This window comes from Lycium barbarum, chromosome 2, assembly GCF_019175385.1.
Source record: "Lycium barbarum isolate Lr01 chromosome 2, ASM1917538v2, whole genome shotgun sequence".
NCBI lineage: Eukaryota > Viridiplantae > Streptophyta > Magnoliopsida > Solanales > Solanaceae > Lycium > Lycium barbarum.
The window spans coordinates 17,755,327-17,827,415 of NC_083338.1; the positions used below are offsets into that span (position 1 = coordinate 17,755,327).

Sequence of the window (72,089 nt, forward strand, 5' to 3'; positions counted from 1 at the left end):
ACCACTTAATCATGTTTCCAAACACACACATATACAACACATTATCTTAACCTTTAAAACAGGAAACACGGCCTCAAAGTAGAATCATTCCTTATCACATGGAAACCATATTAGTCAACTTGTTGACAAAGGCATTTCAAACACCTATTATCTAATGCCAGAGTTATTTAGTGCACCTTTTAATCTCACTCATATAATGAGTATGATTCTAAACAGTCTCACCATAATATTAAACCAAACAGGACAAGCAAAACCAGTTAAGCATAGTTTTATACCACATTACTATATTAAATTAAGCAAAACAGGCTAAGCAAACTAAGGATAATTCTATACTAACTACAATATTAAACTAAGTAAAGAAAGCTAACTAAGCTAAACACGGTTTTATACTAACTATCATACTAAACTAAGCAAAAATAGGCTAGCAAACTAAGCATATAACAAATTAGCACATGAATAAATAAAATAAAATAAAACAAAAGGATAGAATATTACCTTTTTCAAGTGCAACCTTGGTCGAGTATTGAAATTGGAGATCCTTATGCTCCTTTCACAACACACTCAGCCATAAAATAAAGAAAAAGACTTAAAATTTTAACTTAAAACTCGAAATTAAAGTTTTAAAGCAGATATTTTCCAAAACTTGAGAGAATCGAGTTTTTTGAATGAATTTGTGTATATTCAGTCTCTGCTCCTCTCCCCCTTTTGCAAATGTGGAGAATGAGGTTTTTTATATAAAACCCCCAAATTCTCAAACCCTAGCTTACCGCCGATGGGAGTATAGCAAATTGAGATTTGCTTCTTTTAAACCACATCTAACAACCATGAAACAAACACACAAATAAACTAACGGTCAGATTGGACTCAATCGAAGTCAATCCGAGTGGTTCCTTGTGAACCAATAAAATTCAAGGATTCAAGTGTATGTAAACAAAACAAATTAAGGTTTTTCAGTCATGCCCGTTGAAATCATGGAAAAAGCAACGAAAGATGGATGTTTATACCTTGTCTGAGTGGAGTTAGGTGAGAAAGAGCAAAACAATTAATGCTTTGCACGATTCGGCCATGCCAGGCCCTGATAAAGCATTGTACGTCTGAAACATCGCCAAAATTGGTGAAGATGACGATGAGAGAGAAAAGGTTAAAATTGGCGAAGATGACGATGAGAGAGAAAATTTTGAGCCACGAAACCCTTTCTTACGCGTAGAGGGTCGTTTGGCTGCATAAGGAAATAAGGGGTTTTACCCTTTTAATTCGTTGACTTAGGCCGGTGTTACACCTCGAAAAAAAATTCGTTGGTACGCAAGAGAATGAACTAGTGATGAATATGAGTGCATGATGTCCATGAGCAATAAACGACGTTTGATGACCTTAGGCGAGATTTCGAAAGTATCCGATGTGAGACGAGGAAGTTGGCTAAGTTAAGATGAGATACAAGGTGAGCAATGCATGTGCATGGACGGGGGTGATTAAAATGAGAAGTCTAAGAAATATGGGAAGTTGCAGAATTGCAACTGCCCAGTGGTCGTAAATTGCAAAATACGGACCGTAAACTGCTATACGGTCCGTAAACTGGCAGTCGTAAACTGCCATGCAAAAGCTTCAGCTTTCTGCCCAGCCGAGAAATGGTAAAATACGACCAGGTTTACGGACAGTAAAGTGATTTACGGCCCGTAACCCATGGTCGTAAATCACCATGCATGCAGCCTTAAGTTTCTGGTTCTGCTTAAGCTTAAAGATGACCACGAGGGATGGTCCGTAAATTGAAATACGGACCGTAAACCTCCATGGACGACCACTGTTCACCCAGCACAGATTTTTCAATTCATTAAATATGAGGATCAAGACTTGTTTTATTTCATTTCCACATTACACCACTTCTCTCTAGAATCATCTTTCTACATTTATTTCATAAGTTTTCAAGGATTATAAGTCCCCAACAACATAAACAAGTGAATCAAGTGTAAGCAAGCCATTAAATACCATTCAAGTCAAGAAATGCAAATGGAGAAAAACTAGGGTTTGACTCAAAGTGGGGTATTATCAACCAAAGCTTGTTCCTACAACTTCTAAGGTAAGATTCATGATTTTTACAAGATGTTTAAGGTATTGGAGAATTAAAATACATGGATTGTAGAAAATGTGGTCAACTAGGTCATGAATGGTGAATAGTGACATTTTGAGGAATAGTTTGAATTGAATTATGAATGTGTGTTGTGTTACGATATGAATGTATTATAAATGGTACTAAGATCATGAACTCGACACTTTAGATGAATGGACGAAGTTGGAGGTTATGACCATAAATATGGGAGAATTAGAAGCAAATTGAGAAATCTAGATAATGTGGATGATGTGAATGACTAATGGCCATTGTTATGATATTAATGAAGATATAGACGCTAGCATTGGAAGGAAACGTGCAAGTGTAGAATAGTCCGACGAAAAGGTATGTAAGGCTAACCCTTCTTTCATAAGGCATGGTTCTTGGCCAAATTTCTAATTCCTCTATATGAGTATGTTGTATTCAAGTGATTGACACTCCGAGCTCATAAGCTCACGATCCTTAACATATACTACGATTTTACTACGCCCCTCATTGACGAGTAAGCCTAAGATATGGATGTAGCAATAATGACGATGATAGTGATGACGATAATAATAATAATAATAATAATAATAATAATAATAATAATAATAATAATAATAATAATAATAATAATAATAATAATAATAATAATAATAATAATAACGATGCCAAAGGTGCCTACGGGCTATTATACTTATATGTGCCTGTGAAGGGCTATAATGATACCCCGAGCTTATAACGCCGGGTAGGATATATGTATATGATTATGTATAAAGTATGTGTACAATTACGTAACGCACACACACCTCTGCAGATGGTACGGATAACCCTGAAGCCTTGGTAGGGCCAGGTAGAAATAACATCAAACCTTGGTTGGCCAAGTACGTATGAAACACCGAGCCTTATGGTCGGGTACGCTATGTATGTATATAAGTGTATGGCTATGTATATAATATGAATATGAATGTGAAAAGACTATGTATATGAATGCGAATAGGGGCATATATACGAATACGAGCACTATTATGAAATACGCATGAGAAATGGAAAGTCCCTATGAAAGGCAGGTAAGTGCCATGATGATGATATTATTGTCTTCCCTCCTATGCCACTTCATATATTGTCTATGATGTTTCTATATTGATGTTAATCATGCTTTACATACTCAGTACATTCTTCGTACTGACGTCCTTTTGTTTGTGGACGCTGCGTCATGCCCGCAGGTGCACAGGGAGACAGACTTGATCCATAGCTGCTTATTCAGATATTACATAGCGGAGCTCCATTTCCTTCGGAGCCATAGCTTTTGGGTACTTATTCTTTTGTGTACATAATTATGGGCATAGCGGGGTCCTGTCCCGCTCATACGATATGTCATACTCTTAGAGGCTCGTAGTCATGTGTATGTGGGTAGAGATGTTCGGCCATGTCGGCCCATATTTTGTATATCTTTTGATTGGCCTCGTCGGCCTTGTACTTATGATGTGGCATAGATGCCTATGATATGTTAAATGATGATGATCGTCTAATGGGGTCAATATGATTAACGATAAGAAAAGCACGAATTGACTTATGGTTCGCCTAGATGTTATGTTATGTACGATAAGGGGGTGCCCGGGTGGGGTAGCACCGGGTGCTCGTCGCGGCCCCCTAGCCGGGTCGTGACAAAAGTGGTCTCGATCCTGTTGGACTAGGCCTGGTCCAAATTTTAAGGGAAGGGAAAGGGGACAGGTCTAATATACATATATACATGTGTATATCTATACATGGGTGTATATCTGTGTATATATGTATATGGAGGGATAAAAATATGCAATATTTAATAAATAGCCAAATCAAAAACAATGTTCATTAATTGAACATTTCAATTGTGACTGTATTATAACCAAAGGACTAATTGACAGCTAAATTTGCAATAATAACCTCAGTTGACTTAAACCATGAAAGTTGGTTGTTTCAATTAAGGCCAGAGTTGCCCGAAAAATTGATTATTTCAATTGTAGCCTTAATTAATCATACAATAAGCAGTTTATGAATGTTACCACAATTAAACATTTGATTAATCACGATTAATGTAACGACCCGCTTGGTAGTTATAGTCTTTTCAGCGCTCTTTGACCTTTCCCCAAGCTTGTTATCTCACTTTTGACCCGAGGTGACCATTGACGTGCTTCCCGAGGTGTTCAGATTTGATTTGGGTGACTTTTTGGGAAATTTGGCTTTAAGCGAAAAGAGTTGACCCAAGGTTGACTTTTGGGTAAACAGGCCTTTTTCGAAAGTCCGTCGATTTTGAGAGGTCCGGATGGCCATTTAGAACTTGTGTGCATATTGGTTCGGTTCTTAATGCACTCGGGTGCAATTTGGGACTTGGGATGGAAAATTGGAATTGAGGCATCAGGGGTTGACTCGGTCAATGAGACCTCTGTTGGGAATTTCAAGGTCAGGAGTGCGTTTGTAGCGTGTTTTTATGTGAGTCTGTGTATGTGGTTTGTGAACAGATGGCCTCAAGTATTAGTTGGTATTTCAGATTAAGATTGAGATTATTTTTGGGGCAAATCTGGTGCTGGTGTCCACTTTGGCGGAACCCTTACTGCCTCTGCGGTACCTCCATAGTGGCGGGATGGGCCGCCATAGCGGCCAAGTGCATTTGAGGGCTGACCGTCATGGCGGTCTGAGTGACCGTCGAGGCGGTCTCGCTGCCGCAGAAACGGTGTCAAGCCTGGTTATTTTATTTATTATGTATTAAAAGCCCTTATGCCCTCATTTATAACTATTCCGAAATCTGAGTTGTTGGGGGCAAATCTAGGGTATTCTTGGAGGAAATTCTTGGTGGTAAGTTCTTCTAATCCCTTTACTATTCCATTGTCCTTAGTCACCTTAGAATCCACTTATCTTGTTAGTCCATTAAGTGATTGAAGATTAAAAGTGGGTTTGATGAGTTATTTTTTCTAGGCTTCTAAACCATGATTTGTTGGTTATGTTAGCTTCTTTAAGCATTGAATTGATGATTAAAATCCTGTATTTCCCAACTTCTTCCTAGTTAGTGGCTAATTTATGGAATTGGAAGTTAGGGTTTATAACCAAATTTAGGGGTTTTGCCTAGAGTCCGAAATTGAGTGAATTATTGATTATTCTAGCTTGCTATTGATGAGAATTGATCACCTAGAGGTTTAATCTCATGTTGGGACCTTTAGATTCCTAATTTAACCCTTCTAGTTCATAAACCCTATTCTATAGGTTGGGGATTTGGGTCTTGAATAGAAGTAGGGTTTGTTTGATGTTCTTCTTGATTATAATTCCATGATTCGAATATGCTCAGACTTTTTTGATCTCGAGGCTCAAAGGAAAGGAAAGGCTAAGGTGTGGTTGTTGGTGATATTGTTATTCGGCCTTCCAGGTAGGTTAGTTTTACCCTATGGTGAGACTTCATTTAGCGAAGCATATATTTAGACGGTATTGTCAGAGAAAGTATGTAAACCTTAGAGTATGAAGTTGGGTTGGATATTGTCTTAGGTTGGGCCCTGTTATGTGATTGGGGTTAGCTACCCCATTGTGTTGTGACTTTATTTTGTTCTATTATTGTTGGCTTGATACCACGTGGAGATAGTAGATATTGAAGACTTTTGATATATCCTGATTATGATTTTGTAGTATCTTACGTGTTGTCGTTTGATACGAGGACTGTGATTCTATTGTGGCTTATTGGCCTTATCATTGATATTACTTATGTGCCTTGTGAGGTAATGTAGAGAGTTGCGATCCCATGGTGGCTTATTGTGTAGCCTTTTCATGATATTGTTGGTGTGCCCATGCGTGGTACTTGTGATATTGAATTGATTATTGACATTGAACTCATACGTTGCACGCATTCTCAGCCTACATGATATATTGTTGATACACTGATGATACTTGAGGAAACACTGTTATGAGCTGGGCTCAGTTGGATGAGAGTGACGTGATGACCGATATTCGATGGTTGTCCAGGAATCGAGATTATGCGTAGCGATTACCCAGGCTTTTGCCGGAATCGTGAGGTAGCGGTTGCCGAGGTTGTTGTCGGAACCCTGAGGTACATGGACTTCGCGGTTTCTCCATGGGTTGTGCTACCGAGATATGATGTTCCATCATCGGAGTACATGTGTACATAGCATTGCATTGCATTCACATTCCATACATTATTGCATTGCACTGCACCATGTCTTATATTGTGATATTCTTGTGATGTATTTGTGATATACGGATTCGGACTGAGTATTTGAGACTTGACACAATTGGGTTTAGATGCTATAACACAGGTGATGACGTGTTCTTGGATTCTGGCTTGTGTTTGACTTATACCTGGTTGATTTACCTGTTTATCTTACTTTATTGACTTGATATGTGTTAGCTAAACTTAGTCGGCCTATGATACCTACCAATACTTGTTGTTTGTACTTACCTGCACTAGTTGCATTCTTTTATGAATGCAGAGTTCCAGGTAGGATCGACCTCTACTTCTCGTGGCTAATTGTGGTGCGAGAGTTGCTGCTGAGAGTCTTACAGGGTGAGCACGGGGACATCCGCCGCCTTGGAGATTCTTCCCTTATTTATGTCTTACTTGATATTCCGAGACATATTCATACTTTTGATGTATTTTTGATATTTCCAGACTCGTAGATGTTAGTTAGTTGCTTTTGTATGATTAGATAGATTTCAGGGGTGGTTGATGTACTTCCGTACTATTCTATTTATTATTATGTCAGACTTACATATTTCTATCTCTTCCGCTTATTTATTTATTTATTTAATATTTCATGTATTTGAGATTGTTGGGATAAGGGTTCGCCTGCCGAGGTGGGAAAGGTGGGTGCCCGCGCAACTTAGCTAAATTGGGTCGTGACAATTAACTTCAAAACAAATGCACAAATGCAGATTGAATATGCACAATTCATTTAATTAATCAGATTTCTTGAATTTAATGGAGTAAAATGCTTGCTAATTGATTTTCTAACAATTTTAACAATTAGATAAGTAATTGATTTTGAATTATCTTTTTGATTAACATTTGAAAAATATTCCATATTAATTATAAAAATGTAAATTGATTTCTAAATAATTTATAATATTATCGAAGTTATTTTGCCAAATGAGGTGGCAAATATTACCTACATAATTTTATATAATCATTTTGACTTGTAGAAAATACACATTTTACTCCGTTTGATATCCAAGGATTCTGGGTAATTAAAATAAATTACAGGAGTAAAAAATTAGGTGTCAACAATAATTACCACAATACATCTAGTACATCCCACAACACCACAATTACGTAGTCAAGTACACCATATGTCAATCATTGCGTAAATAACGGCGACAAGCCCACATAATCAGAAATCATACTAACATAATTGGATCACCACTCCACACCATGCCCGAAGGCCTATCATGCTTTCCCCGTCAATACTACGTAACACATGTGAATCGCTAATCAAAGTCTAAAAAAGGTAAGCCATAACCTACCTCGATTGCCAAACACGAGCCTCAAACCGTCAAAACTAGGCTTTCCCCTTTCGGATAGCCTCTGAATGCTCAAAGTCAAACAATTAAACGATCTACATCAGACTACGAATTTAACTATATATATATTGTTAGACTTTCAGAAAACCCCCAAAAGAGACCCCGGGCCCACAAGGGTAAAATGGGAAACTATCAATGAAAAAGGTCAATCCAAAGTTCTAGAAGTCCAATCACCAATATCAATTAGTTCTCAGTTAGCATTAATTTCATCAAATACGGAAAACCCCTAAATTCCAAATGTTCAAACCCTAGAATTTAGAAAGGGATTCAACTTAATATCTAATTCCCCAATGATTAGAAGCCTAGAATCTAAGAAATCTCCCTATAAAACTCCTTAGAATTGCAGAGAAATCATAAAAGCAATTTAGGGTTCCTAACCCATCTTCCCTAATCTAATTCATGAAACTAGCATGGAATCTAATCTTGAACCATAAACAAATCACAAGATAAAGCAAAGGAACTTACCCCAAGATGATTTCACCCAAAAGCTCTTCAGTATCGCCCACAATACTCTCCAGGTTAGGAATTTACAGAATGGGAAGAATGGTTCGAAGTTGGAAAATAAAAGGGAAAGTTTATGTTCAGCGATGTCCACATTCGCAAACACTTTGTCCACTGATGTGGACTCGCCTCCGCGAAGAAGTCACTTTGTGTCTGCGGGCCAAGTCCCATATGGGCGGACCCGCAGATGAGCACTCATACCGGTAGAAGCGGGACATCAGACACCAGCAAAAATCTGGTTTTTCACCAAGTTCAACCCAAAACCCGACACCCATTCGAGACCCCTCGGATACAAACCAGATATGCTTACCAACATAAATGCACGCTACGAATCCACTCGTGCCCTCGAAATTCCCAATGGAGGTCATTTTGACCCGATCAACCCCCAAAGTCAAGTATCCAACCAAAGACCCAAAACGCTTCTGAGTGCCTCGGGAATCAAATGAATCGCCTCACCAAGTTATAAACAACTCTCCGAACTCCATGAAATCGATGGAATTCCTAAAAAGGTTCGCTTATCCAAAAGTCAACTATTGGTCATCAATTTTTCACTTTAAGCCATTAATTCCCTCAAGACCAATCTGAATCGCCTAGGGAACCGCGCTACCCATCCCTATGAGTCAAACATGCTCTAATAGAGTTAAGGAAAGGGTTAGCAGGGGTAAAAGGGTCAAAAGCCTAAATGATCAAACGGGTCATTACAACGGGTGAGTTTCTAAAGGATTGAATATTTAAAATTGGGGGTGGACTATTTAATTCTGAGCTTGACACATGTTCCTCTATCAAAATCGAGGGCAATTTTGTGTCAAATTATAATGGGAGTGGTACATTTGGACCGAAAGTATAACGGGAGGGGATATTTGAACTGAAATTCAGTATATTTAAACTATTTTTGATAGTACAGTGGTATATTTGACCATTTTTCGATTTTCTAAATAAAATAAGAAAAAATCATCCTCTACCAAAAAAGAAAAAAAAAATCGAGGCCGATAATTTTTCATTTCATAAATATTATAAAAAGCAGGGTTACATTATTTTAAAATATTTTTAAATATGTAAACTATTCTAAATTTGAGAGTAGTCCGTAAACGAGATATACAGTTGTTTGGTCATCCTAATTACGTCCTAGCTTGGTGGCGTATACGTGCTTGTCCAATCTTTATACACACACATTATGTTCTAATTTTTCGACATTATTGCAGAAAACTTAAACTATGAAACATGAGAAGAGGTTCCATTTAAAAAGAGGAAAATAATGTATGGATAAACAAGGGTCAATCCCATACAAAATCCAGTGATCTCTAAAGTGTTGCTGATTCTTAGCTATAAAAGCTTTTACTCATCATGATTTCAATTTTTCACCTCAAATTCCTACAATATGGATCATATTTTCTTATTTTGAACTCACTTGGAGATTACGTCTTATGTTGTTATTGCTAATTTGATTTTGCATTACTTGGGAACATAACTTTGAGAATATTTTGGACTTGATTAAATGGAAAATTGAGTTATTTGTATCCTTTATTTTTGTGATTGTACTTATATGTAAAATCTTACAAATATTTTTCTTAAGGCCAGATAGTTCTTATTTCATGATTAGGTTTAATATGGTTGTTAGAAAAAACGGATTTACATTATCTGAAATATTTTATTTGTGTTTAAACTATCCCTAGTTATATAGTAATTTATAAATATGAGTCTAATTACAAGTTTATATATATGATTGTCGGGTTGTGCACGTTATGTGCTTGGTTGGTGACATATATGTCCTTATCCAATCTTTATATATTTTTTTGGAAGAAATGGTGTCCTCTCTTTAAAACTATCAAGCCTTTGAATACAAAGATTATTAATTTCCTGAGCAAAAGCAAAGAAGATCAACCTCTACAAATAAGAAAATAATTTTTTTGGGGGCCGATAAGTTTTCATTTTATGATTGTAGAGAAAATGGACTTACATTATTTAAAATATTTTTAATATTAAATTATCTGAATTTAATAGTAGTCCATAAACAAAATTGTGAGGTACACGAGCCATTGTTGTTGTAATTAATGTTTAAGTTATATTTAGAATTTAAAAAAAAAAAAAAAAAAAAAAAAACTTATATCTTCTTCTTCTTCTAAGTTATATTTAGAGTATTTTTTTTAAAACAAAAACTTATATCATCTTCTTCTTCTTCTTCTTCTCCTCCTCCTCCTCCTCCTCCTCCTCCTCCTCCTCCTCCATGTCTTTAATTTGTTGACTTCATGTCATTTTATTTCTTGTTGAGATATAAAACTTATCACAATACAGTATAAAAAATAAATTTTAGACTGTCACATTTTGACTATATCAGGTCAACTATAGCTTTAAATGTGAGTTTATCTATACAATTAAAGCTACTCATATTATGTGAACAAGTGCGAATTATTTGCTATATGCTGATTTTGAATTGAAAAAAAAAAAAAACAAAGAGAAGACCAGTAAATTTTTATGAGAAATAAATATCAAAATATTTCTTCTTAAATTAAATTCTTTTCAAAAAAGAGGTCAAATCAAATGTCAAATCTTCAGAGTTTTCTTCAGTCTTCAACACCAGTTGTTCCTTCAAAATCTTTACCAAAGATATAATTCGTTAGTTACTATTTTTTAGAAATAAACATTTTTTATTTTGAGTTCTCATTATTTAACATATTTTTCTAACATTTAAACTATTTCATATTTGATGTAGTCTATAAACACGATATATAGTTGTTATTCTTGCACGTTACATGTTAGGTTGGTGATATATACATGCTTGGTTAATATTTATACAAATTTTCATACTTCTATCAACATTTATTATTGTACAAACTTTGTATATCAGTCGGGTATAGCCCTTTATATACAAGATATTACAAATTAATAGAATATTGATTCATTCTTCAGTGTTATTCTACTCTTTATGGTATCATGGCTTCTCTAACTCTCACAAGTTTACTTTATGATAACTCAAGTATCCATCAATTGAAATGGCCACCAACGTTTCTGTAGTCCATTCCAATGTTAACAATAAAAAACACCATTGTTCAGTTCAATTCTGTAACTCAGCTATCCATCAAATTAGCTGGTAGCCACGATTTCTCACCGGGAAGCTCAAGTGTCAATGCTCATACATGGTCACAATCTCTATGGCCATCTCGATGGATCTATTCCTGCCCCTCTCGTACGATCTATTCCTGCAAACAATCAAGATATAGAGAATCTTATTCGCTGATTGGTTTCGTCAAGATCAGTTAATCCAAAATGCCATCATGGCCTCCGTTGAACTACCTCTTACTGCCATTGTAGTCGTTATTGCCATCACAAAATTTGTCTAGGTGAGAATCTTTTAGATAAAACTCTTAAAGAATTAGAAGGCCTAGTATACTGCGAATGTGATTTAATCGAAATTATGATTTTACAGACTCGGAGGGAGAAACTATCATCCCAATCAATCCAGTTGGGATGCTCTTGACCTGACATGTCACTTGGAAAGAGTAAAACGAATCTCAGTATTGGGTTGTAGTCAATACTGCCCAAATAAAAAGGGAATTGATCTATGGTCGATTTCATAACAAATCAAATAAAGAGGAATTTTGATTTGTACCTCTTTGAAAAAGCCTTTTATTTTATGGAATGAACCATTTTCTTTATTTCGTGGAAAAAACTTATGTTCAAAAAAAAATATATGTCATGGTTCCAGGAGTCTATCTATCGGAGACGATCTGCATATTGCATATGCAAATAAGAATTTATAGTTTGCATGACCAACTGGCTCGTGTTACCAAGACACTTGTCATGTTGCTGATTATTTAGATCAACCGTGTGATGAAATTGCAACCGATGGAGCATCAATATCTTATCCAGAACTCGGACTTAAAATTCTTAGTGGACTTAGATCTGAATTACACGAACTTTTTGCCTCTATCCGTGCAAGAGATTCCACCATCTCTTACGAAGCATTATATGAAAAACTACTCGACCATAAGATTTTTGGCAAGCATGACAAGGCTAAGAAACCACAACCGCCTTCAATCGTCGCTGTCATAGAACATAAAAGTCCTACAACTCCTCCTCGGAACACACTTATAACAACAACAGGTGTCAAGAAAACAATGCTGCAAATAATCAACCGTGGTGTTCGGCGTCTAACCAGATAGCAACATTTGTTGCCAACTTTGTGATCCTCCGATCACTCAGCCAAAGTCTTTCATTCTCAATCGCACAACCATTTGCAAACCTGAGCCATCTTTGCTAGTCGCTTTAATCAACAACAAGCCCCTTGGATTGTTGATAGTGGCGTGACAAATCATGTTGTTTTTGATGCTCAGAGTTCAGTACATGTCTACCATAGTCCCGAAGAGATAACAATGAGCAAATGTTAACACCATCCCAATTACCCATACCGGTAGCACTAACATAAGTGCATCGAACTATGATTTCCTCTTTCATTATTTTGTGAAGGATTTGAGTACGGGGTGTCACACTTCTAACTCGATTCTGGCGCAACATGCATCCAAAAGATCACATTGAAAGCACCTTATAAAGATAATAACTACAACCAATGCCCCATACTTTTTAATTAATCCAGTTATGCAGGCTTAAGTTAAGACAATATTTAGTAAGAATAAGCAAATGATATAAATAATAATAATCTGCAATATCCGTCACGCGTGACAAAATGCCCACAAGCCAAGCAATTACTTGAATACTACTACCCACAATACAACATTTGTCTATAGAGTTTCTAAGAAAAATAATTTAACTCAGGACACAACCCAATACTAATAAGAAATAATAAATGACTCAAAGGCTCTGTCTAAAGTGATTTTTGTGTTGTTCTCGTCTCAACATGGCGGGTAAGTATCTAAACTTTACTTTGATGTTTCCTCAAGATTATTCCGTTGGTTATCGATTTTATCCGTGTTTGGTTGGGGAAAATTGGAGTTTGAAACCCAAAAGTTGAAAAATGGTAAATCATGGATTTAAGGATCAAGATGATGGCTTTTTGAATGGATTTTCTGGGTTTAGACTAACTAAGCTATGGGTAAACTTATTTTGAAACAAAATTCTAGTTTTGCACTTGGGGGCTCAGAGTTACCTTTTTGGGTTCCGAATTAAAGTATAACAATATGGGTATCATCGGACTCGTTTTAAACTTGTATCGGACTCGTTTAAACTTGTAGAGTACTATTTTGTCTATATTGGATCCAATTTTACAACAAAATTACATTTTTGACCTTCGGGGCTCGGGATTGGCTTTTTGGGTAACTCTTTTGACCCGAATCATTATTATAGCAATATGGATATCTACGGACTTGTATACTTACGTGGATTACGTATTTGAATAGTTTAAGATTGTTGAGAGGCTTTGAAGAAGGACAAGGCCGTGTGGTGATCGCTTGAAATCAATTGTACTCATCACAGTAGTTCTTTTTTCATTTTTTCCCATGGTTGATCTTCCACAAATTTATTTGGATAAAGCAGGTGGGGTTCAGAATATATCATGGTCATGGTTCTTAGGCACTTTACAGGGGCACGTTGGTGCTTCCTCCACTCCAACATCTCAACTTCAAGATCTTGACTTTGATGGGTGGGGGGGGAGGTGTTGGACACCGTTTGCAAGAAATGAGGAAGACATAACCATGAAATGAGATAGGAAATAAGACAAGAATTGTGTGGGAAAAAAAAAGAGACACAAAGCAGTAAGAGGTGCAAGATGAACTGATGCTCCAAGCCTATCTGTCGGTATGCATAGCTGGTTACCTACACCGCCTACTTGTACATCATAACAATTCAGCTATTACTTGTCATCCGATACGAGTCATACTAAGATGTATTTTATATTAAAAGACATATTTTGCATTGTTTTTCTCACCTTTATGATAATGATTTATAAATAACAAACACTTTGAATTTATATAAGTGTGCTTTTAGATTTTCCAAAGCTATAATTTAAAATAATTTTTACTATAGAATTACCATTCCATTAGTGATATTGCTAATGCATTGACAATCTATTGCTAACAAAAGTCTTTTTGTTACTGAAATTACTAGTGCAATTTGAAGAAAAAAAAAGTAACCGCTAATGTAGTTTGAAAAAATAAGTAACCATATTTCCTAACGAATTTGAAATTCATTGGCAAGTCAGAAACGAATTACCCATAGAAATTCTTTGTAACTAAAATTACTAAACACATTTTTTTCAGTACTACGTTTACCTATCTGGTTACTAGCTATATTTGAAATATGAAGATCCAAATTTAGTAACGCGGCTTCTATCTATCAGTAGAGGTACTAAAGGTATACCAACCGAATTTTGATTGTAAATTTACCAATAGAAGTCTTAAAGCCAAGTTTCAAAAGTTACGAATATTTTTGTTGTTTACCAACTTATTTGTAGTTGGTAATGTGACCAACGAATTCAAATTTCTTGGTGAAGTTTATCAACGAGTGTTTTAGCAATGGATCAATATCTGTCAGTAATCGATTGATAACTCAATTTGCTAGGAGTAATTGTTGATAGTTGCTTTCTTGTTTGGTAAAGATTGATTGACATCATACCTATAAACAAGAAAGTTTGACATATTAAACGTTTTGTAGCCTGATGATGATGACGATGTTGATATTGATCTCTTTGGCGACAAGACTGAGGAGGAATAGCAGGCAGCAGAACAAAGGGCTGCTACTGCTAAGGCATCTGCCAAGAAGAAAGAGAGTGAGTTTTGTTTTTCGATCATTAATGCTTTTATTAAGTTGGATGCTGAACCTTTCTTTTCGACAATTTCTTAATGAGATGGAAATAGCAGCATATATATGTGCAAAATGATTGTCCAGGAAAAGATTGAAACAAAGTGAACAAATCTTTATTTGGATGGAAAATGTGCCCTTCTTATGATATCCCCCGACCCCTTCCCTCCTCCGTTAATAAAATAAAATTCTCAATGAATATATATTCAGTCAAAAAAGGAAAAACCACCTACACACAAAAAATGAGGGTCTTTTGTTTTGCTACGTTCTTAGTTCTTGTGACCTTTCCAGGTGGAAAATCATCTATTCTTTTGGATGTTAAACCTTGGGATGATGAAACTGACATGAAGAAGCTTGAAGAGGTTGTTTGCAGTGTTCAGATTGAAGGGCTTTTCTGGGAAGCATGTATGAGTTCTTATTTGTAATCTGTATCCCTCTTATGATGAAAAATATAGCTACACTATATGTTTCCCACCTGTTTGCTGACAACTTCTCCTTTTTCTTTCTGCTTCAGCCAAATTGGTTCCTGTTTGGCTATGGGATTAAGAAACTGCAAATCAGGCTTACCATTGTGGATGACCTTATTTCAGTCGATGATCTCATTGAGGAACGTCTACCTGTCGAGCCTTGCAACGAATACGTGCAGAGCTGTGACATTGTCGCGTTCTACAAAATTTAAGAGCCATGTCTGGCATCAATTTTGGTAGTTTTCATATGTTATGATACTTTTTTTCTTCTTGTTTTCGTTTTTCCATCTTCCATCCAAGTTTACATGGTCTTTCGGGGAAGAAATTTAAGTTGCTGTAACTGCTATATGTCTTCCGTATTATTAAAGCAACCCGGAGTTGAGTACTTAGCTATTGTTGTGTACTCACGATATTCTTTCTGATATATAAGTTTTGAGGGACCATGGCAAATGATTTAACTTTATGCTCCTCTAGTTTCTTTTCATCTTCTTTTCCTATTTGCTTAATAATTCGTAATTGAATCCAGAACTAAATTTGGAGCTATTACAGAACTAAGCAGTCATTATCTATTGCACCTTCACCATTCTTCAGCCAAAAAAAAACTGATGATGCAAAATCCTCCACGTCTGTTTGGTTTGAAAGATTTTGAGCTCCTTAAGGAAATGGAGTTTTTTGCCTGATGATGCATAATTGTCTTTTCAATTTTGATATGTGCATTTCACCCTATGGTATATATTCACAAATTCAAAAGTGAAGTGTCTAATTCTGCATTTTCAATGTCCCTGTGAAGACGCCCACTTGTCCACACCTCTTCCCCAGCGAAGCAAACGTTGGTGGCCTAACCTTCTTACCCTCTCAAGCAAGAGACTATCCTTCTATCCAGCCCCAAAGTAATGAGAAAATGATTTGTAACTATGAAGCTATGAAGTATCATAAAGTACGGAGTGCTACTTTTAAAATGATCGTTAAGGTCATTCACTCGATTCCCTCGGTGGCTCTGTTACCTGCCTATGATGCTGAAGGCGCTGCTCGTGGATATGCCTAAATTTAAATTGTTCACTAACACATACCTGAATTGTTCACTTTCCAATTTGGAATCAAGTTTTGAACATTTTATTTACTTTTATAACACTCAGCCTTCATGTTGGATGGGCCATCCACCCCCTAGTTCTGAGAAGATACTCTGGGATAGAGAGAGCAAGCAACTGGATGCTTCTCGTATTACGTCGGGACTTTTAACGATATCGGTAATTAAGTTCTCATTTTACCCCTGCACCAACTGAGCTAAATGTTAGTTTGGCCCTTGGTCGTCCCCTACGAGAGAATAGCTTTTAAAAACTTAAACTTTAATAAAAGGTGACAGATAAGGGTAGTTTTGGGATATTATAGACATTTTATCATTTAATTTAGTTTCATTGCATATATGAAAATAAAGAAGGTGAATGGAATATCTCAAACCAATAGGGAAGTTCGTGGTCAAACCTGAAGGGAGACCTCTGAAATTATTCTTCCTATTTCTCTTCTTCAACCCAGCCGTCTCTTGATTGTTAGTTGGCAAAACTCAATTTGTTGTTGTGTTTGAAGCTCAAATTGGGGTTACAGTACTGAATTTGTAAGATTTGTGTGGTGGAATATCAAACTAGAAAGGTAACCCACAATGAGTTTGAATTTCAAATCTTACTTTTGTGAAAAGTTTGGATCAGGTGTTGTTTAGACTTGTTGGAACTAGTTTTAATAATACGGTCTTTTATAAAATTTGAAGTCATTTGGTGAAGATTTGACTAATTTTGAACGAGAATTACAACTAAAAACTAGAGGAGAGGTTCGTCTCTATAGCTAACGACATATTATACGCTTTTTTTATACATTATATAAGGTAGATATACATTATATATAAGTGCATAGATATTGCATAATCTATCTATATTGTTTTAAAAGCATGAATACAAATGTTGGTTGGCCAAAATATCCTTCAAATATTAAAAGATTTTTTTACCCTTATAAGTAGGGGTGGGCGTTAAGTTCTTCGGTTCGGTTTTATCAAACTTCAGTTCGGCTATATTGGTTTCGGTTTTTTGAAGGTGGACACCAAACACCGAACCAAACTAGTTTGGTTTGGTTCTTTTGATTTCTGTTTTTTGAAGTTCGATTTGGTTCGGTTTTTATTTTTTTATATGATATTAGAAGTAGAGGTGGGCGTTCGGTTCTTCGGTTCGGTTCTTTCGGTTTCGATTTTTTGAAGTTCGGTTAGGTCCAATTTTCGGTTTTCGGTATTTATGCTCAGCCCTAATTAGAAGCGATTCCATTTACACTAATTCATATTCTCAAAAGCAATAAAACATAAAACTGATAAACTGAAATCAAAATCAAATAAACAGGATACACAAGAATAGAAAACCATAACCATGATATAGGGTTACTAGGTGTTATATACATACAGTAAGAATAACTAAGAAAACACATAAAGGGCATACATTAATCCTAAAGACACATCCTAGTCACCTTCCTTTGTTAAGGATATTTGATTTTCTCAACTGAAGTGGAAAATTAGGGACACAAAAGCAAAAGAGGTCTTGTTACAGTTGGGTTTTTTTGGGCTTAAACTAAATAGACCTAGACTATTTTAATTTTTTTAGGTAATGTATTAAATTTCAGTTTAAACTGAAACACCGAAGAACCGAACTCTAAAAATCGAACACTGAAGTTTCTGAAAACGTAAACCATAAAGTGTTTGAGTTTGTTGAAATATTCCAATAGACCACCACTCAAAAAAAAAATATTAACTAATATTATACCACTGAGCAGCGAGCTTAGCGAAATTTTTTATTAATAATGAAAATAACGAAATCAGTTAAAAAATGAATAACTACGCTTTACAAGAGTAAAAAACTATAATCAACCTAAGAGTATCTCAACTCTAAGTTGATTTCACATAATATGGTCCTACCAAGTAATAGCAAAATAATTAAAACTACTAAGAAAAAATTGGTTTGAGTAGCCTTTACATCAATATAGCTCCTAATTTCTCCAAGCTCTCACCAAATGTGAGAGAATATACTTGTCAAGAAGAGAATAAACTACGGTGGGCGTTCGGTTCTTCGGTTCGATTTTATCAAACTTCGGTTCGGCTATTTCGGTTTTGATTGTTTGAAGGTGGACACCGAACACCGAACCCAACTAGTTCAGTTCGGTTCTTTCAGTTTCGATTTTTTGAAGTTCGATTCAGTTCGGTCCGATTTTTTAATTTTCGGTATTTATGCCCAGCCCTAACTACTTTTGCATAGTTAAATGACTACTATTAGTGCTCTGGGTTAAAGAACAGGGACGATTTTTATTCAAGTCCAAACATAAGAGCCTGTTAGAGGATGTAAAGACCCTCCTCCTTATAATTAATCAAACGTCTAGCACACAAGCAAATAAGAAAATTGGAAGTCTCTCATAACTAGCACAAATTAAACGCGTGTTTGTAATTTTTAGCATCGCATTAAAGTAGTTCGAAAGTGACCATTCAAAATTTAGGAGCTAATCAACTTTTCAGACGTAACTTTTAGTTGGAAGTCTATTCAATTCAATTGTGGTTCTCTAGCTTACCTTCCGAATTATGCAATATAAAGCTAAGCTCACAAAGACTATGATCTCACGTCTTAAATTTAATGCTCATTGTTGTTTCACTGAATTTGCAAAGATTTCGATTCACTTATTAATTCACGTTTTTCTTTTTCTTTTTTCAAAAGCCGCCTTGAGATGGTGGGGATTTAAGGTTCTTATTCCATTTTATTTATGTTTGAGGATTTAAACGTATATATTATCACTGCATTCATTATTCCTTTGTTCACATGACACATAACGTCTTAAATTTAATGCCCATTGTTGTTTCACTATATTTGTAAAGATTTCGATTCACTTATTAATTTACGTTTTTCTTTTTCTTTTTTCAAAAGCTGCCTTGTGATGGTGGGGATTTAAGGTTCTTATTCCATTTTATTTATGTTTGGGGATTTAAACGTATATATTATCACTGCATTCATTATTCCTTTGTTCACATGACACGTAATGTCTCTTCTCAACTACTCTATATTTAAGATCTGAGATAAAAAATAACTAGTGCATATGCATTAACTGTTGATAGATACATCTTCTTAGCTCATTTGTGTATATGATTTTCTCATTCTTTAAAAATAAAAGATTTTATTGCTTCAGTTTTTAACTACTTAATTAGTTCAGCCCTTCTAGCTGACCACGGGAAATAACCTCTTATGCCTCACACCAGTGCACCGACATTGACTTGCCTCCTATCAGCCCATGAAAATATAAGTAGTCCAATCCAATTAAATATGAATGGGATATAATTGGAAAAGTTACATAAATACAACTTTTTCAAATGCTAATTAAAAATATTACAACTATTTTAAAAAAATTATATGAATACAACTTATTCAAAATTTGAACTTCTTAATTACGAAAATACAACTTCTTATATTCCTAATATATCAATAATACTTAATTTTAGGAGTTACTATCATTAATGCATATTCACTTTTTACTTTTTCTTTCTTTCAAACCACACACTCTCCCCCCCCCCCCCAAAACCCCCCACCCCGAAAAAAAAATCTATGAAAAGAGCATGAGAGATAATGTAATTTTCCATATATCTACCGTTTTAAAAAAAAAAAAAAAAAAAAAAAAACTTTCGTTTTCTCCTCTTTATTCTTTTTGATTTTTTTATTTTCACTAGATGACTGATGCAATTATTTTTTTGTCACTAAAAGAAATTATTTGAATATATTAATATTAATATTAATACTAAGAAAGCTACACGAAAATATATGGTATATTGTATAACAAAGGTACATGAAAATATACCTAAAAGTATATGGTATATTCAAATTGACAAACTTAACTGAAAATATGATAATAAAATATTTGTGGATATAATAGTAGAAATTAGTATGTCTATGTATGTATATTATATACCTAATATATGAATATATTACTCTACGTGCCAACCAATTGTACTTTATAATAACATATATGGTAACAATATACGATATATAGATAGAATAATATATATAACGGATACTACAATAATATACTTGTTCATGAATTAACTTTATTTTTTTTTTTTGTTAAAATTCATGAATTAGCTTGCTAGTAGATTGTGCTGGAGCTTTTTTAGGTAAGCATTTATTGTGTTTATATATGCATTTAATTATGTTATCACTAATATAGGGAATCTCCTTATTTTTAGATTTTCATTTATAGCAATAATCTCCTTGTTTTTAGCTTTAAGTTGCACAATTTGTAATATCTAAATTAGTTGTACATTATATCATTAACTCCTATATATCTTGTATTTATGAAAGTTCCCCATAATAATTCGTCTATTTATTAACTTAACACATTTTGATCCGTCCATATAAAAAAGTTTGGCTAATTTGGACTAATTATGCATATTTTTTTTTATTTTTTATTTTTTTGCGCGAATTTACCTTTATTTGGGGTGGTCTTTAATTTTGCCCTTCAAATTGGTGGTTTTAAGTTTTGGCCCTCAAGTTGGTGGTCTTTAATTTTTGGCCTCTGCCTTTGCAAATTCTGCCTTGACAAAAATTAAAGACCGCCCCCAACGAAGGACAATCCTGCAAATTGCCCTTTTTTTTTTTTTTGCACGTATTGTCATTCAAAGGCGCCGGTTCTTAATATTTTTCCTTTGCTTAAAAAAGTAACCGAAAATACCTTGAGATTCTGGGTACGAACCTCACTCAATTTAAAAAAAAAAAAAATCGCAAGGCAAGGCTTTGCGAAAATTTGTCTTATGAGGCAGAATATGTCTTAAGGCAAATTCTGTCTTATAAGGCAGAACTTGCCTTAAGCAAAACTTTGCCTTGCGAAATTTTGCAAGGAATATTTTTTTTTATCTGTTGGAATTCTACAACCCCGACTCAGTAAAAAAAAAATCGCATGACACCCTTGCTACAGGATGTGCTAGAAGCATCACAACAATTTTTTTTTAACTAAATTTATTTAAACAACTTATATGGATCCTATTTGAAAATATTTTGTAGAAAAATAATATTTGGATTTCGATTCACATGAACTAACGGTCCACAAAGCCCTGTATCTTATTATAGTCCATTAGTGGGTAGGGTGGTCAACTTAGAGGGCGCTCGAATGACACAATGACACATACTAAATTAAAAAACTAATGTGTTACCCGCTCATGTGCGTAGTGGCTCCAAATGTAGGACTCGAGAACAAGTTGGCAGCATATGGGTTTTGTATGTAGTTGGGTCGGGTTTAAATGGAGCGGGTTTAAAATGAAATCGGGTTATTTTGGGGGATTTAGAGATTTCCGTTAAGATCGGGGTATATTTAAAAACTTTAATGACGGAAGGAATATTTTTTATCTAAATTTATAATGGAGAATATTTTTAGCCCTTTTCCCAAAGAAGATGGTCATTTTTTACCCTTTTCCCAACATTAAATGCATCCAATTCTTGTTTCTCCCGTATTCTAGTATTAATCTATTCTTCTACTTCCTCTGTCTCAAAATGTTTGTCGCATTTTTCATTTACACATCCCTTAAGAAAGCATTTATAAGGATAGCATTTTGACTGTTTTACCCTCTTATCATATTTCATGCAATTTCTCCTTAATAAATATTTATTCCATCAATGATGAGAACCTCTTAAATACTGCTAATTAATACAAGGGTAGAATGGGAAAAAGTTACTTAACTTTGTCTTGATTAAATAAAACAACAAATATTATGAGATAGGTATTTTTAATAAGGACGATAAATATTTTGAGACGGATGGAGTATCATTATTTTATGAGAAAATTAAGGTTGTAGAACATCGAAAGCGGGCGGAGCTTTCATTATATTGGTTCACTTGTTTTATTCACCCAGCAAATATTAAACAAAAATTCCTTTCGAAATAAGTCGGATGACTTCAAATTCATTAAAATTCAATCGAGAAATCAACATAAATTAAAAGCTCTTATATAGATGTCAAATTCTTAATGTTTCAACTTTCAAGTACTAAGGAGAATCTGAGAAAAAAATTATTCATGTGGGTGAGACTCTGGGTTCTTGAAATGGGGAGGAAGGATGAAAGAGAAATAACTTAACCATGGTTTAGACCAAACAAATCTGGTCATTAGAATTTTAATTAGACAGGTGTCAAAAATTGAAGTATCCACTAAACAAAAGTAGAAATAGCTGGATCTATTGACCTTTGCTCAAGTAATTATCAATAACCTTGAGATGACACGTGGACTTATAAGCATGAAAGGTTGAAATTATTTTTTAGCTTATTTTATGTTGTATTCTTTATTAACGGTAATGCTCAAAGATAGGGAGCCAATTCTTTAACTGAAATTAGTATCAACTGTGAATTCTCTCGCCAACTATAGAATATCACTTTGAGTAAGACAACATATGCATAGACTTCATTAATTTTTTATTTTATCAATTTATAACATTAATTAATGATTTTCTTCATGTAAGAAATTGACCAAGTTTAATTCTATAAATAATTACTAATAAACATGTAGTAAATGTAAAATAAGAAAACAAATATGATATTGGGCACAACTTGCTATGTCTGCTTTCTCGGAAGAATATGAAGCTTGTGGCAAGAGATAAGTAACAAAATATTTTTGGGGTTCTTTTCCGGTGAATAGATTATGATGTAACTGCAAGGCGCTGCCGCCCCCCTCCCCCCTCCACCCAAAACCCCCAACCCAAAAAAAAAAAAAAAGAAGAAGAAGAAGAACAAGTAACCACAAGTTGGGACATATCTTTTAACTTTACCATTAATAAAGAATACAGCCAAAAATAGAAAATAAGTTAGAAAGAAATCCCAACCTTTTATGTTTATAAGTCCACGTGTCAGCCACCCAAAATTACATTGATAATTACTTGAATAAACACTAATTGAGTGAAGTCAAACCCATATCAGTAAATAATACTTACATGACATTTCCCACAAGAACTAGGTTCAAGGTAAGCCACATGGGGGCCATAAGTGCCTTCCTCTTTAGGACCGACCAAATTCGTTAAATACTTTAATTCTCCAAAATATTTTATCAAGAAAATAAACATTCTTAATTTCACAAAAACTTGCTGAACATGCTATCTAACGATATACATAAGGGAAGAATTTTTTTGTCAAAAAAAGTATAATCATGCAACACTAGCTTCATGTAACACTACATAATTCTACTTTTAATTGTCTCTGTCTCTCCCTCTCACGCTCTATTTTCCTCAATTTTATCTTTAGCAGTAATACAATTCTATTTGAAGTGTTTCATAGAATATAACAACCCTCCCCTTATAATTAATCAAACACCTGGCACACAAGCAAATAAGCAATTGGATGCCTTTCCTTACTAACTTGCAAAATTTAAACGTTTGATGTAACTTTTAGCATTGATTTTATGTTTTTCGAAAGTAGCCAGTCAAAATTTTAGGAGCTAATCTTGACATGTTTAGTTGGGGAGCTCTATTAGTCTATTTAGTTGAATCGCGACTCCCTAGCTAACATTGAAATTATGCAATAAATATAAAGGTAAAACTGGAAGAGAAAAGGAAAACAAAGACTATGATATGACGTCTTAAATTTAATGGGCCTTATTGCTTTGCTTAGGGTGTGTTCGTATGGATCCTGGTTGATTGGTCAGAACTTCATTTTTTATAGGAAAATAAGTTTTTTTTTTTTTTTTAAATGAGAAAAATGACTTCTCTAATGGAAGTAGCAAAAATAAGTTCCACAAGTGTCAGCAGTGGCAGAGCAAGGATTTTTACTAGAGGGTTCAAAACATGTATAAGTGAACACACAAAGATGTCAAAGGGGATTCAACATCTACTAAATATACATAATAAATCATTTTAACCAAGTATAAACAGTGTAATTTTTTGGCTATACCTGGCTCCGCTCCTAGGGTCATTCCACATCGATTGTTTCCTCCACACCCTCCAACACACCCCATCTTCACCCCTCCCCCGTACACCTCATCCCAACCACTTAACAACCTTACCCCCACCCCCACCCCCACCTTCCATAATATTTATCTAGATTATATACAAATTCTTTTAGAATAATATATTTTGCTTAGAACACAAAAAAATAAGTAACCCATTTATTTTCCTGAAAAATATTTTTCATGAAAAACATTTTCCTTTCATTACCAAACACACTCATAGTTTGCAAAGATTTTGGGCTACTTACTAGCGCATGAATTCAGCAGTCCGCAAGTTCGTTCCCTACACTTTTGGAAACTGTCTCCTCGTAAAAGTAGGAGTAGCAATTTACTCAACTGTCAAGTATTTCTCTTTCTAGTCAAAGAGCAAGTTGCATAAGGATAGCCATTAGACTTAAAATGTTTTGATTGCACCGCTACCGACTTTTGAATACCTAAAAATCCCCTTAAATTTGGTGCGTTTATTTAGATTCCCCATAAGCTATATTTGGTCTTAATTATCTCCTTGTATCTGGCTTTTCGATAATTGTTACTCCCGCAAATAATAACTGATACTACTTATCCTTTATACTTGGCTTTTCTATAATCGTTACCCCTTAAAAAGGCAGAAAAGACTAAAATGCCCTAAACTATGTAATAATGCCCTCTGTCCACCTTTCGGTCCTCGACATCAACCTTTTGGCTCAATACTACCCTTATTTTTAAGGCCCAATCGGAAAATAAAATTAACGAATTCATTTATTACGTGGCAATATTCTATTGGCTTATCTTAAATCCATAGAATGTTTCCACGTAGGCAACTTTATATTGGCTTATTTTAGAAAGTTGTCACTTAGTCATTGAATTCATTAATTTTACTTTTGAATTGAGCCGTTAAAAATAAGGGAAGTAGTTGGCCAAAAGACTGATGTCAGGGACATTTTGGCCCGAAAGGGGAACAGAGTGCATTATTATACCAAAAATCACAGTTCAGGGGCGCTTTGGGGAGGGGCAAAAAAAGGTGTTTTAGGGCATCTTTCAAAAAAAAAAAAGAGAGAGAAGGAAAAATTGGTAGCTATATTTTAATGCAGGAATAGATTACATATATGGAAGCTAAGGAGATAAGTAAATAGCCGTAGAAATGTCTAAATATAAAATGAAATGGTATTTTAGATTTTTTACACACCAAAATAATATGATATGGCAGTCTCACGGGCCAAATTTCATTTGAAATCACTTGAATTGTAGAAAAGCTACGTACAAGGGGCAATTAGGACCAATTATTGTTTGAGGGGGTAACAATTATGAAAAAATTAAAACCAAACATGAGGGGTAATTAGGACCAGATATAATTTGAGATAAATTTGAATAAAACACACTAATTAAAAGATCCTTAGATATTTTGTCTTCTATTTTATGCGGGGCCGATTCTAAAAGATCTATTTTATGCGGGGCCGATTCTAAAGGGTAGAAAACAAGGCAGGCACCTTAGGCCCCAAATTTGAGAGGCCCTACTTTTAAGCAACAGTAGGATGTGTTTGGTATGAAGAAAAATGATTTCCATGAAAAATAATTTCCTAGAAAATGTTCTTCCAAAACAAGTGGGTTATGTTTCTTATTTATTTTGTAGTGTTCGGTAAGTAAATAAGAAAAAATATTCCAAGAACATTTATATATAATCTAGCAAAACATGACGGGGGTGGGATGCGGTGGGGCGTGGGGAGTTGGGGGTGCAGGGATGGTCAAGGGGTAGGGGCATTGGCTGGGTGGAAAAGAGACAATGAACTTGGAATATCACTTGTAGAACTTGTTTTCTCTACTTCAGAAGTCATTTTCCTCATTTTTAGGCAACTTTTTTTTCTAAAGAAAATGATTTTCAAAACATTTTGACCAACCAAATATGAGAAAATTTGAAATCCTCCATACCAAACACACCGTTAAGCCACTGTGCTTGAGCCGCCTTGATTTTATGTGTGTCTGAGCATTTAAACGTGTATATTATCACTACATTCATTAGTCCTTTTTTTTACATGACCGTGATGTATGTTTTCAAAACAACAACTCTTATCTTTTTTAAGATCTGACTAAAAATTAACTGTTGATATATACGGTTTTTTAGCTCACTTGTATAAATGACCTTCTCATTCTTTAAAAATAGAAGGTTTCCCTCGTTTTTTTTAACAACTCCGTTCAGCCCTCCTTGCTGACCTCGGGAAATAACCTCTTATGCCTCACACCAGTGCACCAAGATTGACTTGCCTGCCTCCTATCAGCCCATAAAAATATAAGTCGTCCAATCTATTTAAGCATGAGCGAGATAATAATTCGTTCATTTATTAACTTAACACATTGAACTGAATATGTGGCTCAAATTGGCGCATGAGTAGTTGTGTCAAAAAAAAATTAAAAAGAAATATTTATTTGATATGTTATATATAGCGTAATAAAGAAAATGAAAATTTTATTAATTTTATGTGGTAATTAAAAAATTATAAGAAAATGAACATAGAAATTAAACTTGGTACAAATTGGGTATTGTTGTGGTCTATTATTTAGCTAATGTTGATCCAACTCATCTTAGCCCAAGATAACTTTGGGCGAGTAAATGACCCGTCAATTTTTTGAATCAACCCATTATGACATGTTCAAACTCACCTCAATTCGCTCACATGACACCCCTACACAAGGTGCTAGAAGCAACACAACAATACTTTTTTTTCTTACTAAATTTACTTAAACAACTTATATAGATTCTATTTGAAAACAGATTTTGCAGAGAATTAATATTTGGATTTCGATTCATATGAACTAACGGGCCACAAACGCCCTGTATCTATTATGACTCATACTAACTTATAAGTTTCATTTCCACAAAAAAAGAGGGTAGAGCATATAGGAGTCCGGAGCCAAAATGGCATATTTTTACAGCAATTAGACCAAAATAGGCTGTTTTTTTTTTTTATACCCAAATGGGTATTTCGTTGATCATTCAACGAAATACCCCAGTTACTGTTCATAGCAGCAACTCTTTTTTTTTTTTTTTTTTTTTTTTGCTATTTCGTGGATTGTTCCACGAAATAGCTTTTTTTTTAATTTTTTTTTTGCATTTCGTGGAACAATCCACGAAATAGCTTCTTTTTTTTTCTTTTTTTTTTAATTTCGTGAAAAAAATGATTTTTTTTTTACATATCATGACACAATCCACGAAATAGATGTTTTTTTATTTTATTTCGTGAATAAAAAAAGAAATAGGAAATTATATTTTTTTTTTGTTTTTGCATTTCGTGTATTAAAAAACAAAATAGGATAATTTTTTTTCTAATTTCGTTCGTATAAAAAGGAAATTGGAAAATATATATATATATATATATATATATATATATATATATATATATATATATATATATATTATTTCGTGTATTAATGAAGGAAATTGATTTGTTTTTTTATTTTTTTTGCATTTCGTAATCTAATGAACGAAATAGGTTTTTATTTTTTTTGTATTTAGTGAATAAAAAAATGAAATAGGAAATTATATACATATATATATATATATATTTTGCATTTCGTGTATTAAAAAACGAAATAGGAAAATAAAAAATAGGAATATATATATATATATATATATATATATATATATATTTCATTCATGTACCAATGAAATAGGATGAATATATATATATTTTTGTGTTTCATTTATAAAAACATTTATATATTCACGAAATAAAAAAAAAACTTATTTCGTTTTTTAATAAACGAAAAAAAAAATAGTTGTAAAGTCAAGACATAACTTTATTTTAAATATAAATATAATTCTAAAAAATATAGGGAGAAAAACTAGTTGTAAAGTCGTCAAACTTTAGATGGTCATAACTTTGCGCTCGGACGTCCGATTTACGCGATTGTTTTTTTGATTTTGGGTATTTTTCCGAGATCTATGCACGCAAACAGCCGCAAGGCAGTTTGGCCGAGCCGATTTAAAAAAAAAACGCCTTTTATCACATTCAATTTCAATTTTTCCCCAAATTGGCATGAAATTTTCAGTTTTATTTACTTATAAGATGATGATACGCAATAGATTTCAACGTAAAAATCCAGGGATAATGTATCTGTGAATGTCAATTTCACTTCTACGGTTTCAATTTTTGAAAATAAAGCTGACTAATTTTCTCGATATATAAAGTTGACTAAAATAACCTTACAGTTAAACACTAAGTTTTTTGAAAAATATATTTTAAAAAAATTAAAAAATGGCTTTTAATCAATTTGGAATATATATATATATATAAGATCAATTTCAAAAATATATAAAAAAAACTGTTTTTTTTTATATTTCGTGGATTGTTCCACGAAATGCAAAATAAAAAATAAAAAAAAACAGTTTTAAATTAAAAAATAAAACAGTTTCGTTAATATAAATAAAACTGTTTTTTTTTTTTTTTGCATTTCGTGGAACAATCCACAAAATATGTTTTTTTTTTATTTTTTATTTTGCATTTCGTGGAACAATCCACGAAATATTTCATTGGTACATGAATGAAATATATATATATATATATATATTCCTATTTCATTTTTATATAAACGAAATGAAAATAAAATTATTTTCCTATTTCGTTTTTTAATACACGAAATGCAATATATATATATATATATATATGTATATAATTTCCTATTTCGTTTTTTTATTCACTAAATACAAAAAAAAAAAAAACCTATTTCGTTCATTAGATTACGAAATGCAAAAAAAATAAAAAAATAAATCAATTTCCTTCATTAATACACGAAATAATATATATATATATATTTTATTTTATTTTTTATTTTTTTTCCAATTTCCTTTTTATACGAACGAAATTAGAAAAAAATTTATCCTATTTCATTTTTTAATACACGAAATGCAAAAACAAAAAAAAATTATAATTTCCTATTTCTTTTTTTATTCACGAAATAAAATAAAAAAACATCTATTTCGTGGATTGTGTCATGATATGTAAAAAAAAAATCATTTTTTTCACGAAATTAAAAAAAAAAAAAAATTAAAAAAAAAAGCTATTTCGTGGAACAATCCACGAAATAGCAAAAAAAAAAAAAAAAAAAAAAAAAAAAGCTATTTCGTGGATTGTTCCACGAAATGCAAAAAAAAAAATTAAAAAAAAGCTATTTCGTGGAACAATCCACGAAATAGCAAAAAAAAAAAAAAAAAAGAGTTGCTGCTATGAACAGTAACTGGGGTATTTCGTTGAATGATCAACGAAATACCCATTTGGGTATAAAAAAAAAAAAACAGCCTATTTTGGTCTAATTGCTGTAAAAATATGCCATTTTGGCTCCGGACTCGAGCATATAGTCTGGTCCGGCTCTAAAGGTCTTAAAAAAAGGCGGGTGTTGACCCCCAAATTTGAGGGGCCTCATTTCTATTAGCAATAATAGGTTATAGGTTTTCTTAAAAAAGAAAAATTATTAAGTACAAAAGTAAACCTTTTTTTATAAAAAAAGAAGGAATTATTAGAAGAAGCTTGACACATATGGGGAGTACTATGTCTCAAGAAGATCAAATGGAGTGGTTACATTATCTATTGAAAAAGAATTATTAAAATCAAACGATTATAAAAAAGTTACTAACAACTTAGCATTTCGAAGAGTTGGAAGAATAGACTTCACAAAAAATGATTTTTTAAAAAAGTTTAAGGCCTCCATTCAATTTTGGCTTTGGGCCACTGATGCAAGCCGCCCCTATATATAGATAGAGCCTAATTTGGTAATAACTCAATTCTAATAATTAAGAGCAGGTGTTTCTAACCATATAACTTCTCCGAAACTAGATTATCAAGACAGTTGTGAATGAGAGCTCCCTTTCACGTTTTAAATCTGTCTACTCAAAGAAAAAAAAGAATCTATCTCAATGTGCATCAAATAAATCTTACTAATGTGCATCAAATAAATCTTACTAACTTCTTCTATAAATAATAGCATTGGAGCCTTCTAATCAGCAATATTCGCCTAGTAGTTGGGTTAATCAGATATCATCACTTCTAAATATTGGGTCTAGCTTGGATATGGAGCGTGGTGGAAAAAAAATGATTCTGAAACCTATCCTAATATCAAAGAATTTAAATAAAAATGGAGAAGAAGAAGCAATGTTACTGAGTCCAACTTCTCAAATGTTTCATGAGCCTGACTACAATGTTTACGTCTTAGCCATTATGGGTTGGAAAGTACCAATCGAGGTTGACTCTATGAAAGCTGAACTACAACGCACGATGCTTAAACACCCACGCTTTTCCAGTTTGCAGGTAAGCTAGCAAAGAAACTATTACTCCTAATATATTTATCATAATCTTTCACAACAGATAATTAAAGTTCACAAGGTTTACTTTAATGTTTCTACTCAAGAATTTGTGTTGAAACGTCAACAGGTTATGGATGAAATTAATGGCAGCGGAAAAATGAGATGGGTTCCCACAACAGTAAACATAGATGATCATATCATAGTGCCCCAGATCGCCCGTGATAATATGGATACCGACAAATTGGTCGAAGAGTACATATCAAGCCTAAGCACAACAAATGTTGACATGTCGAAACCCCTATGGGATTTTCACGTCCTTAACGTGAAAACCTCTCATGCTGAGGCAACATCTATTTTCCGTATTCATCATTCTATTGGGGATGGAACTGCCCTCATGTCCCTCTTACTCTCTTGTTTTCGGACAATTTCGGATCCTACTTCTCTGCCCACACTCCCAGTTTTTTCTTCTTCTAAGGATAAATCGAATTTATCACTAAGCAATAACAGAAAAACAATTTGGTCACTGATGTGGCAGTACCTCATAAAGTTTTGGTTGCTCATAAAATTTTGGTTCAATACAGTTATTGATGTTTTTCTGTTTATAGCGATTGCACTCTTCTTGAAGGACTCTCAATCACCTTTCACAACTAAAAGAGGATATAAGTGGTCCACTCGTCAGAAATATACCTATCGGACGATTAGCTTGGACGACATTAAATTTATAAAGAATGTGACAGACACTGTAAGCATATATATAAACCTTATATATCCAAGGTTGGCCGTCATATTTATAGTTCGTTTGACAAAAAAAAACACTTTTGACTTTTCAGAAATTTGGCCAAACAATATAATCTTTTCACGGTTTTGAACTCTTAATTTGTCTCTGACCTAAGCTCATGTTTGCTTCTTTTTGTTTTTCCTTCCTTTCTTGTAAATTTAGACGGTTAATGACGTTGTACTGGGGATAACACAAGCAGCTATGTCTCGTTATATCCATCGAAGATATGGTAAGTTAATCTTCTCAATCAGCTACTGTATATATACTTGTAACAAATTTACAAGGATTTTCGAGAGATCACCCAACAAAATATATAGCATTTTATAAAAGACACGATAAGCATTAACCGAGAAAATAAGTAAATAAACAGAATAGAAAAATGAATCTTCTCTCAAGAGCAATAAATTATGGTAGTTGAGAGTCATGCCGTTACTTTTGCTCCATTATTGGTTAAGGAATTCAAATTGAAAGTGAATTTAATTTCTGGTTGCTCGTGACAGCGTAAAGATTTTTTTTTTTTTTTTTTTGTGTGATATATATACTCATATCAAGAAATTAAGGATGAAATATAATCAAGATATAACCAATTTGGACGGGGTTTGTTTTGGAAGGGGGAGGGGGTTAAAATGCTTTCCACCATGCTAATCAAGCTTGCTATAATTGGTTTCTTCTTAATAAGAAGCTGAAGGCAAGAGGAAGTTTTCGCCAGAAGGAATGAGATGCAGAGCCAATGTCATAGTGAATCTAAGACCAGCTTTAGGGGTCAAAGTAAGTATTTCTTTATATATAAAAATGAAAATATTCCAATATTCTTTACATGGTTCACTTGGAAATAATAGCTTAAAAATTGACGTAGAATTGTGTTATTTCTATTTAAAAATATTAGATTATATGTGCCTAATCAATAAAATTTACATGATCATATGGATGCAGACATTAGCTGAAACAATTGAGAAGAATGTCAAAGTGATACAAGGAAATTGCATTGGCTTTGTCATATTTCCCTTAACTATAGCCCAATTCTCTAATCCTCTGGATTATGTTCACAAATCTAAGACATCAATGGATCGAAAGAAGCATTCCCTTGGGTCTCTATGCACTTTTTATGTTTCAAAGCTTTTTCTCAAGTTCTTTGGCTTTAAGGTACTCAAATTCTGCTCTTTACACCTTAGAATTATCAAGAAAGGTTCAGATAATTGATTTTGTCCCTTTCTTTTTAATTGTCGTTGGAATCTAAACGCAGTTTGTTTTGCTTGGTGTGGCACCTAGGGGGCTGCAAAACTTGCTCAAAGAGTTCCTTTCCAAACAACACTAGCCATGTCAAACGTAGTAGGTCCACTTGAAGAAATTTCTTGCGCAGGCCATCCATTGGTATTCGTTGCCCCAACATGCTCTGGCTATCCCACTGTACGTTTCTTCCATCAATCAAACAACTATCTTTCAATTATAGACATGTTTAGATCAGTTATATGAATCTTCTAATTACTGTTAAACTTTAAGAAAAAAAAAAAGTAAACTACTAATTATGCCAAATTCGCTAAATGCATATTGTAGGGGATAATGGTTCATGTGTGTAGCTATGCCAAGAAGTTGACATTTGCTATAGCCGCTGATGAAGGAATAATTCCAGATCTGAACCAGCTAGGCGATGATTTTGTTGATTCATTCATGCTCATCAAAGAGGCTGCTAAATTGAGAACAAAGGCTGACTAGCTCATCACACATTTGAAGCTCCTCAACCGTATTTGAAACATCGTCCTTATGTGATGATTAACGAGTATATTATGATATGTTAACTTATTGCTCAAAGTATTGTAGTATTTGAATATGTAATATTATAGTAATACATTGTCATGTTATTAGTGCTATCTATTATAGCACTACCTGAATAATGCTAGTGATACTGCTAGCATAATATCTGTAATGATGCATTATTTCTATGTATAATATTCTCCTTATTGATTAATTTGGTATCTTACTATCTTACAAATCAGACAGTCGATAAACATAATGCCAGCATAACTATCCCTGCATTTATATTTTCTATTCAGTACTTTTCTTATACACACTACCAAACGACCATTGATCAAAATCTTATATTTGGGAGTTGGCTCTTCTCCGGTTACTTTCTCTTCATTTTCGTCCCGTGGCTACTTAGATTCTTGACACCTGTCTCATTAAAATTGTAATGACCCAGATCTGTTTGGTCTTAACCCTGGTTACTTTGTTATCTTACTATCTCTCTTAATTTCGTCTTCACCTTTCAAAATCCAAAATTCTCGCCAACATTTTCCTTCTTCGCTTATTTGTTTTAGATCTCCTCTACCTTCCCTTAATTTCCACAACAAAATTGAAGTTGGTGACATATCCAAGCTCTGCTTAAATGAAGTTAATTACAAAGGATATAATCAGAAATAGAACAGAGGAATAGAGAAGAAAATAGTATTCCATACTACCCCCTCCTTTCACTTTATTTGTTAACTATGGCCTTTGTACACTTCTTAAGAAATAATAAACAAAGCGCATAACTTATTAGGAAAAATTGGGTGGCAGGACCCCTTAAATTTTTTTCTAAGTGGACAATGACACGAACTTGAGATAATAGTCCTGAACAGTCATGTCATTCTGCCTTAGATTCTCAAACTCAGTAGCCTTTGCTTTTCTGACATCGATTGGCATGAAGTGCTCAATGAAACCGTCTACAAATTTGATAACGTCCAAATCCACTTCTCAAAGAGAAAGTGTACACAGTCGTCGCAATATAATTTACCCAGCTATGAGTCGGGGTCGAATCCACAAGGAACAATATAAAGGCGATTTAAACAAGTAAGGAATTATCACCAACTAAGCTAAGCCAAACACTTTTTCAATATTTGGATTTTTTATTTAAAATCTAACAAAGACAAAACTAACCTAGAAAGCAAGTAAAATGATCAATGGCCTCACAAGCAAAGGAAAACAAGAGAAATTATTCTCAAGTAATGATCCAATGTATTTTATAATTTTACAACTATGAGCGGGTTTATGTTAATAGATAATGATTTCTAAAATCTCATTGAAAGTCTCTCAACCAAATCAATGAATTTCACTCTATGTTTTCTCAAGCCTTAAAGTGTGATGTTAAACATAATCAATTCAACCTCAAGTTAACTATTTTATCTCTAGCTCAAGTTATTAGATGGATTTAATGACCCAGATCCTTGCTATCTAACTATTTTCTTAACTTTCACTTTCTTTCTCAAGCAAAGTAAAAGTACTTAGGCACAAATAATGTTTGCAACCATTAAGAGACATTAAAGCATGAAGAGTTGATAGAAAAACATTAACCCACTTCATTAGAAATAAAAATTGTTCAATACATAAGCAAAACAAGAGATTTAATTCAACACTTGATAATGGATATTCTCATAAACAAGATGCAAGTGAGAGAATAAAATGCAACACACTTAAATATTCAATACATAACAAGGAATTGAAGAAAGGGTTAAGAGTTTGCTCATTAAAGTGTTGCAATCTTCTCTTCCAAAGTGTTGGTTGAAGAACCCTAGCTTCCAAAAATCTTGTTAAAATGGCCAAAGATGATAAATGTTTGCCCCATGTCTTGCTTTTGTAGTTCCCAACTTTTCCCAAGTCCAAAAATAACAAAATAAGCCCCAAGTTTTCAGATTTGCAAAACTGTCCCCTTTTTGCACTGGACAATTTTTGACTTTTTTTTCACTTGGTTTCTTCCGACGCTCTTCTCAATCATATAAACCTATAAAATGGAAGTAAACGACATTAAATGCACTATTTTCTCAATCAAAACATAGCAACAATCTAAGATTAAAGAAGAAATAAGTTGGTAAAATGACAACTGATCAAAATTCATCCCAAGTAGCAGAAGGTGCATCCTCCCCTTGGGACTGTTCCCATGTCTCATACTAAATATGGGCCACATCTTGCAGCTGGAAAGCTCCAAGTTCTGTTGCCTCTGTATCAATAGTATGCATCACACGAAATACTTTCTAGAGTCCATCAATGAAATTCTGCGGGTCCTCATCCTTCTTTGACCCTGTGAACATTGGCGGCTTCATCTGCAGAAACTGTTGAGTCCTAGAACTGTTCGACCCATTACAAGCACCTGAGCTAGGAGCCGTTTCTTATCGCTGGGCATGGTTTGCCCAAATCTGAGTGAGCAGCTGAATAGCTCCTCTAACATCCGCGTCCGAAGTATTGGGAGGAGTAGCTGTAGCATTAGCTGGGGCGGCCGTCTGAGCCTGAGGGTTATCTTCTGTAGTAGCCTTCTGGCTAGTAGCTGTATTCCTCTTGTTATACTTTCTTTTCAGAGTCATTCTTTAAATACGTAATTCACACGAGTTAGAAGAATTCCTAAAAGTACTGCTCTAACTGCACGAACTAGAGTATGAAAGAAGTGAAACAAATCCTAAATGTCTTGGTGTTCAACTATTTATATGTGTGGGCCCCTCACATATATAAAGGCGACCCTACTAGACATGGCTTCATAGACTCCCTAAGACACTTGAACCTAGTGCTCTGATACCAAGCTTTGTCACATCCCGAACCATGGCCTAACTGCATGTGAACGAGCGAACCCATAGGCTGGCTGAATCAACATGTGATATCAAAACAGGCAATAATAAGGAAATAAGACTAATACATGCTGATCTACTAAAAGTCTGTCTGAGAAGTATATTAAATGCGGAAATACTGGTTTAAGTCTGAACATCTGAGTAAACAGCCAACAAGGCTAATACATAAAAGACTACTAATATCTGGCTGACTGAACTATGTCTATGAATACTGAAAAGATAACTATCTAAAACTGGACACACTGAAAGTAGGATAATGCCCTGAAGGAACTGGGGCTCACCAAGCAGCGGATATGAGTAGTCCTAGCTAGCTGGATCCTCAACCTGTATATCGTTGCCTGCTTCGCGAGATGCATGCCCCCAAGAAATAAAAAGGGACATCAGCACATTTGAATTGTACTGGTATGTAAAGCAACTGAACGAAAAAATATAAGTACTGAAACTGAAACTGAACTAAACAGGAAGGTAAAGATCTGAAGTACTCTCTATTCTAAATGAAGAATCACCTGTAAAACTGTAAATATAACTGTGTCCTAGGGCCCAAATAATATGCACAAAAACTGTGGCCTCAGGCCCAAGCAATACGTATGCATAAATTGTGGCCTAGGGCCCAAAAATACAGATACAGGTGTTCAATATTAAACAATTTACAAAACTGAGACTGGCTATAGCTGATAGCATGATAATTGTTTCTGATTATGGAACTTAAGTAAATAACTGATTATATACTAACTGAGACTCATGTGATTTCAATACACAAGTATATAATGATTACGTACTGAGTTCATGATATTCAAAGTGATTACAATGACTGAATTATGAAACTATAACCCTAGAAGATAGCAGTTCTACAATTATTCAAGGAACTAGGGCTAAATTGTATTCTGAGTCAAATGACAGGTAAATATGTAGAATGAGGCGTAGGGAGAATCATAAACATTCCCTAGCGTAAATAGTTAGCCTCACATACCTTAACTGCTTCATAATCCACAATAAAAGTCTGAACTTTGAGAAGACTCCCAAAAGCTTGTGTCTCAAACCTTAAATATGGGTTTTCTTGAAAACCCTAGGTTAAGAACAATGATTTCTCATATAATATTCATAAATATATGTTGGAATTCACTTGGAATGATTAGAATAGACTTACCTTGGTGTATTCTAATGGTAGGGAGAGAAGGACTTCGTACTAGGGCTTGAAGAATGTGAAAAACTGATTTTTAGAAGCTAAGTGTTGTATTTATACAAGTCCTGGCTCGTCCCCAGGCCTTGCTTCGCGAGAATTTAGATGCGCCAGGCCATTTGGGGGTGCCACAAGCCAGTAAGGAGAGGCCAAAGGCGAGGATATTGGCGAGCTTGACTTTCTCGCCTCGTTTGCCTTCTTCGCCTTGCGAGGATTTTGGCAAGCCCGGACTGCTCTCAGTAAAACGGCCATAACTTTTGGTAGAGATATTCGATTGACCTCCATAATAAACCGTTGGAAAGGTATTTCAAAGGGCTACAACTTTCATTTTTATGTTTTCTCAAATTCTTAACAGATTTTCACTAAATCGGGCTGCAAGGTAGACCTATCGAAAACTTAGTCGATTCTATCGAATCAGAGCACCCCCTCTATTATCCATTTTGAGACGATCATATCTCCTTGATTCGGACACCGATTGGCCTGATCCTTATATACCTGGAAAGTTATTTCTATGTACTACAACTTTCATTAACAAACCTTTTCCAAATTCCCAACGAATCAAGGTGTTATGATTGCCCGTAGTAGGCCCCTCAGCCACTTTCACAAAACGTTCAAACCTTTAAATTTCCTTTGAAACTCTAACAATACGAGTCTAACCTTTATCTTAAGATATGAGGTGTTACAAATCCATTCTTCTGGCAATGTGTCCCAATTACATACAATAGACAATACATTAGCAAGATAAGGAGAGAATGGAACTACCATCTAAATGAAGCTCATGATATTGAGACCGATTTAAGATGTCGTGCCTACATCGTCCAAAACGCCATGCAGTAGGAATGCCGCTCACATCACCCCAAGAACTGAATCTTGCTTTGAACTGCATTCACGAAGAAAATAATAGGATGCGTTTGCGAGCTTGCGTTTGGAGGGACACAAAATGGGGTTATATGTCACCCCTGATTGGAACCCGAACTGTAAAATGTCTGATGAAGATGAAGATGATTTTCCATAAGCATTTTTTGTTGTTATGTTGGGTAGTTAAGTGTTGTAATTGTACCTTTTTCATATTTCAATGTTATTTCAATTAGAATTTAAAGTACATAACTCCGAATTCATTAAAAATATAAATGATATCTTATTAATCTAAGTATTCGAATCTTCTTCAGTGTCTAGAGCGACGCTAACGTTATCGTATTCATCTGACCCTCTGCCTCCTCGTCGTTGTCATCGTCGTCTTTGTCTCCCTCTCCATCTCGTTCATCTTCATTGCTCGGTGAGCAATTTCCCCCCTCCTATCTGAGAGCGTCATAGTCCAAGCCCCACAGTTCACAGCATTCTCTCATTTCATCGCCATCATATAAAATTTTCTTCCTGAGGTCTTTGCAGCATCAGGGTATTCCCCAATTAACACTTCCTGGTAAGTATCTTTCTTGATCGTTCCACTCCGGCATGTCAAGATAGATTGGTAGGAGTTATCACTGTGTAGTTTTTGATTTTCCAACACTTCCCAACATTCTTCCTCGGTCCCTCCAAAATTAAGGTCTTCAAAAGCATGATGGAGGGCTAAACTTCTCTCCAACTCCAATATTTCTTTGTGTAAAGACAAAATAACCAACGCTTCATCCTTTAGATAATTCTTTTGGTAGGTGGCTGATAATACCTGGACTATCGGAAGACCGTGCCAACAACATAACACCTCGTAGTCACATTGCTTGGAGTATAACTCAACCCACCGGAGTTCACCCCCCCCCCCCATACGCATACGCCGGGAGGCTGCAAACGTGAACCTCGCCTTCAATGATATGTCTGGCATCTCCGAGTGGTTGGATGACATTTATCAGTTCATTTTTCGAGGGGGGGGGGGGGGGGGGGGCAAAAGACACCATAATATTTTTGTGAATGCAAGCTAGTATAACAACCAAACATAATTTTTTTTCCTACATATAGTGTAATTAAATTTTGTTTTTCGCCCCTCCCGTCGATGTTTTTTGAACTCTGCTCTCCTTTATGTTTTTTTTAAACCATCCGCTGGAAAAAGGTTTTTTTTTAGACATTAATGAAGTTAGTTAGTTTGAGATATAGATAATTGAATATGATGAATACTGGTTGAAAGTTTATATTTTTTGGTTGAAGTATTCCGATTATTTATAGATGAAGGAATGCAATTTTAAGAAAAAATTTAATTCTTTCAAAAAAGAATTGGATGCCTTTATTTTCTTTTACTGTACGGTCAATCTTAGAAGTGATGAAAAGTGTTCTAAGTGATTTCAAATCCCAAATACTATTATATACATCATCATATATTTGGAAAGACTTAATAAGGACATTATTTGATGTGCTATGCATGCCAATTTCTAAAAAGAATCAGATTCTACAATTTTTTATGTGACTTGTCAATGATGAAAAGCTAGAAACAATTTTTTAATTTTGCATTTAGCAAATTATGCACTTAAATGTAAAACAAAGGAAAAGATAAGTACAAGAAAACTTCTGAAAAGATTCTTCAATTAAAATTGATTTGACTTGTCAGATTCTTCAATTCTTGAGTGTTGCAGTTCGCAAAATATGCAAGTACATTTTTTATTTGACATATCCATGACGAATAGCTAGAAATAAGATTTGGATTACTTCAATTTTTGTGTTTTATAGTTCGCAGCATGTGTAACAAAATATAAAAATTTAGATTATAAAGTATTTTAATCGGCGATTGTTATCTTCGGGTGAGTGTTTACAATCGATTTAGTAACCAAAGCATGTCGAAGAATAATGAGAACATTGCTGGAAACTCTTCTCACCCTTTGCTTGGGAATTCCAGGAAAACAAGAATGATAACTCAAATTCAGAGTCACCCAACAGCGATGTTGCAACATGGGATCCATATAATTTTGAGATGAACATGTACAACCCACACATGCTTGATGAACGAGAAGATGATTTTCGGATGCTGAAAAAATCAAATCCACGTGAGTACTACTGCGGATTACGATGTGAATGGGATCATAGGTACCGTGAGTCAAATCGGCTCATTCATGAGCTTGAGGAACTAGGGGCACCCAAACCACATCTATTCTCTGTGTGGATGGAGCGCAAAGATATAGAAGACTATGAGGTAATTGTCATACAAATTCGGAAGGAGAATAATAGGATGTTAGTGAGATGTTTTAGGTACTATATCCTTAAGCTGGCTGAAGAACAAGCTGCAGCAACAAATCGCACGCTAACGGAACATGAAAGAGTAAGTGTTTTAGCTCACGAACTTTACAAATCCGATGATGACATGCCTAAAGAATGCCCTTAGTCCAACTATGTGTTATGTGTTTTTATTTCCAATAACAATGTAATTTTATGTTCATTCAATAAAGTATTGTACAAGTTTTATCATAAAAATAAGTGTTAAATTAAAGACGCAATTAAACTCCACAATATGGATGGTTTATCTATTAAAATAAGGATAACAACATATTGTAGAAGTTTACATAAGATAACAACAACATAGAACTCATGAAAAAACATAATAGCAAACAAGTAACAACAACTACTGAGTACCATTAGCGCAGCGATTCTTGTTATGACCGGTTTGCCTGCAAGTACTGCACCTCCTAGCCATGCGACCAAGAGCAATATCCATTTCATTCCTCCTTCTAATTGTTCTCTGGGCTCCAGAAGTTCGCTCGTATGCAGTGTTTGCAACTAAACGGAAGGGACTTGCAAGCCTATATGCCTCATCGCCCAAGGGAGAAAACTTTCCATTGTACGTTTGCTTGTAATACCTGCAACTGTAGTACTTGCTAACATAGTCCTTAGGCTGAATTTTACGGATCCGGAAAAATTTGATCACATGGGAACATGGCATATGGTAGTTTTTCCACTTCCCACACAAACACTTTTTTCCATTGTCAGATACTATATGGACATTTACGCCCTTACTTTCGCATGCAAATGCCAGAATCTCAAAGACCCCATTCGCAGCATTGAACCTTTCCCAATATTCATGAAACTTCTTAACGGTCGGCCAAGTCTTCTTATTTACCATTAGCAAAGCAGCAAGGGCGCTTCTTTTAACAAAATGATCAACAAGATTTTTAAAGGTCATGTGAACCATGCCAGTAATAGAAATCGACGTTGTAAGACTCAGAGACATTTGTTGTCATAGCCCCTCACCTATAACCACTATCCTTATACAATGTCCATTTTTTCTTCGAAGTTCGCTTAACCACAGATGCACTGTAGGTGACAAAGTTTTGATTTGTTGCATCTTCATTTGGTATTTCTTCTTCTGGTGCTCTGTAGCCGCCAACCACATTAGGTTCTCGAGATCAGAGTTAAGAAACTTTTTTGTTAAAGTTGCTTTCCAAATGTCGAACACAAAATCTATGGTGTTGTGTTTGGATACATTGCAAGATGCCTTGATAACAGTTAGAAATTAGTCCAATTCCTTCTCTATCTCAAACAACATGTCTCCACAATAAACTGAGAAACCAAGTCCATGACTCAAAGCTTTCACGTGCAACTATTGCATATACAAGTGTCACGACCCAATTTCACTAAATCGCGCAGGCACGTACCTTTCCCACCTCGGTAAGCGAACCTTTATCCCAACAATTTTAAAAGCATGAATAAATAATTAAATGAGCAGAAGAGATAGAAATACGTAAGTCTTACGATAATGATATAGAAAATGCGGAAGTAAGGAAATACACCCCAAAATCTGGTCTTGTCGTACAAGAGCATCTAACTAAATACTACAAAATAATAATAATAATTATTAATAATAATAATAATAATAATAATAATAATAATAATAATAATAATAATAATAATACATCAACCGTCTCAATACAGAATATCGAGTAAGACATAAATAAAAGAAGAATCTTCAAAGCGGCGAACGTCTCCGTGCTCACCCTGAAAGACTTTAAACAGCAACCCTCGAACTACTATCAGCCACGAGGAGTAGAGGTCAAACCCACCTGGAACTCTGCATTCATAAAAGAACGCAGCAAGTGCAGGTCAGGACAAACAACAAGTACTGGTAGGCATCATAGGCCGACTAAGATTAGCTAACATCTATCAAGGCAATAAAGTAAGATAAACAGGTAAATCAACAAAGTATAAGTCAATCACGAGCCAGTAACCAAGTACACGTCATCACCTATGTTATAGCATCTAAACTCAAATGTGCCAAGTCTCAATATATTCAATCTGAATCCGTATATCACAAGTACATCACAAGAATATCACAATAGAAGCCATAGTACAATGTAATGCAATAATGTATGAAGTGAGAATGCAATGCATATGCATCATAAACATGTACTCCGATGATGGAACATCACATCTCGGCAGCACAACCCACGGGGGACACGCGAAGTCCATATACCCTCACGATTCCGGCAACAACCTCGGCAATCGCTACCAGCACTCATACCTCGATTTCGGGATAAACATCGGACATCGGTCCTCCCGTCACTCTCATCCAACTCACCCCAGCTCATAACAGTGTTTCCTCGTATATTATCAATATATCAACAGTATATCATGAAGGATTAGAATGCGTGCAATGTATGAGTTCAATGTCAATAATCAAATCAATATCAAAAGTACCACACATGGGCACACCAACAATATCAATAAAAGGCTACACAATAAGCCATAATAGAATCACTATCCTCGTCGCAAACGACAACACGTAAGGTGCTATAATATCATAATCAGGATATATCAACAGTCACCAATATCTACTATCTCCACGTAACATCGAGCCAACAAGAATAGAAAAAGATAAGTCACAACACAATGGGGTGGCTAACCCCCAAATCACACAACAAGGCCCAACCTAAGACAATATCCATCCTAACTTCATACCCGAAGGTTTACATGCATTCTCCGACAATATAATCTAAATATATGCTTCACTAAATGAAGTCTTACCATAGGATAAACTGTAACCTACCTGGCAGGCCGAACATCACAGTCTCCACAATCACATCTTAGTCTTTTCTTCCCTTTGAGCCTCGAGGTAAAGAAAGTCTAAGCACATCCAAATCAAGAAATTAGAATCAAGAAGAACATCGATCAAACCTTACTTCTATTCAAGACCCAAATCCCCAACCTATGGAAAGGGATTTATGAACTAGAAGGGTGAAATTAGGAATCTAAAGGTCTCAACATGAAATTAAAGCTCTAGGTGATCAATTCCCATCAATATCAAGCTAGAATAACCAACAATTTACTAAAATTCGGATTCTAGGAAAAACCCCCAAATTTGGGTATAAATCCTAATTTCCAATTCTATAATTTAGTCACTAATTAGGAAGAATTCATACAATAAAAGGTTCTAATCATCAATTCTATGCTTATTAGAGCTAACTCAACCAATAAATCAAGATTACAAAGCCTAGAATGAAGAACCCAATGAACCCTCTTTCAATTCTTAAACTCTTAGTGAACTAGCATGATAATGGAATCCTAAGGTGATAGTGAAATCATGGAATAGCAAAGAAGATAGAAGGAATTACCACCAAGATTTTCCCCCAAAAATCCCCTTGAACAGCTCCTAATAACTCTAAAGTCGAGATAATAAAGAATAAGGGACTTAGGGCTTTTAACACTCATTTAATGAAATTAACTGCCCGTCACCCGCTTCCGCGTACAACATACAGCTTCAGCTGGGGGTGGGCATGGTACGGTATGGTACGGTATTTGAAACTTCGGTTCGGTAATTTCAGTTTTCGATATTTAAATATACTATACCATTGCCATACCAAATTAATTCGGTATGGTTCGGTATTTTTAAGTTCGGTTTTGGTATTTTGCGATACGGTAATTCGGTAACCATAGTTTGTTCGACTCCGACTTACATATATACATATAATAAAGAATTATGACTTCGGCAATTCAAGAAATGTCTCAATTATATTATACAAACACTTTACATGTGTAAAATTCAAAAGAAAATACAACCAATGCCCTTCGTTAATCAATTACACAAAAAGGGCATTTCAATCGAGCTATATATACTTCGGTATACAAAAAGGGAATTTCAATCAATCATATCATACTGACATCTTACACATGTAAAAATATTCAAAAGAAAATACAAGCAATTCCAACGTCTAAACAATTAGTTTGTACGAATACTAATTATATATATATATACATGTGTGTGTGTGTGTGTATGTGTGTGAATTGTATATGTAACTATATGGAATACTTCGGTATGGTATTCGGTATTTCGGCATTTTCTTCATCAATACTGAATACCAAACTTTTCAAAAACGCATACCAAACACTGTACCAAATACCATAATACCGAAATCGCGGTATCAAAAATTTCAGTTTCGGCATGGTAATCGGTATATACCGTACCGTGCCCACCCTAGCTTCAGCGGCACCACTTCGGTAGTCCCATGATCGCTACAGCAGTCATGCCAAAATCGCTTAGGCCGCTTCAGCGGTAGGGTAACCGCTAAAGCAGTACCGCTTCCGCGATGCTGGTGCCGCCATAGCGGGCACCAGACACCAAAAATTCCCAAGTTTTTCACAACTCAACCTGAAATCCCAACTATCACTCGAGGCCATCTGCTCACCTACCCTATATGCAGACATATATAAAACCATGCTACGAACGCACTCGTGGCCTCAAAATTCCCAACGAATGTTTCGTTGACCGAGTCAACCCCCAATACCTCCATATCAACTTCCCAACCCAAGTCCCGAAATGCACCTGAGTGCATTGGGAACCGAACCAAATATACGCACAAGTTCTAAAAGACCATTCGGACCTCTCGGAATCGATGGATTCCTGAAAAAGCTCTGTTTACCCAAAAGTCAACTTTGAGTCAACTCTCTTTCGCTTTAAGCCCAATTTTCCCAAAAGTCACCCAAATCAAATTTAAATACCTTGAAAAGAGTGTCAAAGGTCCCCTCGGGTCAAATGTGAGCTAAACAAGCTCGAGAAAGGATCAAAAGTACCGAAAAGACTATAAATACTGAGCAGGTCGTTACAGCAAGTGGAAAGATATTGTCGTTTGCATCAATTCCAACAGCTATCAACAATTTCATCTCATACTTACTAGACATGGGTGCCATCTATCGAGATGATCGGTCTGCAACTTTTGAATCCATCGATGCTTAGTTTAAAGTCCCAAAACAAATACTTGAAGATGAGTTCACCTTGCATTGTAGTTGACTCGTGTGTCCACTCAACAACAGTTCCCGGATTGAAATGTTGTAGGACAGCTATGTATCGTATAACGCCCTAAAAGAACCTCCGAAATCACCATACACCATCTTAAACTTTCTTACGCCCTTTTTGCGCTTTTCTATAACTAGGAGTATACTTGTGGATCCCTTTTATAACTTCCTGAACGGATTTAATACTGATTTGTGCGTTGATCATAATAGACGGTATCAACGAAGTAGCAATCATGTTGCTATTCAAATTGAAATGATCCTCTGTATAATCACCTGTCTCACATGTGTGTGGCTTAACCACTTTGCCGGCTTTCCACATACCACTTCTGACCAGTGTAAAACGGATCATCCAACTACAACCTAATTCATGTCGTTTGCAAATAACCTTCCAAAATGTACCTTTGGCTTGATCCGTTTTAAATTCTTTTTTGTGGGCTATACAATGAGTCTCACTACACCTTTCATTTGCTTCGTGTTGTGAAATAACATACCTACTTGCATATACAAGAAAAAATATCAGCTTCTAATGACACCAATTAAAATCACAAAATTTAAAAAATAATATATTATTAATTATTCGCACCGAACTAACCTGATCTGATAACTTTAGGATTTCAGGAATTCCAAAGTGCAGCCCAAACACACCCATTATCTCTCATGTATGCAAAATCTTTCGGTCCTTTTTTTTTTTTTTTTTTGGTTAAACTTTGTCTCTATTGATCATTGATGTGCAAAAAGTTACATATTGAATTTGGCATCCCAAAATTTGTACATGATCATTGATGAGGCTACTTTGTTAGTCCTAACCAAAATTAGCAAAAAATTATAAATTCTCAAGGTGGCTCATATACTATATGGGAAGATTTGATTCTTTGGACCCTAAAAGAAGGTAGGTTCCATCTATCCATGTTGATGAGTCCTTTGTTTTGATTTGGTAATTCAGCAAATGAATTGAAGACCTGGATTTCATCACTACTGTGGCTAAGACTGGCAAGTTTATCAGCCGGCTTATTTGCTTCCCTAAAACAGTGGTTAATTTCAAATCCATGCTCTCCAACTAGTTCCTGGATCTCATTGATGATGTTGTTGATCCTCCAAGGAATTTTCCATTCTCTTTTGATGCATTTGGTGATGAGTAAGGAGTCTGTTTCACCCAATGTTAGCCTATAACTATTTGTAGTACACCACTTCAGGCCATAAAGTAATGCTGTTGCTTCTTCTAAGTTACTAGGTCCTGATCCCAAAGGAATTGAGTAAGCAAAAATAACTTTTCCTTGGGAATTTCTAACTAGACCTCCACCTCCACATCTGCCTTGAACACAGCTCCCATCACTGCTAAGTTTAACATGTTGATTGGGAGGTTTGAACCATTTGATAATTCTGGCTGATCTTTGCTCTATAATTGCTTCACATGCTGTACATATTGTATGCCAATCTTCTCCTATTCTTGCTCTTCCAAACTTACTATCTAGAACCTGCAAAAGTGACATGATATTATTTTTGGTTCTATAAAAGGAAGGTCTGATGTTCTCAAACTTTTTACTGCATCTTGATTTCCATAACTCCCAGCAGATAATAAGTGGAAGAATTCTAGTGATGAACTTTGCTATGGTATTTTTGGCCTTAAAGTTCCACCATTTAAGAAGAAGGATTTTAAGGCTCATGCTGTTGTAGTCTACTCCCAAAGGACCAGCAAGGAATCTCCAAATGTTCTTTGCATGCTCTCCCAAGCAGAATAAGTGATCAATATTCTCAATAATAGGCTCTTGGTTCGTATTGTTGCAGCAATGACAAATAGGATATGTATCTATTCCAAACCTTGTCACTCTTTCATCAGTAGATAATTTATTTTGAATAGCTTTCTAGGCGAGAAAAGAGATTTTGAAAGGAATTTCCTTGTGCCAAACACCACTAGCAAATCTGTTTAGCTCTTTTCTCTATCTAATAGAATCCCATGCTGAGCTAACTGTAAAATGTCCCGTCTTGTTTGGCATCTAGATCACTTTGTCCTCTTTATTTCTATTGATTTTGATGCTCAACTCCATGATTTTTCTTTTAGTATCTTCATCAGGCTGATCTTGCAGAATATCCCAGTTCCATATCTCATCAGTGAGAACCTCAATAACTTTGATCTGATCTTGAATGACTCTGTCAGGAAAAATAAGGTATAATGGTCCCAAGTTGGCCCATTTATCATAACAAAAGGAAACTTCTCCTGCACCAATACTCCATACCATGTTGTCATCCACCTTCTTCTTCTGTATTATTCAAATATGGGATTACATTTGAATGATAATTAACACTAAGATCACCGGGGGCCGCAACGTCTTCATCAATGGATGATTGATCATCATCCCTCGCTTCATGATCTAATGGACTATCGCTATCCGACTCATTTATTATATCATTAGCTAAATCGTTGTTGCTCACGATTTGTGTGAGATGAGTTAATGTGGGGTTATCTTCAAAATCGTTATGCCTATAAATAAGGAAAATTCATAGAATTTACAAATCAAACGCAATTATAAGATCCATGAATAAAGTGAACAAAATATGATTATATTTACCTATCACTATCCAATTCACTTAGACCTGGATGTGAAGGGTATCGGACATTGCAATCCAAATTCTGCAACTGCATAGTGGCATTACTCGGTCCTCCCATCTCATGATTCTGCCCACTCCAATCAAAGTTATGATAGTACGTTGAAGCGACACCTAGGGGTGTCAATGGTACCGTTCGGGCAATTATTTTATAAAATTAATACCATACCAATTTTTCGGTTATTTCACTTTGTAGAACCAAATTAGACTTTTCAAAACCGTCCCATCATCTCGGTTTTTTCCTCGGTATCGGTACTGTTGACACCCAATTTTGGCCCTCTTTTTTCGTTTAATTAATTTCACTATGCTTCTCAGTCCTGAAATTTCGCTAGAATGAGCTTGGAATATTTTCATTAATTATTACGCTATTTTTCGAGATATATTTCTCTAAATTTAAGAATATTTTTTATTTGTTTCTTAAAATTTACCAAACGATCATATTTGTAATTAAAAAAAAAAAACTAAACATCATGCTTTACAATTAAACCACTCAAAAATAGCATTGGTGATTCTATATGGCATTTTTCCTTTAATCCTATTTATTACTATATTAATCATCGTTTAACTTTAAGTTTCTCTTTGGCTTTAAAATCTCTTTTCAAGTTCTCGGCTGAAACAACAAGCTTTCGAGTGGATTCGGAGACTCGACGACGACAATAGCCTCAGTTCGCTGTCACGGAGAAGGTAATCACGTTCATCCTATCTTCGTCTTTAATTTTATTAAAGTAGAAATGTAGCCGTCAAGTGTTTTCTCGTCGTTTGTTCAGTGGCGAAGCCAGGATTTTCATCCAGGGGGTTCAAAATTCTAAAAGGTAAATACACGAAGAAGTCAGAGGGTTCAACATCTACTATATATACATAACAAAATAATTTTAACTTTGAAAATACACTGTAATTTTTTGCTGAGGGGGTTCGGAACCCCCTGGAGCAAATGTGGCTCCGCCCCTGCGTTTGTTTGGTTTGGTTGGCTGGAATATGTGTTCTGCTCGTTTGTTATAAAATAGCGTGAAACGACTAATTTCGTCGAATATGTGTTTAACTCCCGTCGCCCCGTCGCTGCTCGGCAAAAAGATAGTTCTCAAAATCCCTCTCTTTTAAATTTTTTTTCGCTTTTAGTTCTGTCATGGTATAGCATTATGCAGTTTGTGTTTTAGACAAGTTTAGGTCTAATCATGTGTAACAACCTTAAATCTTGAGATTTTACTAGTTTAAGCTTCGAAAAAATAAAACTACCAATGCTCTAGTGTTAGCTTAATACTGCCTTGAATAGTTGCTGATATTGACTACTGTCAATTTGTTTTATATGATCAGTTTAGTTTAAAGCTAATGGGAAATCTGGTTTAAATTAGCATAAGATAAAATCGATGTGCTGTTTGGAGTTATTAACATACGTCAGTTTCAGGTCTTGGGCTGGTTTATATTGTCTTAAGGAGATTAGATGTTGTTTTAGATTTAAACAATCTAAAGATGTCTTTTGAAACATACTTGAGCACCTGGCAGCCTTGATATATAGACATTTAATTCAAATTTGATCAGAAAATTTCTCTTATTAATCCCTGCTTCATGGATTGGGATATCTGTTGATTTGAAACTGTAATATGTTGACTCTGTCATGTATTTGAAACTGTTTGTGTTGGCCAAACAACCTGTAGTGAGAGTCATTCACCATTTTTTTTTCTCTTTGCTTAATCTTTTATGAGTTGTTGAAAGGAAATGGAGGGAATTTACATGCTGGTTTGAATAAAAATGGGAATAGATCACTGTTCATATGATTATTTAGGAGGCCTCAGTTCTCAGCATTTGACTGAGCTTAAGTTAATAGCCTTGAAGATTTGAATGATAGGCTAATGGTTGTGCATGTATGAACTTGGTTCTGGTTGGGTATAGCTGTTCTCAGTGCTTGCTAGTTTCAGTATTCTTGCCATTATGGATAGTTGAGTTAGTCTAATGTGGGGTTGAAGTAAGTTTCTTAGATTTATTCTAGTAGAAACTTTGGGTAGTAGCCTATAGAAATGGATCTTATAGGCTGTTTCTACTGTCTATGATAGCTTCCCTTATGTGCATCCGGATTCAAGTTGCAATACAAGTTAAGCTTATCGAGTCTGTGTCAATATGATATAGGTCTATTCTGTGGACTTATTTTAGTTTAAGATACTTTTGGGGTCTGATTGCTTAACACATGCCCTTTTAGCATTGTATGGTGGCTGCCTGAAATAAATAGGGATAAGGTTATATTTTAGCTCAAACCATAAGTTCTGTGTTGATCTATTGTGTGCAATGTGTTTCTCTTTCCTGAATTGAATTAAGTTATCTCAACTAGAATACATGTTAGTTATTGAATTATGTGTCAAGAGGTTAGGAAACAAATTAAGAACCCATTCTGCTATAGTTTGGCCCTCTTCTTAAAAATGATAAACATACATAATATAGGAAGTGATGGATTTGCCAACCTAATCTTCGTGTGAGCATATAGGACATGCCTGTTTGAATTTCTGTGGTCATTTATCTCTTCTTTTTCTTCTGACCCAACCCTGAAGATCACGCTATGATAATTTCTTTCCTTTCCTTAAAAGTGATTGTCAAATTATTTGTTGTCTATACGAGCTGTCTTTCCTTAGAAGTGATTGTCAAACTGTTTGATAGCAAAATTGTGAAGTTGTTGTTTTCAATGGCTAAATTGGATTCTTCTTAACCATTTCAATTTAGTTACTATTTTTTTTCGCAAAGATGCTTCCTCTTTTTTTAAAATCCTGCTTATGTCCTAAAAGAATAACTTTCAAACCTATGTGTTGTGTGCATCTTGGCTGAGTATAATGGTTGAACATTGATGAGCTCTCTCTCTCTCCTGCTCCCTCTCTCTCTCTAGGAAAACTAACGGTCTTCTCCCCATCCCCAACTCCCTCACCTACCCCCACCCCTACCCCCCAACTCCGGCCACCCCCAACTCCGGCCACCCCAAACTACGGCCAGCAACCTCCCGGTGGCCTCTCCAGGTAAGTTTTCTCTTTCTCTCTCCTAGGGTTTGTGACAGCCCTATACCCACCCCCACTCCTCTTCTTCCCCTATCTTCCTTTTCTTCTTTTCTCTTCTCTCTTCTCCTTCTCTCTGGTCCGACAGATTCAAGCTTCCCGCCGTGAACAGTGTGTCCGGCGTGAACAGTGAACATTGATTCCGGCGTCAGTAGGTTCTATCTAACTGGAGTTGGTACCTCCAGTTTTTTAATTTTATTTTTTAATTCTCTGTATTATATCCTTGCTGCTAATTTGCATTCTTACATTACTTGTTTCGTTCTTGTCGTAGTAGTTACACTTTCATCTAGATTAGTACTAACTTGTGTTTTAATATTGATTACTGCCTGGTCGAGTAGTTTATATTTGCTTTACTGGCTTTGGTAGACGATGGTGGACTAGGGTCATGTTCTCGGATAGGGGTGAGGGTTAGAGGGGGTAGGTGGGTTAAGGGAGTCTCTAGTCTACGAGTAGGGTCTTGGAATATTGGGACTCTAACGGGGAAGTCCATCGAACTAGTTAAGATTCTTAAGAAGAGGAGGATCAATATAGCTTGTGTCCAGGAGACTAAATGGGTAGGATCCAGGGCTCAAGATGTGGATGAGTATAAGTTATGGTTCTCAGGTAGGTCGAGGGATAGGAATGGGGTAGGAATTTTAGTAGATAACGACTTACGAGAACAGTGGGTTAAGAGAGTCAGCGATAGGTTGATGACGATTAAGCTGGTTGTTGGAGGGTTTATTTTGCACATTATTAGTGCTTACGCGCCGCAAGCGGGCTTGGGCGAGGAGGAGAAAAGACGTTTTTGGGAGGATTTGGACAAGATGATGGGATGTATACTGTCCACTGAGAAGCTATTCATCGGAGGAGATTTCAATAGGCACATTAGGTCAATTTCAGGGGGATATGACGATGTGCATGGAGGTTGGGGTTTCGGGGACAGGAACGGAGGAGGAGTTGCACTGTTGGATTTTGCAAAAGCCTTTGGGCTGATGGTGGCCAATTCGAGTTTCCCAAAGAAGGAGAAGCACTTGGTAACCTTTCGTAGTTCGGTGGCTAAGACGCAGATAGACTTTTTACTCCTTAGGAAGGATGATAAAGGTCTTTGTAAAGACTGCAAGGTGATCCCGAGTGAGAATCTAACGTCCCAGCATAAGCTCTTGGTGATGGATTTGGAAATCAAGATGAGGAAGAGAAAGAGGGTCGTGGACGACAGGCCTAGGATCAAATGGGGGAGTTTGACCATGACGGGTGCCCTGGAGATGGGGGAGAAGCTGAGATCTATAGGAGCCTGGGAGAGTAGTGGGGAGGCGACCAATATGTGGGATAGGACGGCCAATTGCATTAGGGAAGTAGCTAGAGAGGTGCTGGGGGTCTCGAAGGGTAGCCGTGGTCGGTACCGAGGGGACTGGTGGTGGAATGGAGGAGTTCAAGAGAAGGTGGAAGCAAAAAAGGCGGTGTATGCGAAGTTGGTAGACAGCAAGGATGATGAAGAGAGGCGAACTAATAGGGAATTGTACAAGATGACGAGGAGGGAGGCAAAGTTAGCGGTTACGGCGGCAAAGATAGCAGCTTTTGAACGCCTGTATGCAGAACTAGAGGACAAAGGCGGGGATAAGAAGTTGTACAGACTAGCCAAGGCGAAGGAGAGGAAGGCGCGTGACTTGGATCAGGTGAAGTGCATCAAGGACGAGGATGGTAGGGTACTAGTGGAGGACGCCCTCATTAGACGGAATGGCAGTCATACTTCCACAAACTCTTGAACGATGAAGGGAACAGAGATATTGTGTTGGGAGATTTGGAGTACTCCGAAAGGTGTCGTGATTTTGGATATTGTAGGAATATATAGGTTGAAGAAGTTAAGGGTGATGTTCGTAGGATGAGTAGGGGAAGAGCGACCGGGCCCGATGAGATTCCGGGGGAATTTTGGAAGACTGCAGGCAGGGCAGGTTTAGAATGGTTGACACGACTCTTTAATGCCATCTTTAAGACGACTAAGATGCCCGAAGAATGGCGATGCAGTACAAAGTTGCAACAACTACAGAGGGATCAAGTTGCTAAGCCACACTATGAAAGTGTGGGAAAGGGTGGTGGAGATGAGGGTGAGGAGAGGCGTGTCTATCTCAGAGAACCAGTTCAGATTCATGCCAGGGCGCTCAACTATAGAAGTTATTCATCTTGTACGGAGACTGGTGGAGCAATATAGGGAGAGGAAGAGGGACTTGCACATGGTATTCATCGACCTAGAAAAGGCATACGACAAAGTGCCGAGAGAGGTTCTATGGAGATGCTTGGAGGCTAGAGGTGTACCTGTGACGTACATTAGGGCGATCAAGGACGTGTATGATGGGGACAAGCCCAGGGTAAGGACTTTGGGAGGAGACTCAGAGCACTTCCCAGTGGTGATGGGCCTGCATCAGGGATCAGCTCTTAGCCCATTTTTATTCTCCTTGGTGATCGATGGATTGACGAGGAAAATTCAAGGTGAGGTGCCATGGTGTATGTTATTTGCGGATGACATAGTCCTGATTGACGAGTCTCGCAGCGGGGTTAACGCTAAGCTGGAGGTTTGGAGACAAACTCTGGAGTCTAAAGGGTTCAAGTTGAGTAGGACCAAGACAGAGTACTTGGAGTGCAAGTTCAGTGATATAGTACATGAGGCTGACGTGGAAGTGAAGCTTGGCACCCAGGTCATACAGAAGAAAGATAGTTTCAAGTATCTTGGGTCTATTATACAAGGAAATGGGGAGATTGATGATAACGTCACACATCGTATTGGTGCAGGATGGATGAAATGGAGGCTTGCCTCCGGAGTGTTGTGTGACAAGAAGGTGCCACCGAAACTTAAAGGCAAGTTCTACAAAGTGGTGATTAGACCAGCTATGTCGTATGGGGCGGAGTGTTGGCCAGTCAAGAAATCTCATGTTCAGAAGATGAAAGTGGCGGAAATGAGAATGCTGCGATGGATGTGTGGGCACACTAGGAGTGATAGGATTAGGAATGAAGTCATCCGAGACAAAGTTGGAATAGCCTCAGTGGAAGACAAGATGCGGGAAGCGAGGCTGAGATGGTTTGGGCATGTGATGCGGAGAGATGAAAATGCCCCGGTGCGGAAGTGCGAGAGGTTGGCCAGTGACGGTTTCAGAAGAGGTAGAGGTAGGCCGAAGAAGTATTGGGGGGAAGTGATTAGACAGGACATGGCGCATTTCCTGCTTATGGAGGACATGACCTTAGATAGGAGAGTATGGAGGACTCATATTAGGGTAGAAGGATAGTAGGTAGTCGTGTCTATCCTCCCTTAAGAGTAGTTATGTTGTTCTATAGTTTCTTGTCTCTTGATTTCTGCGAGTATCTGTTGGTTTATAATGACTTATTTACTTTCATTGTTTTCATTTTCATAGTTATCTATAGCAGTTAATTCTCCTTTTACCGTGACTTTCTTGCTTTGTTATTCCTTGTTTTCATATTGTTTTCGATACGCTTGATCATATCTAACCTTTTGTTTTTTCCTCTCTTTGTCTCCTCTCTTGAGCCCAGGGTCTTTCGGAAACAGCCGCCCTATCTTTCAAGGTGGGGTTAGGTCTGTGTATACTCTACCCTCCTCAGACCCCACATAGTGAATTATACTGGGCTTGTTGTTGTTGTTTCTTCTCTTCCCTGCATTGTTCTATTTTTCTAACCAGTACGAGATTAAGAAACTGTCTGCTAAAGCCTGAGTCTGTGTGCTCTAAAGTTAGCATTAGATTTGGCATCATATTTATATGTTTGAAGTTTAAGCTTTCAGTTGTTTATCCTAGTACTATAGCATCAAATATTTTTTTTAAAAAAGGGGTTGGTCTCCTTTACATGACTAGTTGGTCTGTTTTTCCAGTTTAAGCTAGTCTCTGGTTGTTCTATCTGTTTACCCTATGATTGTTCCAAAAAAAAAAGGGATCATAAATCAACAACCCTTGGATTCGCATTAATTTTCTTACAAATTAATGAATCATATGACCATGGAAAACGTACTACTATATTCCTCAACAACTACTCCATATGCAGTTTTTTACCGTCTCAGTTTCTTTGTGTTTGTTGGTTGTTTTTTCTCTTTCTTGATTCATGATAATAATAGTTGTTTTTCTCTTTCTTGATTCATGATAATAATAGAGGCAGTGATGATAGATGATAATAGAGTAATATTTGTTTGACTGTATATTTTCATGTATAGAGCCTTGTGAATATAAAGTATGCCTCCTATAAGCTATGTATGTATTTGAAGTTTGAGCTAATCTACAGATGGATTCCTAGGAAGACCATTTAAATAATTTAATAGGTCCATTTTCTTGTTCACTTTATTTCTTCTTGATTGAGAATGGTTACCAATCCTTTTTTTTTTTTTTTTTACATGAACAACATGGGAGTTTGTTGGAGTTGTGGCTCAACTCTAATTCTGCTCAGGTCATAGGAGCAGTCAGCAGCAGATTTATTTGCTCGTATCTAGCCGTCCCCCTACTTTCGCGTCAAGAGAATCCGCGTCCTTCTTCCTCTCAAATTTTGTCACATTTCGTAGATGAAAATATATATTACCTTGTGACTAACATTTTGCTCTTTGCATTGACTACTTTGCTTTGCTTTGTTGGGGTCGTACAAGCCATTTAAGTGTGTTAGTAAACTTAGTCACTCGCTTTCCCTTCCAAGTACTGGAACTTAGTGTAATTATTCATTATATTCTATTCATTACATTGGAATAGTCACATGGTTCTCTAGATGCTGTTTAACTTTTCAGAACGTAAACAATGGTTTTCGCTAGGAAAAATGAAGCATTTCTGTCAAAAAATTATTTGTTCTTGACACCATGTTCCAGGTATCTAAGAATACCCCAACATAAAGAGATATTTTAGAGAGGCCCAAATGGTTTCAAAACACAAGGTCAAATCATTTTCTTTGAGAACTATCAATATGGTGAGCAGGCTAATTTGCAAGTTCGATACGAAAATCATATTAAGGCTCAAGTATAGTGGCTCAAGTTATTTTACAAGAGCTACGAGGTACGTACTCTATTTTTTTATATACATTTATATACCATCTTTTTTTTTTTTACTGAATCATCCAATTATCTTTACACTATGTGTGTATTTATACACACACACATATATATATATATCACGGTACTTGTACATATCATTATATTTTTCATGGCTATTTCTAAAGGTATGCCCCTTTATACTATTTTTACTTATGATAAACACACTCCGTGTATATATCAGTTTCTCATAAAAAAATATGTATTTTCATGCTCTACATTATATATACTGTCCTTATATACAATAATCATATTTTTATCTAATCTTCAAAAAATACATATGTACTCTTTTCGTGAATAATATACATCCCTACTACATATGATTTTACAATGAGTATGCCTACATACTATTTTTTTGAAACACGTACCATACCTATACTACCTTATTTCCATTAATTCTCTTGGTCGTCTTTACATTATATGCATTTATATAGTACTATCATGTCATCAATAACTATTTTTAGTTACCCGTGATATACATATCACATATATACGTTATTTTCTTATAAAAAAAAATATATCTTCTTACTCTATATTATACACACTATACTTATATAAAACAAATGTCACACATATTTTCCTCATGCACACATTAGCATTAACTACTTTCTTTATATATATGCATTTACTCACATAGCTATAATTACGTTAAAAACCCCTTTTTTATACAAATAGTTTTGAGAGAGTAGTTTCTTCTCCGCAATTCTTAAAATAGGTGATAATAAATAATTAAATAATCCCCCTCTAGTGTCAGTTAAACTAAGTTTAAAGACTGTCCTCGGATAGGCTCTGAGGGATGCCTAATACCTTCCCCTCGGGGTAAATAAAACCCTTACCTAGAATCTCACAGGTTCAAAGACTAAAAATGGAGTTTACATTTTCACAAATGGTTTCCTAATATTTCCTAAAATTAGGTGGCGACTCTGAAATTTACAAAACCAGAGGAAACATAGTCATAAGTTGTGAACTAGTTTTAACCTGTTAAAAATAGGGCATGACAGGTACGGTTCAGTTAATTTTTGGTTTTTTTAAAACAAAACAACATCATGTCATAGTCACTAGTAAAAGTTAAAGACACGATATTATGCATACTTCAATAGGACTTTGGCAAAAGTTCTAGACATTTTTACTGTTTAAAAGGTGATGAATCAAGAAAACATGAAAGACGACAAAAATAAAGATTGATCCCACTATTTTACGGTAGTGTAAAACAATGTTAAGCAAAGACAAAGAATATAATATATATCGCACGAGGGGGCAAAAATCAATCAAGATGGGACTCAAGAACTGAGACTACTAAGATTAAGTATTCAATAAGAGAAATTTAAAATCATAAGAGAGGAAAAGTATCTAATAATTTGTAACTTTTTATCCAAGATCATTGAAATACCTTGTAGCTTGCAAGCTAGTTACTATTCGAGACGCTGGAACTAATTTAATTTTAATAGGAGTAATATAATAGGTTTAAGAGTTGGAACTTTAGGTGTTAATTATTTCATCATCCCGAACTCAAGACGAAAATTTTAATATTTATTATATATAAATCTAATATATAGAATATATTTTACACATATAAATGTATTCGGTACGGTTCAGTATTTTTTTGGTTTATGTTTATAAAATTAAAGACCAACCCAATTATTCTGTACGGTTATAATTTTTTATAAAAAACCTCAGTTTAATTAAAGAAAACCTAAAATCAGTTCAGTATGGTACGGTTCGGTCGGTTATGTCGGTTTTTTGAAAATCATTGACACCCCTAGCCACACATCATAATGTGTACCATAATTAGTCGTATCGTTTGATTGACTACCAAATCCTACCATTGTTTGTTGTTGAACTACACACCTTGGAAAACCAATATTGAAACTTGGGAGATAGGTAGTACCTCTGAAATCGAACTCATTGTCGGTAGGTACTTCAACCTGGGTAGAGCGTTCAACAGTAGCATACATGTCAAACGCATCTATGCTTATGTGATTTTTAAAAATCTCAGGACTACGAAGAAATAACGATAAAGATTCATTGTTCGTAATCGGCATCTCACCATAAATTGGTAAACCATCGGCTGTAAATGACCTTGGACATCGTCCGGTGATAACCACTGAAAGTTTAGGATCATTTACGAACAATTTACTCCTTAAGATGTTTTGCAGACGATTGTATTTTAGGGAAATTGGAAACCTTTGCCATATTTTAGGACGTCGGTTATATCTAACCAAACCTGCTTCATACACAACTTCACCACCCCAAAATAAATACACTTTTACATGAGTTTCTGTTATCTTTTATGAAATGGACGAGAGAAAAAATGAAAGCTGAAGGATATGAAACAGATAAGAGAAAAACGATATGAAAGATATGAAATGGATAAAAGCAAATTGAAAGATGAAGGATATAACATGGGGTAAAGATGGGCAGTATTTATTTACAAAAAAAAAAAAAGTAAAATATTTTGTAAATTGAGTCACCAACTACAAAAAAAACTATTTTGATGTGACCAATCAATGCTCGTTTGAAATTTGAATCTGCAACTTTATTTTCTTTTAAGTCACGAGAATCACAATAAATTAAAAAAAGCACAGTACATGTCCAGCGAAGTACAAAAAAAATTAAATTCATGTTTCGCTACAACTCTGGCGAAATGCAAAAAATAAAAAATTATTTTGTTTTTACCTACAAGTCTGGCAAAAAGCAATTATTTTTTTTAAAGGTGACGGAAACGTTAAATGTTTTTAACATTTCGTTGTGTATGGAACGAAAAACTCATTATGGTATTAAAAAAAAAAGACATGTCATTTTTGTCTTTAAGCTTCAAAAAGGTGTCATTTGGGCGCCGGACTCTGTGTCATCTCTTGAAGATATTCCTTTGGTAATTAGTGGGTAAAGAATCTAATAACGAAAAAAATGTCGCCAGCGTTTTATTAGCAAATGTACTAATGGGTAACAACTTGGTAAGTTCAATAGTGTATTTTTCACAATACCTTGATAATCGGTAGTAATTGTAATTAGAACAAATTCTCTTAGTAATTCATTGTTCAAATTCCTTTTTTTTTTTTTTTTTGGAAAATGGTAAATTTAAATTCATTAGTAAGTATAATTATTTATTTTGCTACATTACGTTAGTAATTGGTTAGTAATTTTAGTAACAGAAGAACTTCCGTTAGTTACTCGTCATAACGTTTACTAACGGACTGTGAATCTGTGGATAATATTCATTTGTTTGTGTTCAATATTTTATTAGTAGTTGAATGGCAATGTATTAACCAATATTACTAATGAAATGGTAATTTGATAGTAAAATTTTCATTTTTAATATTCACATCAATACATAGCTTAGAGAAATTTAAAGAACACTTAAATAAATAGAGAAACAATAGTTATACATTTTATGAACACAAAAGGGTCAAATATACCTCTCTACTTTGGGATATTGTTGAAATTCATACTTTTTCGTCATACGTACCCCTACGCACGTGGCAGCCATTAAATAAAATCCCAACCCACCACTTAAAATAATCCATACCCGACCAAAACCCAAGACCCGGCTGACCCATTTCCCTATTAATTTTTTACCCACCATATCCCCTGTTGCCACACACTCCCTTTACCAAAATCATCTTCCTCACTAAAACAGCCATGAATCACCCTTAAAACCACGTGAAAATTCTAGCAACAACTTCAATCTCCTTCTCTTCTTTACAACAAGCCAAAACACCAACACAGAAACTTCAAATTTCTAAGTGTTGTTGAACTCAAATCTAACCGATACTTGCCATGAAAAATCCCTCAATAAATTTACTGAAAATATTTCAACCATATAGAGCTAAACCAAGAACCGACAAATGCAGATTTCTTAGACAAGAAAATTCGAAAAAAAAAAATAATACAGGGAATTTTCAGGAATGTACTAATCCAAGAATTTTCATTGATTCTTTTTCTTTTGTCTATCGTTTTCATTTTTTAGTTTTTTATTTTATTGTGAAAAATCTGAATATTTTGTGTTCCGTGACCTAATTCTTAAAGAACCCAGTTGTTTCAGCCATTCGTACCATTGCCGTCGTTCGATGAAACTCCTATTGCCGTCGGCTTCATTTTCAAACCAGTAGCAAAACCCATGCCTGAAACTTTTTTTTTTTTTTATCTATCCATTTCCTATCATTCAAACACATGCAATTGGAAATAATTCAACACATTTTAATTGTTATTGTCAAGATTAATTTAGAATATTAATTACACTCCCTAAGAGAAAAAAGGAGTGTAATTAAAGAGGGAGAAGGATGGAGATTGTCTTAAATTTTGGTCCCAAATCTCGACTAATACACTACCAAATTGCGACGAAATGAAGCATATGCAGCAGCTAAGTATACAACTAAAAATGAACCAACAGAAGAAACAAGAGATGGGTCGTCGGAGAATTATTTTCCGCCAGGCTCCAGATATTTCCGATGTTGGCTGCTGTTCAGATTTATTTTGTTGTTGCTTCTTCTATGATTGTAGCAGCTTTTTATAGTGGGATTTTTGAAGTTGTCTTTTGAAATCAAAATGAGAAATGGAGGAGGAAATGATAGTGGTTGTGCTGGTTTGATAACAATGGTGAAGAGGGGAATTGGGAATGGAACCAGGCTTGGCGGAGAAGACAACGAATACGGGCAATTAATCTGTGGAAGGGTCGGATCGGGTTATGGGTCAAATTAATGGGCTTGAGTTTTAATCAATGGGTTGAGTTTTTCACTCAGACGATGCCACATGTCTCCTTCGTTAAAGTAAGGGCAAATTTAGAACTTTGCCAGACGGTAGGGGTATTAATGATGAAAAAGTATAACGGGGGATGAATTTCAACAATGTCCCAAAGTAGAGGGGTATATTTGACCCTTTTTCATTTTATGAATTATAACATCTATCAGAAATTGAGGAATATGAAGTTAAATGTGTCTAAAAAAGGTAGTTCGGTGCACAAAACATCCCTCATTTACATAGGGTCCGGGAAAGGGTTGTACTTGATGGGCCATGGGGTGTAATGTAGACAGTTTATCCTGATACAAGCATTAGTGTGGTTGATTCAAGACTCGAACTCATGACCTATGAGTCACACGAAGAAAACTTATTGTTGTTCCAAGGATCCTCTTCACAATGCTAAATGTTTCTTAAGCTATAAAAATGAACATTAAATAAATCCAAAAAACATTAGTATATATTTTATAAACAATGCAAAATGTGTAATATAAAAAATTTAAAATAAAGCTAAATATGAGTTTTATCATTATCGGATGATGAGTCATGTTCGATATATTGTGATACGAGTAGGCGGTCTAGGTAAACTAGCTATGAGGATCGATAGACGAGCTTGGAGTATCTGATCAACTTGCTCGTGCATTTCGTGTCTTGCTTCTTCACACAGTTCTTCTCTCATTTCTTGTTTCATCTCCTCTAATACCCTGTTGTATGTCCACCTTCATTTCCTGCAAACAATGTCCAGCACATTCTTTTACCTCAGCATCAAAGTCAAGATCTTCAAGTCGAGATGTTGAAGCGGAGTATGCATCAACATGCCCGTAGAAAGGTGCCTGAGAACCAAGATCATACATATGCGTCTTCTTAATCCCACCCACTTATTCAAATAAATTTGTGAAAAAATCAACTGTAGAAGGTCCACTAAATCCATCTTCAGGCTGAAATGCAGATGTGATCTTAGGCATTATGACATCCTGAAAGCAATAAAATATGATATAAATCACACATACAACAGTGAGCTTCCACGGTTGATCTTCCACAAATTTATTTGGATAAAGCAGATGGGGTTCATAACATATCATGGTCATGGTTCTTAGGCACCTTTCTAGGGGCATGTTGGTGCATCCTCCACTCCAACATCTCAACTTCAAGATCTTGACCTTGATGGGGGGTTAAAAAAAGTGTTGGACACCGTTTGCAAGAAATGAGGAATAGATGAGCATGAAATGAGATAGGAAATAAGACAAGAATTGTGTGAAAAAAAGAGACACAAAATACACTAAGAGGTGCAAGATGAACTGATGCTCCAAGCCCGTCTGTCGGTATGCATAGCTGGTTACCTACACCGCCTACTTGTACATCATAACAATTCAGATATTACTTGTCATCCGATACGAGTCATACTAAGATGTATTTTATGTTAAAAGCCATATTTTGCATTGTTTTTCTCACCTTTATGATAATGATTTATAAATAACTAACACTTTGAATTTATATAAGTGTGCTTTAGATTTTCCAATGCTATAATTTAAAATAATTTTTACTATAGAATTACCATTCCATTAGTGATATTGCTAATACATTGACAATCTATTACTAACAAATGTCTTTTTGTTACTGAAATTACTAGTGCAATTTATTAAAAAAAAAAAAAAAAGTAACCACTAATGTAATTTGAAAAAATAAGTAACCATATTTCCTAACGAATTTGAAATTCATTGGCAAGTTAGAAACGAATTACCCGTAGAAATTCTTTGTAACTAAAATTACTAAACACATTTTTTTCAGTACTACATTTACCTATCCGGTTACTAGCTATATTTGAAATATGAAGATCCAAATTTAGTAACGCGGCTTCTATCTGTCAGTAGAGGTACTAAAGGTATACCAACCGAATTTTGATTGTAAATTTACCAATAGAGGTCTTAGAGCCAAGTTTCAAAAGTTACGAATTTTTTTGTTGTTTACCAACCTATTTGTAGTTGGTAATGTGTCCAACGAATTCAAATTTCTTGGTGAAGTTTATCAACGAGCGTTTTAGCAATGGATCAATATCTGTCAGTAATCGGTTGATAACTCAATTTGCTGGGAGTAGTTGTTGCTTTATTGTTTGGTAAAGATTTATTGACATCATACTTATAAACAAGATAGTTTGACATATTAAATGTTTTGCAGCCTGATGATGATGATATTGACCTCGTTGGAGACGAGACTGAGGAGGAAAAGCAGGTAGCAGAACAAAGGGCTGTTGCTGCTAAGGCATCTGCCAAGAAGAAAGAGAGTGAGTTTTGTTTTTTGATCATTAATGTTTTTATTAAGTTGTATGCTGAACCCTTTCTGTCGACAATTTCTTAATGAGATGGAAATAGCAGCATATGTATGTACAAAATGATTGTCGAGGAAAAGAATGAAAAGACTGAAACAAAGTGAACAAATCTTTATTTGGATGGAAAATGTGCCCTTCTTATAATATCCCCCGACCCCTTCCCGCCTCTGTTAATAAAATAAAATTCTCAATGAATATATATTCCGTCAACAAAGGAAAAATCACATACACACAAACAATAAGGGTCTTTTGTTTTGCTACTTGTGACCTTTCCAGGTGGAAAATCATCTGTTCTTTTGGATGTTAAACCTTGGGATGATGAGACTGACATGAAGAAGCTTGAAGAGGTTGTTTGCAGTACTCAGATTGAAGGGCTTTTCTGGGTGAGCATGTATGAGTTCTTATTTCTAGTCTGTACCCCTCTTATGATGAAAAATATAGCTACACCATATGTTTCCCACCTATTTGCTGACAACTTCTCCTTTTCTTTCTGCTTCAGCTAAATTGGTTCCTGTTGGCTATGGGATTAAGAAACTGCAAATCATGCTTACCATTGTGGATGACCTTGTTTCAGTCGATGATCTCATTGAGGAAAGTCTAACTGTCGAGCCTTGCAATGAATACGTGCAGAGCTGTGACTTTGTCGCGTTTAACAAAATTTAAGGGCCATGTCTGGCAGCAATTTTGGTAGTTTTCAAATGTTACTTTTGCTTCTAGTTTTTATTTTTCCATCTTTCATCCAAGTTTACATGGTCTTTCGGGGCAGAAATTTAAGTTGTTGTAACTGTTATATGTCTTCCGTACCATTGAAGCGGAGTTGAGTACTTAGCTATTGTTGTGTACTCACGATATTCTTTCTGATAAATTTTGAGGGACCATGGCAAATGGTTTAACTTTATGCTCCTCTAGTTTCTTTTTATCTTCTTTTCCTATTTGCTTAATAATTGGTAATTGAATCCAGAACCAAATTTGGAGCTATTACAGAACTAAGCAGCCATTATCTATTGCACCTTCACCATTCTTCGGCCAAAAGAAAAACTTATGATACAGAATCCTCCACGTCTGTTTGGTTTGAAAGATTTTGAGCTTCTTAAGGAAATGGAGTTTTTTCGCCTGATGATGCATAATTGTCTTTTCAATTTTGATATGTCTGCATTTCACCCTTGTGGTATATATTCACAAATTCAAAAGTGAAGTGTCTAGTTCTGCATTTTCAATGTCTCCGTGAAGAGGCCCACTTCCCACACCTCTTCCCCCAGCGAAGCAAACGTTGGGGGCCTAGCCTTTTTACCCTCTCAAGCAAGCGACTATCCTTCTCTCCAGCCCTAAAGTAATGAGAAAATGATTTGTAACTATGAAGCTATGAAGTATCATAAAGTACAGAGCGCTACTTTTAAAAGGATCGTTAAGGTCATTCACTCGATTCCCTCGGTGGCTCTGCTATCGATGGATCAAGATATGCTACCTGCCTATCATGCCGAAAGCGCTGCTGGTGGATATGCCAAAATTTAAATTGTTCACTAACCATACCTCAGTTGTTCACTTTCCGATTTGGTATCAAGTTTTGAACATTTTATTTAATTTTATAATACTCACGGGCCATCCACCCCCTAGTTCGGAGAAGAAACTCGGGGATAGAGAGAGCAAGCAACTAGATGCTTCTCAAGCAGCTAGATGCTTCTCGAATTATGTCGGGACTTTTAACGATATCAATAATTAAGTTCTCATTTTACCCCTGCACTAACTGAGCTAAATGTTAGTTTGGCCCTTAGTCATCCCCTTCTTCATCTTTCTATATAGTAGAAATTATAGAGTGAGTACTGGACCAGTCCCAGTGCAAGTTTATATAGTAGAAGAATTCTTTTCAGTGTTGCTCCCTAATGTATGTTTATTTTTTAAGTTGCACCCTACTTTTGTGTGGTTTCGTAACACTAACTTTCCTAGTGGTTTGAGATATTGCGTCACCTCCCTTATTTTGATATTTTTGTAACAAAATCAATTTAAATGATAAAATAACTATAATATCCCGAAACTACCCTTATCCACCTTTTATTAAACTCTAGGCTTTAAATGCAATCATACTTTTGATCTTTTCCAAAACTGAAGAGGATTTCAGTAATTGCTAGAGATGTCTTCAGTTTTATAAAAACTGAGAGGATAGCTTTTAAAAACCTAAAATTTAATAAAAGGTGACAGATAAGGGTAGTTTTGGGATATTATAGACATTTTATCATTTAATTTAGTTTCATTGCATATTACTATTATATATAAGAGCAAATGTGGGGACTTTTGTATTCTTCACAATAATTTTCAAATACTTTTAAAAAATTTTAATTAATTACTTTTAGGTCCTAATCTTATTTATTTAAGTTAATTTTTTTGTTTTTTGTTTTTAAGGTCTACTTTTCAAAAGCTATCGAACCGGAGACTTTTGTAGTCCTCACAATAATTTCCAAATTTTTTTAAAACTTTTTTTATTAATTACTTTTAGGTCCTAATCTTATTTATTTAAGTCAGTTTTTTTGTTTTTTGTTTTTAAGGTCTACTTTTCAAAAGCTATCGAACCTCCTACCTTATTTTTTATGTTCTTTGGTTTTCTGGTTGGCGCTCGATATTCGCATTTGACCCCAATTAATTCAGATAATTCGCACTGTATCGCGCCTATGGAGCGCTTCCTTCAAAGATTTTTTCCATATCCATGTTCAAACTCCTAATCCCTAATTAAGAGAGGAGCAGCTCCATCTGCTGCACAAGTTAAATTATGTATTTATCTTAAATGTTCAATAACTATGTATAGATTATTTATTTAGAACTAAATAACTTCAGAAAATTAGAATACATAAGTTATAAATGTCAAATTATGGCTCCACATTTGATTTGAAGTAAATAATTTCATCAAAATGGAAGTTAAAATATTAAAAGAGTGAAATGAAAATTTTGCTTTCATATAACTGCCCACTTATGAGAATACAATGGGTATATGATTATTATTGTTGTAAGCTTATACTAACACAAATTATATTTCTTTAGTTAAAATATTACTTTTATATCTCAAGCTCGGGACTCACATAACTACTATGAAAATAAGGAGGGAAGTTAATGTTACATAGCCAAATCTGAAGGGAGTCTCTGAATTTATCCTTCCTATTTCTCTTCTTCAACCCAGCCGTCTCTTGATTGTTAGTTGGCAAAACTCAATTTGTTGTTGTGTTTGGAGCTCAAATTGGGGTTACAGTACTGAATTTGGAAGATTTGTGTGGTGGAATATCAAACAAGAAAGGTAACTAACAATTATTGAACAAGCTTGAACAAAGAGTTTGAATTTCAAATCTGACTTTTGTGGAAAGTTTGGATCAGGTGTTGTTTAGACTCATTTGAGATCGTTTTATTAACGAGATCTTTTACAAAATTTGAAGTCGTTTGGTATAGCTAACGATATATTATACACTTATTTTACACATTATATAAGGTAGATATACATTATATTTTTATATAGATAGGTGGGGTGCAAAGTATTATATTGAGAAATAGTGGTGTCGGAAAATCTGATTTTTTCCTCTCAATTTTGCAATTCTGTCCTGCATTTTTGGATGATCTCGTAGATCTATCTCCATATTATTTTTTGAAAAATGTTGACATTTCAAAATTGGAATCTTTGCTGTCTTTTTATTTTCCCTTTCCTAATCTCTTGATGTATTGGATCTTTTTTCAAAAACTCTCATATCAACGTTAGTCAAAAAATATTTTAAAATATTCTTGTCGGCGAGGTTTGATTCCCTTGTATCTTTTCTCATTTTCCCTTCTCTTCCTAGCCCCTATGTAATAAAAAAATATTTTTAAGAAAAAAAATTGAGAAAAAAACAAAGAAATTCTATCAAGCAATTAGTTCATCATATTTAAAACGTCGATAACAGAATTTGATCAAAATAAAAGGCTGTTTGGATTGGTTATTTTAGATGCTTTTAAGCACTTCTATAGCGCATTCGGCTAAAATAAAAATGGTTTTGTTGCCGAATTGATAGTAAGAATTACGAGCCAACAATATCTTTTAATTCCAAATAATGGTTATGAAGGATCTATATAGGGAGAATTAACCAGTTAGGAATTGAAATGGTTATGGAAGATTCATATAGATAGTTGATTTAAATTAGTTTAGCATCTTGGGATACAATTAATTGATTGATTTGTTGTTTGCAACCTAAAAAAAAAGCATCTTAGAAATGGCTTTCCATTTTGTACTTGTCTGAAATTTTATTTTCTGCGAATGAGTTTATGAATTTGTCTGCTATTTCCTTGCTAGGGTGTATTTGGTATAGATTTTCCATGAAAAAATGTTGTGCATTGAGATTTTATATGTGGGTTATTTCTAGTAGGGAAAAGATGCAAATATACCCCTCAACTTTGCGATTTAGAGCACATATACCCCTCGTTACAAAAGACTACTATGATTTGTATGTGGTATATATACACCACTTTCTGTAACGAGGGGTATATTTGCAGCTTTGCCTTTTCTAGTATTTGGTTGGATATAGAAGTAATTGAGGATAGGAATTGATGGTAGTGTTTTGGTGGTATTTTTGAGTTTTGAAGGTTGATAACAATGTCTAATTGTTCGTTGAATTAAAGGACATCAAGTAAGGGTTGAGATGGGGTTTGATTGATAGAACTGTTTGCAACTGAACCCTTGAAGGGCGTGAAATGGTTATGGAGGATTCATATAGCCGATTCCAACTAGTTTGGGATCCTGGGACCCAGTTGATTTTGATTGATTTGTTGTTTGCAAGCTAAAAAAAAAAAGCATATCATGCTCCCAATTCTATTTGAACTTCTTGAGCTCTCTATTTCCTCTTGATTTTTGTTGTTTGCGACTTGTAATTGACTTACCAAAGGCAGCTCGTGCACTCGCTTTTTTTTTAAAAAAAAAACTTTTTGAGCTCCCCATTTTCCTCTTCCAACAAGGGTGGTTTCGATGTTGATCCAGATTATTTTTGTGATTCTTATTTTCTGGGAACGTCCCGTATGAGTTTATGAATTTGTCTGATTTTTCCTTGCTAGGGCGCATTTGGTATAGATTTTCCAAGAAAATGTTGTGCCTTTGGGTCACTCTCTCTCTCTCTCTCTCTCACACACACACACACACACAAAAAAAAAAAAAAACAGTAATTTGAAACTGTCGATTAAGCCTTATGGTTAGAAAGGATTTGTATAGGGGACGATTGAGATGGAGTTTGATTGGTATAACTGTTGTTACGACAGCCCCCGAAGGAAGCCAGGATGGTTATGGAGGATATATAAAGCCGATTCCAACTAGTTTGGGATCCCGAAAGTTTATTGACTGATTTGTTGTTTGCAAGCTAAAAAAGGCATCTCGTGCTCCCTATTCTGTTTGAACTTCTAGAGCTCTCTATTTCCTCTTGATTTTTGTTGTTTGCGACTTGTAATTGACTTACCAAAGGCTTTCCATTTTGTTCCAGATTATTCATTGTGATTATGTAAGTTCTCTAATTTTTTATTTTCTGGAAACGTCCCGTGTGAGTTATGAATTTCTCTGATTTTTCCTTGCTAGGGTGCATTTGGTGTAGATTTTCCGTGTTGAGTCATTTTCTAGTATTTGGTTAGAAGTACGTGAAGTGTGGTAATGGTATTAAGTGGAGAATAGAGGATAAGAATTGATGGTAGTGTTTTTGTGGTACTTTTGAGTTGTGAAGGTTGACAACAATGTCGAATTGTGCGATGAATCAAATGACATCAAGTAAGGGTTGAGATGTTTATAAAGGAAAGGACTTTTACTAGTAACCAATGCAATTTGTTTTCTCCTTTTGTTGGAAATTGTTCTCCAAGGATAGCTCATTTTCCAGATTTCAAGGTAACCAAACACTGGAAAAAGATTTCATCAAGAAGACATTTTAAAGGGAAACACTTCTCATCTTGCAAACACACTACAATCACTGTTATTTTCTTCCAAATAGTCTGTTTTTATCTCATTCTTCCCAACTGTTTGTTGCCTGTGTGCAGTCTTATCAGTGTCTGTTTTTCCCTTTCTTCTTCTTATATCTTTAATTTGTATCATTGCTTTTTGGAAATTACCCGTGTGGGAGATCCTACTCTTCAAATCTGTTACCCAAAAAAATATCTCATCTTCCTTTTTTTTTTTTTCCTGATATATCCAATTCATCTACGATGATAGATTTCTTTTTGAGTCTGACAAAATTTGGTGAGAAACTCCGCCTATGTTAGTGGCTTGGTGTTCCATAGTGTCCTGGCCTAAGTGAAGGAGGAGGGTTGAAACAAGTTGAGGGCCGCTGTAGAAGTATGTAGTTATAATGTGATGAATCTCTAACCATTTGATATAGAGGATTCATTTCACCTACTACAACTAGTTTGAGATCAAGGGATAGTTGACGTCTACTTATTTGTGTTGTTTACCTCTTCAGAGCTGTCAAGTTTATCCACGATTCTATGTATTCCATCGGGAACTGATCCTTCGAGATGATTTTTCTTTCAGGATAGGAAACTTAAATGTTGGCGAGAGGCAGAAAAGTTGCTGGGAAAGGGGAGACAGTGGGTGCACATTATGCTTTTGGCCCTCTTGAAGATGATTTAATTATTAAGCATAGACTTCTCACTCGCACAACAACCACTAGAGGTGAACCGCCGCTGAAGAAACTTCAGAAAAAGTTTACCGCTTTTGCTTCAGAGGTAGAGAAGGAAGCTGATAACTATGGTGATTGTGAAAGACTTGCCAAAGCTTTCTTGCAAGAGCTAAATACATTTGAGATTCCTCTCCTAAAGAGCAAAGCAGTCATAGATGCAAACCTTAGAGAGAAAGAGAACTTTAATGACCTAAAAGATGAGATAAATGGGCAAATTTTACAAGCTCAGGCTGATATAGAAGATCTCAAGAGGCAACTTGAAGAAAGCAAGATAGAGAGACAGCACAAAGAAGAGTGTGAGGCCATCAGGAAGTTGGTTGCTATGCAGCCTCCAAGATCTGAAACTCAGAAGGTTATTTCAGAGCTTGAGAAAGAGATAGCAAAGTTGGGGGCAGAGAATACTGCTAGTTCAAGAACACTGGAGCTTCGTAAAAAGCAATTTGCGCTTCTATTACACGTGGTACGTATCTTTCTATAAAATAAAATACTCCTGATTTCTCAGGGAGTTCTAGGTGGAAATTCTTAATTGCTTCTATTGAATTATGGTAGCTAAAATAGACTCTAGGAACCTAAGAGAACTGACATAACGCACTAATGAGCAACAGGTCCACAGCTTCTGTAGAGAAATAAAGATAATTTTCCTTCATTAAGCTATTCACTTCGGAATTCACAATTTGCATACTTTTTATGTAACTTTAAACCTGTTAAATCGAAAAGAACCTCTCTCTTTACCTGACTTTCCCTATTTGCTTTGACTGCGGTTTTTTTTTCCTTTTCTAATTTGGTATTAATGTCAACTCTATAATTTTTATTAAAGCAATGATGAAACTCTGGTGAATTCATATGAAATAATTATCATCAAAACAAGTGAAAATGCAAGGCTTCACAAAGTTCTCTTTTTTTGCTTCTAGTACTGATGGTCGTTTATTAAGCATCATTTTTGAAAATTCGGGCTAAACATGAACCACTGTAGGTCACCGAACCCTTCTCAGAAGTCAAAGGTTAGCTTCCTAATTATTGTTTGTGACCCCAGGGAACTTGATGTTGAGTGTTTTGTCTTTTTTTTTTTTTGGTGGATATAACCATTCATTATCCAGAACTCCGATCTATCTGAATCGCTCAAAAAAAGTTCCATTAAAGGGGGGAAAGTGCTCCCTACCAAGATTTTTTCCATTAGCAGGGTTCGAACCCGAGACCTCGGGGGGGGGGGGGGGGGGGGGTTCTGATCCATCTTACCACAACCCTTGGTGGTAATATTTTTATCTTGTTTAACAATTCTATAGTGACTTTGCTGAATTTTCATCTTTTGAATTGGTTACTTGAGGGTCTTAGCATTTTTTTTTTTTTTGGGTAATTAAAGGATTTTTATTAATCACCAGAGTGCATAATTACAAACCAGTAGCAGCTATACACAGCATGCTAACATCTCAATACACATCACACAAGCTAAATAGAAACTAAAACTATGAATTGCATTATGTATTCTAGGATTAGCTCTAACACAAGCAGCATACACAATCTCCTTTGCTATAGCTTCCCAATTTCTACTTTGCTTCTCAAATATTCTTGCATTTCTCTCAATCCAGATGGCATATGTGACTTCAGTGCAAACCAGTTTGAAGATTTGAGCTTTCTGGGATTTACCCTTAGAGTTGTGAATGATCCATTTCTGGTGCTGCTCCCAATTGCTAGGTTCATATTGTTGTATTTGCGCCCGTTGTCCTGCTCTTGTCCACACCCTTCTAGAAAACTGACATTACACAAACAAATGTTCCCTTGATTCATCTTGCATTTGACAGAGACAACATTTAGGGTCCACATCTATCCCCCACTTAGTTAGTCTTTCAACGATAAGTAATCGTCCCAGCAGTTGGAGCCAGATAGTAAAAGTAGCTTTGGGCCTTGCTGCATTTTGGTACATAACACACAGGGTCTTAACATTTCAAAGTACATGATTTGAATGTCAATGAAGAGATTCATAGCTTGAAAAACTACTCCCTCCATTTCAATTTATTTGTCTGGTGACTTAGCACGGAGTTTAAGAAAGTAAAGAAGATTTTTTAATCTTGTGGTCTTAAATATGCCATGTGGAAAGTTGAAATTAGAGAGTTGCCCAAAAAGGAAAGAGACATTCTTTTTGAAACGGGCTAAAAAGGACAGTAAGACAAACAAATTGAAACAGATGGAGTACAACATAAGACAAACAACTTAGAGCCTCCTTGCCGATTCTTGCTAGCAGAATTAGTAAATGTGGAAGAGAAAATAATTGATTTATCACACTCCCAAGTGTTAAAGTCTGAACCATAGCATTAGGTCAAGGCCTTGGGCCATTGGCAAGAA

At 35.3% G+C, this 72,089-nt stretch overlaps 3 protein-coding genes and 1 pseudogene across 5 annotated transcripts in view; all 4 read left to right on the forward strand.

The window, feature by feature from the left end:
- Positions 1-13,115: 13,115 nt before the first annotated feature.
- LOC132628420 (elongation factor 1-delta 1-like) lies at positions 13,116-15,803 on the forward strand (annotated as a pseudogene).
- A 14,472-nt stretch (positions 15,804-30,275) lies between these two features.
- On the forward strand, positions 30,276-33,375 carry LOC132626276 (wax ester synthase/diacylglycerol acyltransferase 11-like). Of its 2 annotated transcripts, none has more exons than XM_060341087.1 (7): positions 30,276-30,620; positions 30,744-31,358; positions 31,557-31,623; positions 32,077-32,162; positions 32,328-32,537; positions 32,664-32,801; positions 32,949-33,375. In XM_060341087.1, the coding sequence occupies exons 1-7, from the start codon at positions 30,384-30,386 to the stop codon at positions 33,105-33,107; spliced, it is 1,512 nt and encodes a 503-aa protein (XP_060197070.1). In that variant the 5' UTR covers positions 30,276-30,383; the 3' UTR covers positions 33,108-33,375. The 2 variants fall into 2 exon arrangements, with proteins under 2 accessions (XP_060197070.1, XP_060197069.1); XM_060341086.1 differs by having other exon boundaries at positions 30,277-30,620; positions 32,074-32,162.
- A 29,383-nt stretch (positions 33,376-62,758) lies between these two features.
- LOC132628421 (elongation factor 1-delta 1-like) lies at positions 62,759-63,987 on the forward strand. Its single transcript, XM_060344201.1, has 4 exons — positions 62,759-62,827; positions 62,922-63,051; positions 63,373-63,483; positions 63,596-63,987. The coding sequence occupies exons 1-4, from the start codon at positions 62,759-62,761 to the stop codon at positions 63,757-63,759; spliced, it is 474 nt and encodes a 157-aa protein (XP_060200184.1). The 3' UTR covers positions 63,760-63,987.
- A 2,184-nt stretch (positions 63,988-66,171) lies between these two features.
- Positions 66,172-72,089, forward strand: part of LOC132626277 (THO complex subunit 7A-like) — an 8,061-nt gene continuing 2,143 nt past the window's right edge. Inside the window, exons 1-2 of one of the 2 annotated variants that reach the window (XM_060341089.1) lie at positions 66,172-66,376; positions 69,602-70,209. In XM_060341089.1, the coding sequence (XP_060197072.1) occupies positions 69,616-70,209 (594 nt within the window). In that variant the 5' untranslated portion in view covers positions 66,172-66,376; positions 69,602-69,615. The remainder of the gene's footprint in view (positions 66,377-69,601; positions 70,210-72,089) is intronic. The other variant, XM_060341088.1, reaches the window with a different exon arrangement.

What these genes read in the sequence shown, in the direction of transcription:
- LOC132626276 (XM_060341086.1), top strand. Translation starts at nt 30,384, where the DNA reads ATGGAGCGTGGTGGAAAAAAAATGATTCTGAAACCTATCCTAATATCA. An exon ending in TAAAGAATGTGACAGACACT is followed by an intron (nt 31,359 to 31,556) that starts GTAAGCATATAT and finishes TTGTAAATTTAG; the next exon opens with ACGGTTAATGACGTTGTACT. An exon ending in GACCAGCTTTAGGGGTCAAA is followed by an intron (nt 32,163 to 32,327) that starts GTAAGTATTTCT and finishes ATATGGATGCAG; the next exon opens with ACATTAGCTGAAACAATTGA.
- LOC132628421 (XM_060344201.1), top strand. Translation starts at nt 62,759, where the DNA reads ATGTGTCCAACGAATTCAAATTTCTTGGTGAAGTTTATCAACGAGCGT. An exon ending in ATCTGCCAAGAAGAAAGAGA is followed by an intron (nt 63,052 to 63,372) that starts GTGAGTTTTGTT and finishes TGACCTTTCCAG; the next exon opens with GTGGAAAATCATCTGTTCTT. An exon ending in TGAAGGGCTTTTCTGGGTGA is followed by an intron (nt 63,484 to 63,595) that starts GCATGTATGAGT and finishes TTTCTGCTTCAG; the next exon opens with CTAAATTGGTTCCTGTTGGC.